Here is a 70,886-nt window from a genome sequence, read left to right as displayed (position 1 = left end):
CATATTCCTCAAATATAAGTATGCATTAAGAAAACAAAATAAAAATCATATTCTTCATCATGAGACTAAGCTCTCTGTTGTTATTGAATTATAAACTCTATCAGTAGCCTTCTTTGCCTAAATAAGAAAAAATAAAATCATGTAAGAACCCAATGATGCGTCACATAACTTAATTAAAGAAAGAAAACAAGAAGAAAAACGAAGAATTTCACCTCTTTATCCCAATCAGTGCGAATTGTAACGATTGTTAGACAAAAAACTTGAACAACGAGTGCACATATGATCCCCAACCACAGCCCCTACATTAAGTATATATGTATTAGCATATTGAACCAAATCATATGATCGCGATTTTCGCAAAAGAATGGACCATTTTTAAATTACCTTCCCACCAATATGCACTACAAACGCTAATACAACGCCCGATGGAATCCCGACTATATAGTATGATCCCAGATTGATATACGCGCCGATTTTTTGCCAACCAACTCCTCTAGCAGTGCCTGAATCATAGTGAAGAAATATATCATCTGTATCGTTAGAACAGAAACCCGATTTAAAAGTAAAAGATACGAAAATAATGCAAACAGAGAACAAATTAACAATGAAAACTGACTGCAGTGCGGTTGCAATAACTTTCCATTGTTCACGTTTATAGTCTAATTCACGTTATCCCTCGATCGCACCTTTCTATTAATCAAGCTTAAGACTATTTTTTGCTCGAGCGACTTACTCGCTTATCAGAAATTATGAGCTATACCCAACATGTTCTTGCAAAATTATTCTTTTATCTTGTTTTGACCGTATTTTTTTAATAATATATAAATGTAAATATTAGCATATAAGGTCTTGTTTGATTTGTTTCGATGAGTATTTTCAAAATATCAAGTTTTTACTATTTGTACTAATCGACAATTAAAGATATATTAGTATCACGATTGTGCATTGGCGTACGTACAGTGGTCAACTCAGTCATTTATTTTGGGATAGATGGAGTACTTCAAATTATTTGCTCACTAATTACTTAACTTTTTTTTAAAATCAAACTAACGACTTAACTTTTAGAATCCAAAACTAGCATAATCTTTTGTATGATATGTCTCTATCAGTGTTTTTGACTCAACCATTACAAAGAAAATAAATAAAAAGTTATTGGGAATAGGAGAAACCTGAAAGAACACATTGCATTCCATCCAGCAAGTTGGATACTGCAAGAATTGGCAACATAGTTGCTACATATTTTACAACTTCTTCTTCATTGCTATAAGCATAGCCGCATATATTTCGAAGTAGTATCATCGCCGCTCCAACTAAGATGCTCTCAATAAGGGCAATCACTACAACGACGTAAACTGCCAAACGTGCAGCCCGTGGATGACCAGCCCCGAGTTCATTCGAAACACGAATGCTGCAAGAATCACTCAATCATTGATGAAACTATACACACAAACTAACAACAGAATTTTTTTAATCTCCTGACATGAACGAGAACAAAGCTTTCGAGAGATTCTGCTTAAGCAAAATCATACGGCTAACCTTATAGCTCCACTAAGTCCAAAGGGGATCATCCAAACAGTTCCTGCTGTAGTCAAACTGACAAAACCAAGTCACCAACAAAAAGTTAATAAAAATCATAATCATTGTAATGTAAATAGATAATATCGAAGAGGATCTCGAATATGAAACTAACTAACCATATAGAAAGCACCGACGTTTCCAACTTTGGATTTGGAAGAAGACCGGAAAGGAGAACCATTAACTCAAACGACCACATTTCCAAGCTGCTCGATAACAAAACAAAAATGGAAACAACATTAGAATCTCTAAAAATAAATGAAAATGTAAAAATGCTGAGAACCATTAAATAAAAGTTCTATTATAATATGTTGTACATGTTATGTAGTATATTACAATTATTTCCAAGTTTAGGGCTATTTTAGAAAATTGTAGAATCACACACGCATGCAATCACGCGCATACATATACATACACATACTAATGGTGCTCCCGAAAAATTGACCTTGTGTGGGTGCCTCCTACACACCCTCAGGGCCACCGGTACCACGGTGTATAATTCTACATAGATAATTATTTTAAGAACCTTCGCGATAGGTTTTCTAGGAAGGAAGCAAATGTGGTTGTCGCTAACAGGCTAGGCTAGCCACATATATATAACGCTCAGTTCTATCATTATATTCCTACATGTATTGAACATTGTATTATCGATGAAATGAAGCAAGTATCGAAGGTGATTACCAAACCATTACAGCTGAAGGAATGGCAAGCTTCAGGAAAATTGGTATGTTGTTCGGTGCAAGTGCTTCGTCGGAAAAGCCATTCCATGTTTTTTTACATGAAGGAGAAAACATGACATAGAGTGATAATATGGTAACATTGACCCAATAGGATATAGAATTTGCTATGGCAGCTCCTCTGCTCTCTAATCCAGACTTGTATACCATAATCCAACATAAAGGAAGATGAAGTAAAGTTGTAACCGCGGAGCTAAACATCATTGGAAATACAATATTTTGAGTTTGTAAGAATCTATTTAGGCATTGCAGAAGACCATAAGCGAAAAGGGACGGAACCATTAACGTAGCATAGTTCCCTGCCTCTGTAGAAATTTCAGGATCTTGGCCAAGGAAAATGAGAATTGATCTTGTGTTCGCCCAAATAATAGCGAGGGGGATCGCGACGATCATGAGAATGAACATGGCTCTTTGCATGTGAATGCCCAACATGCGGTACTGCTTTGCGCCGTACGATTGTCCACATAATGTGTCGAGGGCACTCGCCATTCCTCCCTATTAAACAAAAAACAAATCAATTTTTTTTAACAAAGTGACTAACGGCTCAATCTCAATGGTGGCCTTAAGGGTGTGTAGGAGGCACCCACACAAGGTCAATTTTTCGGGAGCACCAAAATTTTGGATCAGGATTACCTACAGTAAAGATTTAACGCAGTTACAGCAGAAAATCCTATTCGCAAAATTTTAACTTTAGTATGTTTATCTATGCGCACGTGATTGCGTGCGTGATTCTACAATTTTCTAGAATAATCCTAAACTTGGAAAAGAGTATAATACTACATAACATGTCCTACAACATATTATAATAGAACTTTATTTAATGTGTGGGTGCCTCCTACATGATAGCAAGATCTGCTACTTACAATACTCTATAGAGTATTAAACTTGAGTATCCTATTTATTTATTATCTTACGGCGGATGTTCTATGGATACAAATTTTTTAATACACCAAACTCTTATTTTTTTGATTCCGGGTCACTTGAGTAAAAATAAATTAAATTACATACAAAACCTGTTCATAAATTGAAGCTTGAATAATGATGTCTCAATTATGAACAAGTTTAGTCTTAACGGTAATGGGAAAAGGGAGCAAATAAAATTTTTATAGCTTGAGACAAAGTGAATATTTGAAGATTTCATTGTAGTTTAAAACCATGGCGGAAAGTTTTGTCCATCAAACTCAATTATTTCCTTGAAACAATTTATATAATCATCATCAATCACTCTCAAACACCTCTTTCTATTGAGTATTCGAACAATGATTCATCGCAAATAAGTTCTTCTCGATCTCTTACGCTAGACTCAAACCAACCTTTAACCGTACTCCACATAAAAAAAAAAAATTATTTATCATACGTGGCTATTACCATTATCGATCACTCATACACTGTTCGTGGACACCTCTTTCTACCAGATAATCAAAGGACGATTGATCACAAAAAATACATTTCGGTCTAGACTCAACATCTCACTGACATCACACAGACTCACAATAATATTAGTTATACTAATATTACAAGAAATTTGACTTATAGTTACGACAAAAAATTTCACTAAATCACTGACGTGTACCGACGGCCAATGTGGCCGTGCATTATTCTGGCCGACTCCCAAAGCAAAAAATTAATAAGTTATACTGTCAAAAAATTTATTTATCATAAGTGCTATTACCACTCTCTCAAACACTATTCGAGGACACCTCTTTCTACCCGATATTCAAAAAATGATTTGTCACAAATAAATACATTTCAGTCCATAGATGTCAAAATCGCGTTTTAACTCAAAATCATCCAATTTTATGTTCCTAGGTATGAAAAATGTATTAAATCGGATGTAAACTCTTTTTATGCTAAACTCGAAAGAGAAAAAAAAAACAATTTTACACCGAGTTAACCTGGTCAAACTTAATAACCAATTAACAATAATGATCAACAGAACAAGTTTAAGAAAAACTAACCAATAAATTGAAACCAGTAACCGAAGCAAAAGAAGTAGCCATGGAAGCACCAGAGAGAGGCAACTCACCAAGATGACCAACAAACATAACTGAAATAAGATTAATACCAAAATTTAAAAGAGTAACTGAAATTAATGGACCTGATAACCATAACTGTTTCTTAACTTCTTCAACTAATTTTCTTCTTTCTTCTTCTTTGTTGTTCTGTTTTGTTTCTTCAATAATCAATGGAGAATTAAGAGACATGTTTTGATATTGATTTTTTTTTTTTTTTTGGTTCTTTCTCTCCTATATTAGTTTCATAGAGAGGAGGGAGAATGTGAATCGTGTGTTGCTATCAAAACAAATGAAATCTTACACTTTTGTTTGGTTTTAAATAAAAAATGATGGAAGAATAAAACATATAAGAGAGAAAAATCAAATGCATCATTTTTTTTTTTTGTATCAACGCTCTGGTTCAATGTGGATAATCTAAAATTCGACCACAAAGTAAGTAAAATCTGGTCAAGAATTATTCTCATTAAGAACTGAATTTGAATTTTCTCGAACAATTCGTCCTAGGGAGAACTCGTTAACCACTTACTAAATTTTTTTAAACAACCATTTACCAAATGAATGCACCGTGTTTTTTGTGATAGATTATGAAATAACCATTATTAGTTATGATTTCCAATTGATTGTATATTATTGTGTTATTAATGATTATTATTTTGTATTGACGGTATATCCTAAATAGGCACCTTACGTAGAGTTGGTAACAGCTATAAACTTTGTATGTATGGGTTCATCATGTAATATTCCATAATCTATCAGTTTGTTTGTTTGTATGGTTTATTTAGAATTAAAAAGTGGGTTTGTATAAAAAATTGAAAATGGAATAGTGGGAAGACTGAAGAGGTATCGCGGTGGCCAAGAGGTATAATATACCAGAACTTTCGACCTGTGCATGCGGGTCTATTAAAGGTAATATGTAACAATAGAAAATATGGTAGAAAAATTTTAATATTAAAAGATATATGAAAAATTGGAGTAACAATGCACCGGATACGGGTGGCAAAAAAAAAAAAAAGTGACAAAAAATATGGTGTATTTGTCTTGACCAATTATGAAATTTAGACTTAATGGTCCTATTATAGCATGAAGAAAACAATTACTAAATGAAGTGAATAAGTAAAAAATATAAGAAACAAAGGATGACAACAATGCACCTCTCAAACAATGAATATCAAGATTTGTTTCGATTAAATTGTGAGACATGATCAAAATTTGCATGAAAAATAAATTGTATGACTGGATATAGTTGAACTTGAGATGATTACGATGAATAAAATGAATGGAATACATTAATATATATAACTCAAATGCAAATCTATAATGCATCTTATTTAAATTAATTGTATTTAATGTTGGTGCATTTTCATTCTTATTGATTTATAAGTTTGACATTTCTTGATGCATTTTATCAAGTATTCTTGGCTTACAGTGACATTACTAACTAAGCAGGTTGGAATGAAGTTATCATTGCACGAAGACAACATGTATGCTCTGTTCTCTGATCAATTGAAACACTAACTCGTGAGATAGAAAGGGATCCTGAGGTATGGTTTGAGAAATGTGAAATTTGCTTCTGGAAGTCTAAGGATGTTCTAAATTTTGGTCTTATTATCTTTAGGTATATTTTTGGGTCTATATATATAACTTATTAGGATTTTTGTTTCTCTATTTTATAGATGTCTCATAAAGAAAAGATTTGGACCAAAATGCCTCAAATGAGATGGCTGCACAAATGGCATCAACTCAGGGCTAACATACATGAAGAATTATATGCATGCTTATTTTGAGACTTGTAGTGTCACTTTGCATTTTTTTTTTCTATGAATATTGATCTTTTGTATTTATGAATTATTATTTTAATTGATAAACTTTATATATGTTTTTTGCTTTTTGTTTAAAGTTGTTGAGGGTTTTTTTTTGTGGTACTAGTGGCCATTGGAAAATAGTAAATTTTTATTTAATTTTTTTTTTTATAAAATTGACTTAATCCAGGGTAATGTCGTGGGTAACGTAATACTCGTAGCTTTTCCGTGGATAATTACCCACTGCGAACTCCTCAATAATACTGTGGGATAGGCCGTGGGTAACGTTACCCACGGTATTTTCTCCGGTAACGAGTTACCAACGAGGCTTTATCCCACGGCCTCGTGCCGTGAGTAATCCGTGGGTAAAGTGCAGTTACCTGTGGTGAAGCCGTGGGTAATAGCAAAAATGGCCGTGGGTAGAGCTTGATTTTCTTGTAGTAATTATAATCATTATATATAAGAAGGATCTTTTATTATTAGAAGTAATCTTTTATTATTGCTGAGTTGTTATATTTTTAGAAGGATCTTTTATTATTAGAAGGATCTTTTATTTTTAAATGCCAACTCAGTAATTATCAATCCATAGTATTCAATATCCATAGTATTCAACTAACCAAGAAAAGTGATTACTTGTCAATATCAATATACATAGTATTCAATATTCATGCCTCAAACATTATACATATTTTTAAGGTGTATCACATGGAGTACTGCATCCATTGTTTGACATAACACATGCTTAGCCAACCCAACAAATTTTTCCATTCCAATTGAAAATGCATTAGCAATTAAACCTTATTCTTTAATCCAACTTAGCCTTGTTCCTTGGACTCTAATACTATATCTTAATACAATACAAGAAATTGGTTATCTTACACATGAGATGTTGCTAAGTAGATATTCTGGTATTTGAATTGTTTGCAGTAGCAATCTCACACATTAACGCAGTCAGAACATAGTTGTTTGATCTAGATCAGACGGTTTAGATTTCAATTTAAATTTTCATTTTAATCTAAAATAACGAGCTTGAAATTTGGACCATCTGACCTCGACACATCGATGTACTGGTTGTGTGAATGCGTAGAACTGTTGACTGAATTCAATCCAAATCCGATATTTTGTCTCTTACACCGTCTCTTACAACAAGTAGACATGTTAAGGTATGTCTTTTGAAGCTGCATCAGTAATTTTTTTCTCTTCGTTTGAATCAAGCAACGGCTTTGTTAACGATGTCTCATTCGCCTTTTTTTCGTTGGTCTTACCCCATAGAACCAAGTATAGACCAAGCACAATGAGAATTGCACCAATAATCCTATAACAAAATTGAATCAATTAGTTTGAAAATTTCTATACTTTTAATTCTATGATATAAAGTTGAAAGATCAAATATTCCATTAATGTTTATATAATTTTGTGCATACCCTCCTAAGTATAATTGATCTCCAAGAATAAGTGCAGCCATGAGAGCAACTAGAAAAGTTTGTATTGGTTGGAAGACAGCAACAAAGACAGGACCACCCTTTTGAATACACCATGTTTGGAGAGATATGACAATGCCTGATGCTACAATTCCCTGAAATAATCACATAAATGAATTCAATTCACTTTATAATCATCAGCAATTTTTAGTACTAAATGTATCTTATGGTCCGTTTGGATTAGCTAATTTGAACTTATCTACAAGCATAAGCACTTGTCAGACTGTTTTGGAGAATTTATGGAAACAACTTATAATATGACATGTCCATAAGTTATTTTAAGGTTATTTTCAAAATATCCATGATAGTTTATGAAAAGTGATTAACTTTATTTTATCTTTGGGTAAATAGTGTTATACCCCCTGCAAAATAGGTGATTTTTGCGTTACCCCCTGCAATGTCAAGATTCCTTGCGTTACCCCCCTGGCTCAACAAGTGGACATATGACATGGACGAATCTTGACGTGGCATGACATGTGGAAATTAATTTATTTTTTATTTATTTTTAATTGTCAACTCAGTAATTATTTATTTTTTAATTAAAAAAAATGAAAAAAAACTTTTTTTTTAAAGAAACTTTTTTTTTTACGAACCTAGGTAAAAGAAAGTTGTAATAAAAAATTGCTAACTCAGTTTTGTTCTTTTTCGTCTTCACAGTTTCGTTCTTCTTCTTCGTCGTTTCTTTCTTCGAGTTCGCCGTTTCCTTCTTCTTGGTGTTCGTCGGTTTCATCTTCGTTTTCGATCCGTTCATATTCAGCGATTGTTGTTCGTTTTCAATTTCAATTTGGGGGTTAGGGCAAATCTATTTTCATCGTGAATGAAACCCAACTTTCTATCTTCTTTCTTTCTATTTTCCGTACAAAAAAAAGTTGTTTCTTTCTATTATTATTAGTTATTATTATTATTATTATTATTATTATTATTGTATTTGCTATTATATATATATATATATATATATATATATATATATATATATATATATATATATATATATATATATATATAATGTATTATATTTTTTATATATATAATAACAACTTTTAGTAAAAAAAAAAAAAAATTAACAAAACTTTCTTTTAAGTAAGTTCGTAAAAATATAACAACTTTTAAGTTTTTTTTTTCATTTTTTTAATTAAAAAAATAAATAATTACTGAGTTGCCATTTAAAAATAAATAAAAAATATTAATTAATTTCCACGTGTGCTGCCACGTCAAGATTCGTCCATGTCATATGTCCACTTGTTGAGTCAGGGGGGTAACGCAAAGAATCTTGACATTGCAGGGGGGTAATCTAAAAAAAAAAATTTGCAGGGGGTAACGCAAAACTCACCTATTTTGCAGGGGGGTATATCACTATTTACCCTAAATCTTTTGTTATAGAAATAGCTTATACATAAGTACTTATGCCTTAATTGCTTAATTAAATTGTTTATTCAAACATGGCCTAAATCATCAGCACTTCTTGTACTAAATGTATCTTAGAAGGGCCTGTTTGGATTGGTTTATTTGAGCTTATCCATAAGTATAAGCCCCCGGGAGAGCTTATGGAAATTATATGTCCATAAGTTGTTTTTAGCTTATTTTCATAAGCTCTCTAGGATAGCTTATGGAAAAAATAATAGTATATATGATAACAACTTAACTTTATATTATCTTTTGTTATAGAAATAACTTATACATAACTGCATATGCCTTAAGCAATTATATAATTAAGTTGTTTATTGTAAATGAAATATTTGAATACGGGAGTGAGGAGTATTACAGCATATAGGATGGTAAAAAGCTCCTCTGATGATTGTATTTTCCACTTTTCAAAATCATTTTCTGTGAAGGCTGCTATGATCAAGAATTGGATCAATCCAAAGAAACATGTAAATGAAGTCAGTGTGAGTTTAGCTGGATACTTCTTCACCACAGGAGCCTGCACAAAAAAATTAGGTATGAATAAGTTTTTTTCAAAACTATGAAACAACATGTAAGAGCATTCAAAAGCACTTAATGCTAAAGAGTATTGGAAGATATAGTTTTAATTAAATATAGTAAAGTTAATTATAAGTTATGTATAAATTGGACAAAAATTATGGATATTTTTTACTATAATCAAGATCGAAGTGACTAATGACCTATGTATAGTACCGACACTTCAGATTGAATGTTTGTCTGATATCAGCCGACATATGTAGTTACATTCAATTATTCTATTTTTTAAATTATTATCTATGTCAATATGTCAGTGTTGTGTTCGGTATCCGTGTTAGTGAAAATACCTGAAAAACTATCCAGCCAGCCCAAGATAAACAATGTCCAAGTAAGTATATGCAACCCCAAGTCCAATTTTGCATGTTTGTTGAAGATTCATCTACTTGTAAGGTATTGTGTCCTTGTATTTGATCCATTTGAAGATGAAGAAGAGGAGGACCTTTGTAAAGGGTAATTATAGTGGCACCTCCTACACTTGCAATGGTTCCTACAACTTTTGCTAATCCATCTCTTCTTGCAATGTTGGTTTCCTCAAGTCTAGTAGAGAAACAAATGAAACTTATCAAAGTTATAATGTGATTACAAAAGAAAATGATAAAGAATGTTACTACTTGATTGGATAAGCATGCATATTAATTAAGAGTTTATATCATAATCAATTATCATATAAGTGCTTAGCTATAAACTAATTTTATAACCCAAAAAAACACACGGGTTAATTGTTTATTTTAAGTTGTTTTCATAAGCTATTTTAGAGAGCTTATGAAAATAAGGTCAAAATGACTTATGGACATGTCAGAAGTTGTTTCTATAAGCTCTTCCAAACCATTTCATAAGTGCTAGTGCAAGTGGATAAGTTCAAATAAGTTAATTCAATCAGTTGCTACCTGTTTGGATAAAAAAGCTTAATTAAGCGCTCATAACGTAAGAACTTATCATATAAGTGCTTATATATAAGTTTTGTTATAAAAAAATTGGAGACGGGAAAATTTTATTAATCAAAGTGGCACTGATATGGCCATTTTACATCTGCCCCCGAGGGAATTTGAACTTGGCACCTTGAGATCACGAGGCTAAGCTCTTACCACAGAGCTAGCACCTCGAGTATAAGTGCTTATATATAAGTTATTTCTATAACAAAAGAGAAAATAAAGTCAATGTTTTTATATAAGCTACAAGTTTTTTTTTACAAGATATCATGGAGTGCTTAACAAAGTAAGCTGAAAAAGCTTATGGACATGTTATAAGTTGTTTTCGTAAGTTCTTCCAAACAGTTTCACAAGTGCTAATGCCGATAGATTAATTCAAATAAGACAACCAAACACATGATTGATGAGTACCTTAAAGCTGAGGCCAAGATGAAAGTGATGGCAGGAACTGAGTTTTGCATTGCAGAAGCAAAAGTAGGAGAAGCATAATATAAACCTAACAAGTAAAATCCTTGGTTTGCAGTGATCCTAAATTGCCAATAAAAAGGAAAGAAGAAAATATTAGAACTAATTAATAGTGTGTGTGTTTGATTCTACAGTGACCGAAATTAATTTTGATTCAATTGATATATATTAGTTAAAAGTAAATTTAAAGTAAGATTATTTATATTTAGATACATTTACGTGAAAGTGAGTTGAATAATAAATTTGAACTTGTAAAAATTATATTTTGAGGCAAAAGTTACAAATTTTAACTTCAAGTTAGCATTGATCAATTCTAATTGAGAACCTCCAAACTTATCAAAATTAATTTTAAAGTCTTCAGAATCACTTTTCAGATTATATACTTTCTTACCCCAACAATGCCAATAGAAAGAATTGAACCAACAAAGATAGAGTAAGGGGTGGTCTTTGATCCCTGTTGACAATAATATTGACATTGTTTCATGTTAAAATGTATATTATTACACTAAGAAAAATTAATTCAAATGAAATGACAAAAAGAAAAATGGCATAAAAAAAGTGTAAAAAAATAAAAATTTGTTGGAGAAATTTACTCACTTTTCTAAAAAGTAAGCAAGTGGACTCAACAAAAGCAATGCAATTAAATTTCTATAAATAGGATAAACAACTTTGCTAACACCAATGTTTAGTGCAAGTCTAGAGACAATGTGAAATCCTGCAAAACAGAATTGTAGAGCAAGTAATGCCACAAGAAGCTTCACTTTTTCAGTCATAATAGTTCCCATTTTTTGTATTACTTCGATTGAATTGTTTATGAGAGACAATAACTATGAAATCTGCTTATATAGAAAAGAGAGAATAATCTTGGAAGAATATTTTAAATTATTAGGCATTTGTTAATGTTTATATATGTAGGTAGTTGTATTATTTGGTTCCTTGGAATAGAAGTTACAAATGATATTTGTATATGTAGGACGTAGTTGTATTATTTGCAGTATCCTTCCCCGTTCACATGAAGTATCATCTTTGAACGTACGGTTTACTTTTCAAGTGAACAGGGGACGGGTACCAAAAAAATGTTAGCACTTCAACGCTCAAGTCAGTATTTGCTCAAGGTGAGAGAGTGTAAATTGGATAAAATTGTGTGTAACCTGAAGATGGATGCATGTGTGCACATATAGGAGAATATGTGCATAACTGATGTGTGGGTCCCTCCAAGTGAGTGGAATGAGTCACATATATCTTGTGAGGGGTCATTTATGAGCTATTCTTGGTACATTGTAAGAGTGCAAAGGACCTGCAAATGGGTCATTTATACGCTATCTGTGAAGCACTATTTACGACGATGCACCTTAGTAACTTGTTGAAGAGTTAATGAATTTAAGGTCTTCTTGGGTCTTTGAATAATTTGGTCTTTGAGAATCGCACGATGTTGAGCTCCTGTCCTGAGTCGGTGAAGGCGCCCCAGGTGGCAAGCCATTTAATCTCCGATATTGTATGCATACCAGCACCATGGAGATTTTAATAAATCTATTGAGTAAGGGGGCTGAAATGAAGTGCGACCAAATCTCTAGCCTAACAGACCAAACAAATCTTGATCTTCCCCCCAACCAAAAGGGATATAGAGGGGTAAGGGTCCTTTCTTTTGTTGTTGCACTGAACCAAGTAAGTGTCCTCTTCTCAGAGAGGAGGAGTTGCCTAAACCTAAAGGATTAGTTCCTCGAGTCTAGTTAACTCGACAACTTAACTTAACAGGAATAACGCGCGAGCGTCCGGAACAAAAAGGAATCATTACTCATTAGTATACCGTCTTCAATAGAGTCACCATATATATGACCAACTATCTAAGTGTATGTTTAAATTGACGGAGTTGATGGAATCTAGATGAATCACTGTGATTTTAGTAAAAATACACTTTGAAGCTTCAACAAAATCACAATGAGAGAAATTCATTGACGATTTAAACATAGATCAAGTTATTCGTAGACTACAAAATCTTTGACATAATTTCAATTTTTTATGTTTGTTGACTTTTAATTAAATAATTTATGAAGAAAAAATCAAGTTGAATCATGTTAGCCAGGTAGTTAGAGAGCAAGCAACCTTCATCATTTTGTGATCTTATCATGTTCCCACCATCCCTTATCTAACTATGTCTATTGAGACTCTTGTCCCAATTATCTAGCTATGTACAGATTAATGATTGAATTTATTTTTTGGCTTAACTACACATTTGGTCCCTTACGTTTATTTTAGGTTTCAATTTGGTCCCTTACGTTTAAAAAGTATCAATTTGGTCCCTTACGTTTATTTTATGTTTCAAGTTAGTCCTTTCCGTTAGTTTTGTCACTAACACCGTTTGAACAGTACACGTGTCAGCGTGTCCAAGTGCCACGTGTCAGTCCACATATGCAAATTGACTGCCACATGTGACAAAATTGACGGAAATGACTAACTTGAAACCTAAAATAAACGTAAGGGACCAAATTGATACTTTTTAAACGTAAGGGACCAAATTGAAACCTAAAATAAACGTAAGGGACCAAATGTATAGTTAAGCCTTATTTTTTTTAGCCATAAATATAATCTATCAAGGAGTTGATTATTTATTGACACAATTTTAAAGTCACATATTAATGATTAATAACAATGATGATTGGCTGCTTAAGACTCAAGTGATTCTTTTGAATGTATTTTGTTGGAGGGAAGAACAAGAATATGAATCAAATATGCATGTGCTACTGTTTATAATTCATGCATATTTTATGCTTCATAGAGATAAAGGATACTCTAGAAGAAGTACCAAAGCACATGTTGCAAGTAGTGTTAAACTATATAAATGCTCTAAGAATTGCTAAATTTAAAATAAGTTTAATCGAATTAGGAAGCAAGAATAGTTGAAATGTTATAGAAATGCAAAAACGTTAAAACTCTTTTTACATAAATTTTCAATTTATGTGGTCTTAGATAACTCGAATGATTATTTTTTTAAATTATGCGTAAAATATAGTTCGTCTATACTAAAAATAGTCATGTAAAATCTTAAAAATCATACAACTGGCCTTCATATTATTCAGCAAATTCCATGAATCCACCACTTTGATAGGGAAAAGTTTGATCCTAGAGCACATGTGCTTCTTTTATTTAAAAAAGAAATTATCCTAGATAATTAATTAGAGAAAAAAATTAAAACAAAACAATTATTTTGAAAAAATATTAATAAATATAAAAAAAATTAATTAATGTCAGAAAAAAAAATTAATTTAGTATCCAATCATAAGAGAGCACTAAATATTTGTTTCTTTCAAGAGAAAGATGGTCATAGATATTTGTCTCTTTTCAATAGTCCCTATAATGCCGATTTGCAAGTTCTTATTAGACAAGAAAATAAATATAAAATATTTTGTTCCAATTGAAAACTTGTTGCAATTGTATCATTTTTTGGGCTCTTAACAAAATGAATTGTACAATGTTACAATCTTTAAGAGTTTTTGTAAAATCTGCGTCAAAAGAGTTTTTCTAAAAATAAAAAATAAGTTCCCATAGACTATCTAAGTAAGTGCAATTAAGGATGACAAGAAAACTCAAACCCGATAGACCCACCCGAACTCAAACTCAAGTCAACAGGCGAAGCCCGAGTTGACTGGGTTTGGGTGGCACCCGAATATATGGGTGTGGGTTTGGGTAGTATCAAACTCACACCCGAAACTCATTCATCCACCCGTTTATATATTAAATAACCTATTTACCCCTATCTATTTTGCTTTATTTTAAGTTTTTGAATATTGTACTGGTGCATGTTGTAGTGATGATAACATTTGATGAATTGTTTAGTAAAAAAACAACTATTTTGAAATTTACAAACTATATTACCAAATTATGCTACATTTTGCATTTTATCAAATATAATTCGGGTTGGGTTTGAGCAGATAATCAATTATGCATGTTCTTGTTACGGGTTTCGGGTTTGTGTGAAAAAACCTGAACCCAACGGGTGCAGGTTTCACTTTCCCACCCGAATAACATTTGGGTTTGGGTGGCACCCGAATATATGGTTGTGAGTTTGGGTAGTATCAAACCCGAAACCCGCACCCAATGGGCACCCATTGCCAACCCTAAGTGGGATATATAAAATAATCTTCTATGTTTAAGAATTTTTTATGACTTCAGCATGTCAGTAGCCTTTCCTATAGACATGGGGTACTAACCTGTCATTTTTCACATGTTAAAAGAAATCTTGAAGATGAAAAAATTTCTAAGTGGTTGATAAATAACTGTTATTTTGGAATTACATTTTAAGTTGCAAAAAACTTGCTGAAAAACTAAAATGTCTTAGAAAGTGTTAAAATCTGCTTTTGAAGTTCAAAAACCAAGATGCCTTGTATAGCAATTGACAACTGCTGCATCTCATCATTGGATTTCCTTTCATTAAAGTGATCATAACCGTTAGGATTGATATTGCAGCATATACTGATATACATGCATATCATATCATGGATCATAATAATCCTATTGTTTGGTTTGTCATATATCACAATAATCTACTACTGTTTCAACATCAGCATGTACTGCAATTACAACAATCATTCAAGCACCAGTACCATAACCAAATAATTTTGCCATGCTTTCGGTGGCATCAGTTGTTTGCAATGATAGGAAATACGAAATTTGTGCATTGTTTACAGAAGCAGCATCCGAAAACATTTCATTTCAATTAGTACCCCAGCTAGTATAACACATGAAAGATGGTTTAATTACGCTTGAATGCAATGATAATTGCAGTGCAATTATCTTTGCAGCGACGTTCACGAACAGCTTCCCTTACAAGACGGCGGCTCACAGTTGTTACAGGCAGTCCCTCCTACAAATGTTTGATTCAAGCTTTAGTCATGAAAGTAAAGCAACATCATCATGAAAAATGAATTCAACAAGTATACATTGAACCTGTATATCAGTTTTACATGCGTCTAATCATATTTTACTATTTAGTCATCTTATAATATTATTTCTTAAAGTTTGTGAAAATGTGCTTTTTAGGGAAGTGACAATGTTAAAATATGAATTTATGTCTAGGTAAAACATATCTACACAATCAGTGTATAATTTCTAAACTCAAATGGCATTCCAGAAAACAAAGAACTTGCGAGCCTAGTTTTGTTTGTTAGATACAAATGCAAATTCACCAAGATGCTATGCACTCCCTTAGTAGCATCCTTCACTGAATACAAAATAATAGCCACCCTATGCATTAAATTTGAGTCTCATTCTTGAAGCTCGTGAAACCATCTCATACTCTCATTTTATTTCCCTCATGAAAACACATGCCATCTTCATATTATGACATATCTAGAGTTTATATATTAAATCAATTCATTTAACTTTCTTTCAGTATATGTCTCTATGAAAATGCAATACCAAAATCCCTCCCACCCCTTTCAGGTTTAGTAGGAGGTTGTAAATAGTAAAGCCAAAACACAACTGTAGGAAGAACAAAGCAATGATTTAAATGAAAAATGCACTGGAATAATTATTCAAAAGAGGTTAAAAATGTACAGTTCTCGGTTCAAGTTGCAAGAACAAAAAAGACAGAAACAAGCTCTTACATTCAATAACTTCTGAACAAAATCAACAGCATCACTGGGTCCGAACACCTGACACAAACCCAAAATGTCATGTTCATCCTTAAACAGTACATTCAAACAATTAAATAAGCTATGGTCCAATCTATGAATATGAAAAGAACATACCCCCCACAATCCATCACAACCAAGAATGATGAAATGATCTCTATCAGTAAGGTCAAAAGAATGGATATCTGGAGTTGCAACAAGACCCACCTGCATAACGTATTATTCCTCAGGAATCAGGATTACAAAAAACTTATAGATCTGCGCAAATGTAAATGCTCTTTTTAGGCCTAGTCAGTGTTGTCAACTGCAGATCCCAAAAAGTAGGGTTTGTTCATGTTCCGTTACGCAGTAGTGCTGTTGTATCGTTATAACCGCTACTTGACAGAAATTTGTACTAAATAACTCTACACAGAATAATAGCGTTTTGTTCAAATTTCGCTATACTAGTCTATAGCCTATGTTGTCAAATAGAGGCTATGGTATAGCTGATTTTGATGAATCTGCTACAAAACTGCGACTCTATTCTAGTTTTCCTATTAGGGCAATAGCAGACGCTATTCCAGTTTCCTGCATGCGAGCCAAACATGGCCTATTTATAAAATAGAAAACTGAAGAGTGAAATGAGTATTATCTTATCTTATAGTCATTGTGATGATGATACATAAGCCTTTCAATATGTAAGCTATGCTCTGCTTCCATTCCCTTTTTTATTTATATGCAGTATGCCTTTTTTTATATAATTGACTTAGACCTTAAGCGGCTTCCGCTATTTGCCCACAACTCTATCTGCCATTTGACATAGCATATTTTTGGCATTCCTCCATTTTCCGCAATCCGATATTGATAACATTGACTATAGCGCCACTATAACCACTATTTAACAACAATGGGCCTAGTGATACTTGTGCCTTGTAGAGATTTTCTTTTTCTAACTGAAAAATGAACATTGAATGTTTCCATGAGTTGAGAGGCAAACCTTTTTGAACTGGCGATCTCCGAAAGCCCTAGATACTTCTAGACGCCCTTGTAATCGTCCATTTGAGCTCACAACACCACCAGCCTATAATATGTCAGGCTAGAGAACTAATTGAGGTGACAACTCCAACAGCACATATATACATATATCTAGATAGTAATAATTTTTCACTCTAAAGTCACCAATTCTAAAATGAAATGCATCACCAGTATATGGGTATTACTTAACTCAAATTGTTTCAATTTGCTCAGTAATGAGTTGAAACCAAGTTACTAAATCTCAAACTTTAAAATGATTAAAAAAAATGGCAACTTTAATAGATAGCAGGGAGTCACGGTCTTATTTGTTAAATACTTAAATGCATGCAAAGAATATCAAGTAACAGGTATTGGTATATAATTTTGGCGATATAATCAAACCATCATTGTGCATTTTTAAACCTTCTGAATGCGTGCTCGCTCCTGCGGGAATATAGGTTTGTGTTCTCTAGTCAAAACAATGGCTTTGAGAGCAGGTACTCCATCTGAGTTATCTTGGGATCCATCAGATAAAGTTGCCCGAGCTAAAACTGCTTTGGCATCTCCTACATTTGCGACAAAAACCTAACAAAAATGTCGGCAAACAGAAAGAATCAAAATGTTATCACTTCTAACTGACTTGAGATAACACCGAAACCAAGAGCAAAGAAAAAATCATCAAGAAAGTGAACAGCACATATTCTAGTCCAATTATTGCAGGATTTATCAACAAAAATATCCAATACTAAATTAGTATATAGCCTAACTACGAAGTTATTCCGAAAGCATCTGAAGCGTGCAAACTTACTTTTTGTCCCAATACCCAGACACATACAGCTGTAGCACCGTCCTGCCACCCCCCTGGAAAAAGTACTTAGACTTGAGCAAGAAATAAATAGCATCCAAAATCATCTCATAAAAATATAAGCCATCAACTTGAATTCAATCTGAATACTAAATCAGTATGAAGAGATGTGAAAATTCCTTGAACAGGTATTCTACATTGGTACCAAAGCAGGGGAAAAAAGAAAGAAACCAGAGAGCAACAAATTTGAACACGGTTTAGCCATGTGTTGAACAGAAGATCAACAAATTTTCAAAGCATTCAAATTGTACCTTCAGCACTTTCTCGAAGAAGAGACTCATCAGTTTTTCGAAAACCTAAATCAGAATAAAAACATGAAATGAAAATTCTATATAGATAAAATATATATAGAAGTGCTACACACAAGATTCCATTTGGCAGCTAACAAAAATCGGGAGTCAATAAAAAAATGGTACACAGAATGCTTACCATCAAGTATAGATCTTTTAGCAGTCTTTACATCCAACTGAAACACAAAACAGACAAGACAAAAGATGAGAAGGAAAATATAAGAAATAGAGTGAAAGAGACAGGTGAGATAAATAAAATAAGTTCGCAAAAAATCTCCAGAGAAGGCCGTAAAAATTCATTTCAAACATTCCAATTTCCATATGATAGGCCATCATCTGTTTTTTATCTAATAAAACAGGATTTTGGATTTGCTTTACAAAACAGACAACATTTAGAACAGTGTTGCCTATCGTGGATTGCAGAAAATAGTGGTTTGTTCATATTATGCTACAGTACTATAGCGCCACTAAAGCCACTATTTAACAACACTTTGTATTAAATAGAGTATCGCAAAAGAACAACAATTTATTCAAATTCTGGTATGCCATAACGCCGCTATTTGACAACACTGATTTAGATATCCTACCCAATCATTTTTTGTGAAGAAAAAAAAATTGTTATAGTCCATCATGGTGTTCATGCACAGGCTCTAATATTCAATAGCTCATGTTAACAAAACCTGGCAGCGTTATAACAGTACCACTCATATATAATATATACACATACTGATTACAATTAGTGACTCACTCAATTGGGTATGTCTTATTTCATGATGCCTTAGCCAGTTAAAAAGATAAATAAGTCTATGTTCCCATAAATAAGCATATTACTCTCTTAAGAATGGTTGCACATATTTTCAAAAACTGGTTTTAAAAAAGGACCTAACAAGTAAATTGATAACAGCCCAACATAATAACAAAATATGAAAGCACGAGACTTTTCAGTATGTCAAAGACTTAAGAGTTTTACTGACAAAAATTAAAATATGCGTGTAATTAGACCAAGCAAACACACCAACTCACGTGGTAATCCTGCTGCGAGAACATTTCCATGCAAATGTTTTTGAGCATACTCTGCAGCTAACCGGCCCCCGTGTCCATCATAAATTGCAAAGTGAGCACATCTGAAAACCAAGAACCAGGTATTACCAATCAATGCACTCGAAAATAACTACAGAAACATGCACTGCTATTAAACAAATGTTACATATTCTTTCACTATAATCAATTTCCTAAATTCCTACATAAGAGAAATTTATAAAACAATGAGGTAAAAATGAGAATTAAAACTCTCTAAAGCAAAAAAAAATGCACAGATATAATCAAATAATGAGATTATGATAAGATATACATATGTATGATAATCTGTAGAGTTGTTAGGGATTGTCTAGATAAACAGCTTAATATGTGTTTATTCAATAAACCTGTATCATACAAAAGCTTATGTTATTACTTACAAGTGCTTGAAAGAGAGGACAGAACGCATGTAACCCTCAATATAGATAGTTTTCATCAGCTAACTTGGAGAGGCTATTAAAATTAGCAGAAAACAGCTCATGTGCATGTCATAAGGTATTTTTACAGGTTCTTCAAAACACTTACGGTGCGTTTGATCTGCTAAAAAATAGGGGACTGGACTGGACAATTTTTGTTGTACCCTGTTTGATTTGAAACTAGTTATGGGACTGGACAAATTGGTAGCAAGGGACGGGACAAAAACAAGAATTTTTGTCCCTCACTGAACCACGGTACAACTTTTTGTTCACAGTACAACTATAAAAAATATGAAAATACTCATTTTATTTTCGAATATAAAAATATTATCGTCCTACATCTCTCCGGTACAGTTTTGTCCTGTCATGTAATATCTTGTTCTGTCCTGTCCAGTCCTTGTTGTTTTGCGAATCAAAAGCACCATTAAAGTGAGTGCTTAAGTCAACGAAATCTACATAAACTCCTAATATGAGTGAAGCTATGAAGCACTGACACCGTGTCGGTGCTTATCTGCTATGCCCTGTCTATAAGTATTCAATAACTACTTATAGACGAAGCTTAGTTCGCATAACAGTGACAATGCTATTACTATATTTCTGCTTGAACTCCTCATATTACAAAAGTCCTCCACCCACCTTGTCCTACATCTCCCAATATTTTGAAGAAGCTTTCCTGGTTTCCAAGGACCCCCTTCCTTTTCTACTAGAAACCGAGTTCATCGAAGTAAGTAAAAATGAAACACGTATACTTTCTTGAGTACTAAGTTACTATCAACTACATGAGATTCATATGTGAGGTGAAGATGAATATAGGACCCTAGGGCGGAGAAAAATTGGTTGCATTTATCTTGTAATTGTTACATAAATATAAATGGGATAGCGATTGGCAAGATAAAAGTTGTTGGAAAATTTGAGTTTGAGATTGACTACTAGTCTATTAAACAAGTAAATTAGAGGATTGGCCATTTGAAAAAATTGGTAAATTTCTACAATTATAATTGAGTGGATCGATTTACCAACAAGTCACAAGATAAATAATTTGGATATTGTCAAATTTGATACTTGGTGGTGTTGATGTTAATGTGAATTGTTAAATTCAATAGTTAACAGTTACTACAGATTGATTCCTTGTTTACTCTCAATTGCATAAATTCAATTGGACGTTCAAAAATGAACAAAATGTAACAATCAACTAAACAATATTGGAAGAGGGTTTACTCACTTTACTGTTAACATCTATAATAACTTGAGAAAGTCGAAGTGATTGTACATAAACACTAAACATGTGCCATTGTCATGTTGTATCGGTGCTAGTGTTATGTCGGTCTTGGCACCAACATGTGCCGACACAATCTAAAATGTCGATGCTACAATGTAAGCTAAGTTCTTCAAACACCCAGATAACATTTACTAAATTGTAACCCCCAGGGGTTGGCCCGGTGGTCAAGGCTTGGGACCTTGAAGTGTGCACCTCTTGAGTAAAGCTCCGACTTCAATTGGGACCCCCACCATTGGACGGTAGGATTGAGTCCCCTGATTGGTCGGTCCTTAAGCCGGATATGAGTTTTCAGAATAAAAAAAATCATTTACTAAATACATTGCATTCTATCAATAAAAATAAAACTATATAACAATATAACATGGAAAAATAACATTGCAAATTAAATAATAATGGCAGCATAATAGTTTTGGGAACAAATTATCAAAAATTGATTATAAATTATTAAAAACCTCAAATTTCCAGGGAAATCTCGAGCTGCATCAAGAAGAACAACCCATTCATCTTCCATGGAATGTCTCAACCCTTTATCTTCAGCAGCATCCGCTTCAATGAGGAAAGATAGTTCCTTTGAAGCATTTTCTTCCGAAGATTCAACCCTTAACTTCTTCGATGCAGCAATTTCCTCCTTGTTTTCTGAATCAGCATCGCGTTTGTGAGTCTCTGCAAATTCGTTCATTTTCTTCTCTGATTTTTTCAATGAGAGGATTGGAGAAACGATTGAAAACCCTATAAATCAAGCACTCTCTTTATTTTATTTTTTGGTGACTAAGCACTCTCTTTATTTAATACAGTTTTTTTTTTATAAGTACTTAATAAATTATTAATAATCGGAAAGTGTTAAATAGTGCTCTCGGACCTAGTGTAGTTAAGGAAGCAGAAATAATAATTTTGTATGGGAACTTGTGTAGTCAACTTCTTAAAAATTTTAAAAATGTTATTTTGTATTCAAAACTTTCTTTTTTTTTCCTTTCCGGAAGCACCGGTTAGCATGACTCTTAGGGCCCGTTTGGTGCACAAGATAAGAGACAAGATAAGATAATTGTATCATATCATGTTTCAGTCCAGTGTTTGGTGACACAGCAGGATATGATAAGTTAATCATGTAGCTTATCCTATCTTGTCTCTCTAGTTAAAATTTTTATCATGAATTTGAGCTGGGTTACCAGCAGGATAGGATAAAATATTTTTTTTTACTGATTTATTCTATAAAATATATTTTAAAATAAAAAAATGAAAATTAATAAAATATAAATAATAAAATAATTTGATAGTAAATTAATAATAAAATAATTAATTTTTAAATATACATGTGATTTTCTCACAAGGGTAATTTTGTAATTTACATAATCTAAAAAAATCAAAATTATACTAAAATTACAATATTTTAAAGTAAACTAATTATTAAAAAATCGTAAAATATGGATATTAATTTAAATTTTATAAGAAATTAAATATCATTATTTTGCAATGGTATTTTATTATTTACATGTGAGATATATCATATATTTATTTAGCTTATCTAACATGTATATATCATTGGGTTATTTATTTGATCATGATTCATATAAAAAATTAAACTTTATTATTTTCTCATGTTTTTTATTTAAAACTATATAAATTTATTTGATTACTTATTTATATTTTTTATTTAAAAAATTCAAAGTTACAAAATAATTTTTAAAAAATAACAATTGATTTACAAGGGTAATTTTGTCATTTAAATATTTTATATATCTTATCATATTATTATGAGCAAGTATGTATTAAAAACATGATATAATAGTTATCATGTTTGTTATCTTGTGTGCATCAAACACAAGATATGATAACTGAGGATAACTGTTATCCTGTTGATATTCTATCATATCCTTATCCTGTTTTATATCCTATCATATCACTATCTTATCCTGCGCACCAAACGGACCCTTAATAATTAATAATAATTAAAGAAAATGAGAATGGATCCTCTCCGTCTCCGGTGAAAAAACACTATAGAAAATAATATGGTATCTAGATCACTAAGTTATAAATATAAAATAATGTTTAATTTTACAAAACATGGAGAAAAGTTACTTGATTATTGAGATGGGAAAATTGAAGAAAATTAAAGAAAAAGCTTAAATACATTTTTGGTCCCCCTATTTTTATATTTTTGAAATTTTGGTCCTCTATTTTTAAAATCAACTTTTTGGTCCCCTATTTACAAAACCAACATATTTTTTTAGTCCCTCATCTATATTGATGATGTGGTGTTTTCACTTATGACATGGCACATAGGTGGCAAAAGTGAATTGAAAAATTAATTTTCCATGTCGGGTCCAGTTAAGGTGCATAAGCCCAAACTTATGCACCATGCATAATTGCTATGTGCGCCCCCCATATTGCTACGCGCGCCCCCCAACTGCTACGCGCCCCCCCCCATTTTCTAGCCCCCAATTTCTAGCGCGCCCCCCATATTGCTACGCGCGCCCCCCAATTGCTACGCGCCCCCCCCCCCATTTTCTAGCCCCCCAATTTCTAGCGCATCCCCCCAGGTTTTTTTTTTTTTTTAGATTTCTAGCGCAACCCTCAGATTTTTTTTATCACGCTTTTAATTTTGATTGATTGAATTTTATTTTATTTTATTGATTAGGGATAAATTTCAGAGTATTATGTATGGTTAATTATTTTAGTAGTTAGTTTTAAACTAAAATCATGTCAAACCATCATCGCTGTAACCGCTGCAAGCTCTTCAATCTTCTTCGCTCTCGCTATCTTCGTTTTCCAATCGGAATCTTACAAATCGATTCTCTTGAATCGAACGAAAACGAGAACGAATTGCAATTTCTGAGATGAATCGGAATCGGAGTTTTGCAATTTCTAAGATGAATTGGAATCGGAGTTCGTGAGAGAAGGTGTGAGTTCGTGAGAGAAGGTGAATAAGATGAACAGTGATCGCGGATGAACAGTGATCACGTTTTCACTGTTTCGCGTAAGAGAAGATGAACAGTGAATTTTCGTTACAATTATTCTGGAAACCATTGTGCTGGTTAAATGGTTTCAGAGAGTTAAAAAGTGAAACCATTTGTATTATAAAATGGTTTTATGTGTTTATTGAAATCAATCTTGTGTTTTTATGGTTTTAAAAATCCTGGAAACCATTATGCTGATTAAATGGTTTCAGAGAGTTAAAAAGTGAAACCATTTGTATTATAAAATGGTTTTATGTGTTTATTGAAATCAATATTGTGTTTTTATGGTTTTAAAAATCCTGGAAACCATTATGCTGGTTAAATGGTTTCAGAGAGTTAAAAAGTGAAACCATTTGTATTATAAAATGGTTTTATGTGTTTATTGAAATCAATATTGTGTTTTTAATATTGAATTTATTGTATTATTGAAATAATATTCCTTCATTATTATTACTATTACTGAACCAAATTAACATCTCAAGATTCTCTAACCAATAATCACTCAACAATTATAAAAAAAAATAAAAAATTAATCACTCTACTTTGTCTCCATTCAGCAAAAACACAAATATTTTATCACTAAAAAAAACCTCATCACAAAAAGAAAAACCAAGCTACCCAATTCGAGTCTAATTCATACGTTCTTCATTACCGTTCAAATTCGATTCTGAGACAAAAAAAAAGCCTAGAAATCTAAAAAAAAAAAAAACCTGGGGGGGTGCGCTAGAAATTGGGGGGCTAGAAAACGGGGGGGGCGCGTAGCAATTGGGGGGCGCGCGTAGCAATTGGGCTTTCAGGCCTAGTAGGCTAAAAATAAAAACAAAACGTGTGCATCAGCAGAAAGGGGGTGGGGATAGTGAGCCTTTGGGGGGGCTGGGGGGCGCGCGCGAGAAATTTCTGGGGGGCGCGCGAGTAATTCTGGGCTTATGCACCATGCATAAACATCCCCTTATGCATATTAACTTTTGTCTTCCATGTCATTATTGATTAAAATGTAGTATATATTAAAATATTAAAAAAATTAATTAAATAAAAAAATTCTTTTATCTTCATTATCAACACCACCAAATTCATGACTTATCATCATCGACTCTAAAAACATGTTCCCAAATCTAAAAACACAAACCCTAAATCCTGATTATTTGAATCACTTTCCACATGCAATAGTTTTCTTCTTTCTTTCTGTTGGGTTTTGAATGTTTGCTACAATTTTGCAAAAACAATAATAGCCAACTGCTAGACCAAAGATGTTGTAGCATGTCCGTACAACATGTGTCTCCTGAAGCTTAAGCGTGTTATACTCTGTTTTGAATCTTTGGAAGATTTGATTTACAAATAAAGCTTGTGATCATCCAGCTAGCAAAAACGCGTCTTCCACTGCAAGTAAATTAAAAGGCGGTTTATTTTATTTGTTACAAAAATATGTTTCAATATTTTTGCATCAAATCTTTTAATTGAAGAAAGATTTTTTTGGAGTAAATCTTTTCTCAAAGAAAGATTTTTGGGACTGAGAGTTTGTTGAAGATTTATTTTTCCAGCAAATTGCGAGCTGTCATTGAAGATTTAATCAAGATATTCTGAAGATCTAACTTGAAGACCAAGATTATTCAAGACTATAAATACATAGGCCTAAACGTTGTTTTACTCATGTAATCTAAACCGAGTCTACAAAGCGTGAGTTTTAGGGTTTAGAGTGTTTTAATTGTGAGCCTTTCTTGTATCACGTTGATGCAAGCTTAGGACTAAGGTTTGTGTTGTAAGTTGTGTACTAACTCTGAAGCTTTTAAGCAAGGAGGTTAGGTAGTTTTGTAATCGATACCTTAAGCTTTTAAGCACGGGTATAGTTCGATTGTTTCTTGAAGGGTGACTTCGCCATCATTATTGTTTGTATACTATCACAGGTTGTGTGGTAGTGAAAGGGAGTGAGACGGGGTCTCATATCTAGGAGTTCCTAGGTAGAGTATAGCACGGGTAGTCGCTAGGTGATAAGTCGTAAACGGGTCGTTTGCTAAGGGCTTAGAACTAGGGCTATTATAGTGGATTCCTCCTGGATTGGTATCCCCCATAGTAGGTGTGTTTACACTGAACTGGGTTAACAAACCTACTGTGTTCTTTATCATTCTGCACTTTATTATTTTGTTAATCTGCGGTGTTATATACTTAAGACAACTACTGTAGCTTCTGTCACAGCACTTCAAATCTTTCAATATCATCTCCAAACTCAAAGCTTTCATCTTTGCTTTCAAATCTTGTCATTTAAGCAAATAATGGAATTTCTTCAATTGGTTGATTATTATCACCATCTGCTTCGTTGTTGGAAGAAGTCACGGGTTGTCTTTGCGGTGATAAAGAAACGACTCTGAATTGGTTCCTAGCGGTTCGAGATCCGAGTCGGTGAGGACGACAGTCAGGTTTGGAATCAAGCTCGAAAGCGTGATTGGGAGGAGGACGGGAACGTTGTTGGTTACTAGTGTTGGTGTGATTCTTTCTGGTGCCGCCCCAATCCCCATTTCAAGAAGAGGAGAAAGAAATTATGAAGAGGTTGAGACTTGACTGGTGCAAGAGCGGTTGTTAAGATGTCCCACATCAGTTGCGAGATGGCCTGAATAAGTGTTTATATACTAGAGGCAATCCTCACCTTACAAACCGGTTTTGTAAGGATTAGTTAGGCCAAAAACTCAATTCTAAGATGGTATCAGAGCCTCTCTACGATTCGTTGGGCCACCTGTTATCAAGTTTCCGCTATCGGGCCACCCACCGTTTATATCCACGCATCAAGCCCAGTAGTGTTGGGCGTGAGGGGGGGTGTTAAGATGTCCCACATCGGTTGTGCGATGGCCTGAATAAATGTTTATATACTAGAGGCAATCCTCACCTTACAAGCTAGCTTTTGTGGTTGAGTATAGGCCTTCCAAATTCTAATATGGTACCAGAGTCTATCCTAGATCCATTTGTTGTTTGTTGTGGAGACCTCCCATATTTGGGGCACCTTGTTGATTCCACGTTCCAGCTTGTTCAGTCCTAGATGTAAGGGGGTGTGTTAGAAGTCCCACATTGGCTAGAGATGTGACAAAGATAGCCTCTAGTATATAAACATTTATTCAGGACATCTCGCAACTGATGTGGGACATCTTAACACACCCCCTCACGCCCAGAACTATTGGGTTTGGTGTGTGGATATAAACGGTGGGTGGCCCGATAGCGGAAACCTGATAACAGGTGGCCTAACGAATCGTTGAAATGCTCTGATACCATCTTAGAATTGAGTTTTTGGCCTAACTCATCCTTACAAAACCGGCTTGTAAGGTGAGGATTGCCTCTAGTATATAAACACTTATTCAGGTCATCTCGCAACTGGTATGGGACATCTTAACAGCGGTAGCCATTGATAAACAAAGAAAGAAATAGCGTCGAAAAGTGAACGGTGAAGGTGAAAAGACACCATAATCATGAATTGATTCGGTGGTTTCAGCTTCTATCGAAACTGTTCCTTTACGTTGAGTTCAATTCTAATCAACCTCCTTCTTTGTAACAATAAGGAAGAGTGTTTTGATTTTGAATTCTCTGGTTTTCTCAAATAAAAAATTCCAGATTTGATTTTAAGTTCTCTAGTTTTCTTGGGATTTAGTTTTGAAGGGTGTTATTAGATTGTTGATTTTGTTTTTAGATTTGACGATGATAAGTGATGAATTTGGTGTTGTTGATGATGAAGTAGAATTAATCTTATTTATTTAATTGATTTTTATATTTTAATTTATAAATAAAATAAATAATAAAAGTAATTAATAATGACATGGAAAATAAATTTCCAATTCACTATTGCCACCTATGTGCCATGTCATAAGTGAGGATGCCACATCATCAAAATAGAAGGGGACTAAAAAAATATGTTGACTTTGTTAATAGGGGGACAAAAAGTTGGCCCTACAATTTTTTTAATATATTTTTACAAGTTAGTTTAGGATAAAATTGAGAATTTTTGTTAGAATATATTTAGATATTATGTCATATGTAAAATTTTGTACAAACTCTATAATTTTTCTGCCTTCGCCACTGCCAATTGTCTTTATTGTTTATCAGTATTTCTTTCCTAGAAGAAGAGGAAGGTGTAAGAATAATTGATGACAGTCAATTATATGATGTTTTAAGTAGTAATTTAGGGTAGTTCTAATAGCAATTGAAGCCCAAAAGCAAGAAAATACCTGGAAAAGTGAAGTTACTTGGCCCAGAAGCAAGAAAAGTGGAAAAAGCAACAAAAAATGGCAAAAACGTAAGAAACAGTGCAATCCATCGTACCTACGATGAGATCCAGCGTGGCGCGATGAGAAGGCGGTTTAAATAGAAGAAAATCGGCAACAAATCTTTACCATCGTACCACGATGAAAGGCGATTGAAGAAAACAGAAAATCTGGAGAAGATCTTCCATCGTACAACGATATGATCCATCATGGCCACGATGAGGTGAAATTACACGCCATCGTGGCTACGATGGGTGCGATGGACGCGCAGAAAAAGCCCAAACCCAGCTGAAAAACTATAAATAAAGTCTTCCTCCTTCACTTTATTCATTCAGAAATCACTCAACAATAGTGATACTAAAAGAGAGTTAGGAGAACTCTAAGGAGGAGGCCAAAGAACTCCAAGGCCAATAAGGTTCTTTTGTGTTCTTGCTTTGTAATTTATTTTTCTAGGTTAGGTGGAGTCGATGAACTCCTTTACGAATGCTTGGTTTTGTATAATTTGGGTATAAATTCAATTGTTCCTATCGAAACTCTTTTATTGTCTGGTTTTTATATATATTTTAATACTGATCACATTAAAATAAAATCCAAGGAAATTAGTGGATATCGGATAGGACGACAAAACTAGTCGTGCAAATCCAACGACATACGTGGCTACACCTTATTAAATTACTGTTCTCTCTCTTCGCCTTCTCTCTCCTCACGTTCTCTCTTCAATCTTATCTCTTCTCAAACTTCAGCTTTCTCTTGCACACCACCACCATACTCCCTTGCCTTGCCTGCAACTCCATCGATGGAGGTTCCGTCACAACGTCACAGAATATATTGTCGTCGTGCCTGAGGCGACACCACTGCAACACCAGGATCCCACAACAAAGCTGCAACCATAAGTTTCAATTTAGATTCACTTATGGTGGATAGTGTATCTATAGAAGAGAGATAGTGGTGGTGTATCTATACAATAAACAGTTTGCTTCATTAACCTATAATTTCATATTACAGGCATTTGGTAACACAACTTAGAAACATAATTTTCCTGCACTACAAGGAGAACACAAGTCGCCATTTGTCATAGAGGTTGCTTATTTTATTCGATTGGATGCCAAAGAGATAGTGAAGAGAGAAATAGTAAAGAGAGAAATAAGAGAGAAGAGAAATAGAAGAGAGATAGAAGAGAAATTGGATAGAAATTTTATATGGTTTGGATGAATAGAAAAGTGAGAAGAGAGAAATTAATAAAAATGGAAAATAACAAATTTATCCTTTTTTACAATAAAATAAACTAGTTGAATGAGGGTATTGTTGTAAAATGGTTTATTTCACTCCTTTCCACACAAATCTCTCATAATATGAAGAGATTTGTTTTTGACAGTTACAATTCATTATATTTCTCTCTTTCCTTATTTCTCTTCTCATCCAAACTATAGAAATAATCTATTTCTTTGCTATCTCTCTCTTTTTTATTTATCTCTTTTGTAAATCTACGTAAACAAACACAGTGTTAGAGACTAGAGGCATGGAATAGTTAGTTGTTGCTTGACATTTAATTGTATGTAGTTGTATTTGTGCGACGATAACTTTGGCGGTGGATACATTATACATAAATGGCAATGGTAAAGACGACACGGCGAGAAAACAACAGTGATGAAGGTTACAATGGAAACGGCAACCACGACAATAGGATAATTTGTTTAGATGAGTTATGGAAACAACAATTGTTGCGGCTTATAGAAGTTGCTGGTGAGATCAACCAAAATTTGTTGTGGTTACGGTGATCTTGGCGCAGTAAAATAAGAGGCAAGTTTCTAGTTTGCCGAAAAATAAGAAGCATATACATCAGTGTGTGAGTGATTTTCTGTGTTGCAATTAATTGTTAAAAATAAAAATCATAAAAGGAAATTCGGTGGGGCGTATATCACGTGGTCGTGCATTCGTCGTCTGGAACATGTCGTTCCATATAGCATCTCTGTTAATCAAATGCAACCTTCATTTGTATAAGTCTTGATGCATATATTTTATTAACGTATTAAGGAAGATTATGTATTTAAGTGCCTGAGAGATATTGTGCTTAGCACCTTTTCTAGTTTTGTCGGTGATACTTCATATTTGAAGTGCTAGTTCAATGGTATTCCCACACTTAATTGCAAAGAGATTCATTTAAGGGGTGGATTTATCCCAACAATATATAATTTAAATTTGATCGGAGACAATTGTAAAATGATTAATTAGTATCAGTTTAATTAATAAAACGTTTTTATTCGCCAGGTTATTTATTTTTGCTAATGCTTTTTTTTTGTTGCCTAATTTGTTTGTTGAAGGAGGAGTCTCTTGGATGGTTTGATGATTTTTTGACTATGATGGTCATAGTTGGAATGACTATGAAGTGTGTTGGAACAAACTAGTCCCACACCCGTGCGATGCACGGGTGTTATGCGGTATTTTATATTATAATGTTGAAAAATCATTCGTATAAATTGAAACAATAAGTATTATGAAAATTATAATAATAACATCAATAAAAACAAAATAATAATAATAATAATAATAATAATAATAATAATAATAATAAAGTGATGTTCCTTAAAAAAGTGATGTAAATATAAGATAGATATTAAAGATGTGTTTATACATTTCGAAAAGATTACAATGGATCCTATTGCATCTACCAAAATAAGTTGGTAATCCATAAATTGTCATGTCACTATGAAAACGGTTTATGGTCATACTCATACACTGTGGTTAGATTAGTGGTTGCACAACTATCTAGGAATTATATATATATCGATGCTTATACATTTAAAAAACTTATTTATACATCAGATTTGAAGTTACTTTGGTATCTTCTTCATTAACATTGATTAGCAATATCTTTAACTCATTCTTCAAAATAACTATGGAAATGACAACATATAATTGACCATGGAAAACAATCGATGTTGAAACATAAGTTTTTATTTATATTATAAATCTCATTGGAGGATTCTGAGTTGGATAAACTACTTTATTATCTCTTACAAAAAAACTACTGTATTATCGAATTTGACATTTATATTAATTTGAAACTTATTGGAGCAAAAATAAACTAACTTAACTCATACTCAAATATCGAATATGATAAAAATCATACAGGACATAACAACCATTAGTAAACTTTATTTTATCTATTTTTTTTACTAACATTAGAAAGTAGTCCTGACAATTGACCAACTCCTTATATTTACAAAGATTGGACAAAAGATTATTAGCAAAAACATTAACCTTTTTGAAAAAAAAACAATAAAATACAAAAAATAATAAAATGAACAAACAAATGTAAATGAATAATAACCCAAAATAATAATAATAATAATAATAATAATAATAATAATTATAATTAGTACCCCACATTAAATGAATGTAAGTGGATGATATGGCTAAATGAAAAGTTTTCATTGGTTTGTGGATTAGGGTTTAGATAGACAATTCCACAACTATCTAGGATTTGACATTTATATTAATTTGAAACTTATTGGAGCAAAAATAAACCAACTTAACTCATACTCAAATATCGAATATGATAAAAATCATACAGGACATAACAACCATTAGTAAACTTTATTTTATCTATTTTTTTTACTAACATTAGAAAGTAGTCCTGACAATTGACCAACTCCTTATATTTACAAAGATTGGACAAAAGATTATTAGCAAAAACATTAACCTTTTTGAAAAAAAAAACAATAAAATACAAAAAATAATAAAATGAACAAACAAATGTAAATGAATAATAACCCAAAATAATAATAATAATAATAATAATAATAATAATAATTATAATTAGTACCCCACATTAAATGAATGTAAGTGGATGATATGGCTAAATGAAAAGTTTTCATTGGTTTGTGGATTAGGGTTTAGATAGACAATTCCACAACTATCTAGGATTTATATATATAGATATGTGAAAAGTCTCCTTCTTAATTGAGAGAACTTCAATAAACAAATTCAAATAAAAAATACATTTGAATTTTGAACAATATGAGTTTTAATTTATCATATTTAATTTTTAGATGCTTGCAATATGAGAAGGAAGAAAAAAATGCATAAATTTTTTTATTAAACTTTTTTTCAAATTAATTAAGCCAACAATTATATCATTTGTGCTCTTCAATTAATGTTTTACTGATTTTAGCGACGCAACTTATTATCCATTTATTTTTCACTATAATTATCAAAGAAAAATAATTGAAGATTTATACTCAAACATTGGTGGGTTAAGGTTTATGTGGAAGTCGGAAGATACCAAAAAATGCAACTTATTATTAGTATAATAATCAACTATTTTTATTTGAAATGTTTGCAGGACCTTAAGTTGATTATTATACAAATAATTAATTTGATAATAAACTTTTTTTTATTAAAACATAATTATAATTAAGCCAACAATTACATCATTTGTGCTCTTCAATTAATGTTTTTCTGATTTTAGCAACTGACGGTGGTTCTGCAAGTGCACAGAATCGCTACCAAGTAATAAAGTGATAAGTATATCGTTCTCCACATGGATTGTGCCAAGGTTACTAGTTTCGCTTAACAATAAAGCCTACTACTCCATAGTAGTTCATCGGGCAAATTCAATGAAATTTAAAGTAACAAAAAGAAAAAAAACAATAAAGCCTACCTCTTCTTATCAACAACACAACAATAGAGCCCCAAACTTAGATATGCGGAGACAATGATCATGATATTTCATACCAGATTTAGTGTCAATCACCACTAAATTAATTAAATTTTAAAATGAACATATATTTAACAAACTCCCTTAAAACATCTCATTAACATTTTTCCTTTTAATATAAACCGTTTCCATGTACCAAAAAAAAAAAAAATAATATAAACCGTTTCCAAACATGGAATTTCTGTTTTTGTTTTCTTCTCACAAGAAATATGGAATTGCTTTCTTTAAAAACATTACTCGCAAGAAAATATATATATATATATATATATATATATATTTTATAAGCAAATTATATTATAAGGGAGTACAAGAGGTACCCAATTCCTTACAACAAAAGATTAGGTACTTTGAATACATGACATTGGATCCAAACACCAACTAGAAAAAGGACAACAAACATTACGACCATATCAACCATTAAACCACATCCACGAAGAAAGCTTAATAGAATCCAGTAGCGCCGAAGTTTCTGGAATGTCACCCTTAAAAATTACCTTATTACGCGACTTCCATAAATTCCACGTAGTTGCCAACCATACCAAGTGACGAACACGTCCTTTGTCTTTCACTTTAAACAAATCGCCAAACAACATAAAGTGATCAATACCTTCAACATCCATCGGTATCGATAATCCTAACCATTTAAGCACATTGCGCCACACCACTTTGCTAAAATAACAGAAAAAGAAAAGATGTGCACCATCCTCCCTATGCCGGAAACAAAAGACACAGGATAACTCAAACGGATTAGACAAAATACCTCGACGGTGTAAAGCCATTCTTGTAGGCAGTCTATTGAGCAAAAGCCTCCGGCCAAACACATTGATTTTAGAAGGCACATCAGATTTCCAAAGCCTAGAAAGCGCTTCAGCCTCGGTGGTTTCCAAAATCGTAACCTGTCTTGATGATAATAAAAAAGAATAGCAAGATTTAACAGAAAACATGTCATTAACATCAGGTAACCACCACCATCGATCTAGATAAGAATCAGAACATATAAAACCAGCAAGTAATCCTTGCAACTCAAGAACCTGCTGCTGCTCAATATCATCCAAAGGGCCATTCAACCTCCATCTACAAACTGATGATGCACTCTCCCTTCCCATTCGCTCGCTAACCATAGCAAATTTATTGAACTCCTTAGCATACAGATCAGGAAACAAAGAACTAAAAGATTGTGAGCCAAACCATTTAAAAATCTAGAACTCGCAAGAAAATATAAAATACCAACAACGTAATTTTGAATTGTTTTTCCACTTTTTATCATTTTTATTATCTTATTTATTTACTTGTATTGTCATTATAAAAAATAAATAAATAAATCCACATCCACATGTTATAAAAATATCTTAATACTATACATTTGAGGCTTATTTTCTAAGCTCTCATTTATTGTTCATTTTCAAATGCTTTGCTCACATTCATCCTCACACAACCATATTAAAAGCATACTTTAAAAAGGAAATATTTCAAATTCAAATAATAAAATTCCAAACATACAATTATAATTATAATTAGTATAATATAAATGAAATATAATAAATAAATCACAAATATATAACACATAAATAAATAAATTATATTATAAAATATTATATATTAAATTTCGTGAATAATCGATATTCAAAGTCAATTTATTTTTTTAATAAATTTAAGTAATAATTAACCAAATTTGTTTAAATATTATAAAAATATAACCAAGTTTAAATTAATAATATATATTTATATTTCAAATAAAGTACATATTTATGAAAGATTATGGAAGAAAAAAATTTATTCACAAATTTTTTTTTCATGATTTTTTTTTCTAATAAAAAACGAATTTAAATACTAATTTTCATATTTAAATTATTATTTTATTATTATTTCAAAAGAAAATAATTTTTAAATCGAAATTATTATTTGAAAATAATTTGTACATTAATAGCATTAAATTGACTTCAATATTTCGAGATTTTTGGCTTTTTTTGGCTTGCTTAGAAAGTTGTTATAATTTTACTACCTAAATTAAAATTTTCATTGTTGTCAAATTTTGCTTATAATAAAGTCATTGTTTGTGTCTTGATTCAAATTCAAATTTCGTATCACAGATTTATTCAATATATAAAAGGTAGTATAAATCATGTGCATAGAACATTCCTAAAATATAATATTATATGTTGATTTATTTTTATTAGGGTAATTTAAAAGGAAACATTTAATTTCAAGTGATTGATATTGAAAAAATAAAGAAAAAAATTAAAAACATATTCTAAAAATTGTAGTCGGTTTATATATTTTATATAAATAAATTATTTGTTAAATTATTTTTATAATTAAAAGTAATAATCACGAAATTATTTAAAAATTATAATAATTTTTTCAAAGTTAATTTTAGTATTGCATTATAAGCATTTAATTTTCATGAGATTTTTTGCTTCTTTCTAATGTTTGTGTGTTAAATATTAAATTTTCTACAAAAAATCATAAGATGACATTCACCAAAAAAGGAATCAATATATTTGTTATTAATCGGTTTAATTACATATTATGGATAAAGTTACTTATATACCCATGTTTTTCCCTATATAAATGGTCTTTGGTTGAACATTCAAATCACACATTTTCCATCTCTTTTCTCTTTAGCTATTTTCTTTGTATTATTTTCAATTTTTCTATTTTCAATTTTTCTATTATCGATATTCTTCTTAATCTATATATTCATCATTCTTTTCACTTTTTGCAGATGTGGAACCCAAAAGAAGAATATAAGTGATATGTGAACTAGGGTTAAGTGATTGTTAATCATAATATATGAGTTTTAAGTGATTGTTAATCTTTCTCACAAGTATGAATGTAAATTAATTTTAAAGGTGTATTGTGTATTTTTTTTATATATAGAAAAGATGTAATATTTCTACCGTAAATATTATTTTACAGCTTAAGCAATGTGTTGCTTTGGTTTGAAAGATTATGTTATTGCTTTAGTATAATTAACTTTCATCTTTTTATTTATTATGATTTTTCTTTAAGAGTCTCATACATATATATCATAAGAAAAATTATAAAACGATGTTGTCATGAAAATGTGTTGTGTATATATAATAAACTATAAAATATTTTATATGAATTTTCATGTTATAAAATGAATTTGTTTTTTTTTTTAATGAATTGAAATAAATAAGCGAAATAAAATTTAAAATATTTTATAGGAATTCTCATACAGGATGTAACAAAGTAAAAAAAATATATTGAATTGAAACAAATTATATTTTATATGAATTCAAACTAATTTATAAAAATAAATAAATTTTAAATATTTTATATGAATTTTCGTGCAATATATGTAACAAAGTAATGTTAAATAAAATTAAATAAATAAACGAATTTAATTATAAAAATATATAATATTAAATGTTTTCTTTGTTAATTTTTTTATAATTGAATGAATTTTTATTTTTCTCATACATAAATAACATTAAATTGATTCCATGAAATTATTGAATTCCATTTTTTGATCCGAAATTATTGGCTTCCTTTAATAGATTGAATATTGAATTTAATGAATAGATCCATCCCGCAGCAAAATATAACACAGAGGAAAGGCAGTAGAAGACAACAATGTTCACAACACGTTAAAAACAAAATATTTTCTGTCAACCTGTGCAATCGGTTACCCGGTAAAGAAAGAAAAGAATTTTAAGTTTCAATGCTCCATACGTATGACTTTCACTAAAAAAAGTCAAACATAACATTGCGTTTAATTTGCATACTTAAAAAAGAAATAATTCAAATTGTTATTATCACAAATTTGTTTTCCAATAATTTGAAAACTTGAATAAATTAATTATTTTTGGTTGCAGGAATTTTTTTAACAAAATACAAGTTTAATTTTTTGTGCTTTTTTTTAAAATATGTTTTTATTTTAAACAAAAATTATTATAGTAAGGAAATAAAATGAATGAATTTATTTGTTGTTGTTGTATATATATATATATACATATATATAATCCTTTATGGTAAAATAAAATATGATTGTACCATATTAATTTTTTTTCCTATTTTGAAAATGTAGTATCCCGTCCAATGATCGACTATTTAAGGGGATCAATTCTACCGTTCACTTGTGGGGGTCAATTTAAAATTAGAGTTTTTTTTTTTTCTCCGAGAGGAATCAAACCTGAGCCCTTTGAGATGGGCACACTTCAAAGTCTCTAGCCAACATCATTATGTGAGTTTGTACTATATTAATTAATATTACTAAAGAAATACCGGAAACATTTATAATTTATGTGCAATTTTTTTATAATTTAGATATGATTTATATTTACTACCGGAAACCATCAACTACACACGCTTAAGATACCGTGCAAAGTTATTTTCTTAAATAAATTATTTTTTTTGTATAAAAGAAATTTCATTAATACCGGTAAAAAAATCTTTTATATAGAAAATAGAAATTTTAACATCATCACAAACTAAATGCATACTCACCATCATCTCTTTTGATATTTACTAGACCAATAAGAAAAAAATTCTAAATAAAAAATCAACAATGAATTAGTAGCAATCATTTGTGTATAATTTAATTTTTACAACGTCTATAATCAACAATGAATTATCTGTACTTTTCGTTTAAAACTTGAGGTTGACACAAAATCATTTGTTGGAGTTTTGAATTAGCACAAAAGAATAGTATGATATATGTCTATATACAACTATACTACCAAAAATTATACAACCACACTTTTTAGTACAATATACAAACTCGAAATAATTCATTCATGTTACTAACTCGACTCATCTTAAATTTTGAATTATTATAATCTTAATCTTAATCTTAATACTATACATTTGAGGCTTATTTTCTAAGCATCTGTATTATGACCGAGATTTGTCACTAATTGTAGGATATACTATAAAACAGGAATATATGAGATTGCTCACTAATAATATGTAGTTTTTTTTTTTCCGGAAATTGTTATTAATTATTTATATAATTTTTTTTTACACAAAAAATTCAAATAATCAAATATATAATAATATAATAATATATAAAAAGGAATTGATTATTTACATTCAATACAAATTGATATTGATAGGCATAATTTTTTTTTTCGGCAATTGATTATTCTATATATTGACATTCATATATTTGTCCATTTAATTTAATTTAATTTTTTTTTTCCGGAAATTTGTCACAACATCTGTATTATATTGATAGACATAATATATAGTTTTTTTTTCGGAAATTGTTATTAATTATTTATATAATTTTTTTTTACACAAAAAATTCAAATAATCAAATATATAATAATAATAATATATAAAAAGGGAATTGATTATTTACATTCAATACAAATTGATATTGATCGGCAAATATGTAATTATGTTTATAAAAGGTAATATTAATGTGGTGATCCTATTTCATAGCAATCAAAGCTGTCAAATTGTGGCACAATAGTATTAAAAAGGAAATATGTGGGGAAGATTGTTGCTTATAGTTTTTATGCTTTTTTTTTTTGGATCGCAAATATGTGGGGATGGTATGGATAAAGTCATTGTTTGTGTCTTGATTCAAATCATGTGCATAAAACATTCCTAAATTTTTATTAGGGTAATTTAAAAGGAAACATTTAATTTGACCAAATTACTCATATGTCCTTTTTTCACTATATATAGGACCTTAATCTCAACCCTAAAACTCATCATTTCTCAATTCTCTTCTCTTTAGTTATAGTTATATCTCTTTGTTTATTTTCATTGTTTTTTATTTACTTGAATTTTTAAGAAAATGCCTCCAAAATATAATTATATTTCTGAAATTTCTCCATCCAAAGAAACATGGAATGTATTGGTTAGAATTGTTCGCATGTGGTTTGTTAAAGATATGAATAGAGATGTGCTGCCATATTCTTTAGAAATGGTTTTGATGGATAAGAAGGTTTATTCACATCTTGATTTTCAATTTATTTTTTAAATTTTTTAAGCAATCATATCTAATTTTTTTTTTTTTGTGTGTATTCTAGGGTGAAAAGATCCATGCAACAGTTCGAAGAACATTAATTTACAAATATGAAAAGGAACTCACTGAGGGCCATGTGTATTCCATAAGCAACTTTAGTGTTGCCACTAATGTGGGATCATATAGAACCACCAATCATGCCTATAAAATTAATTTTCAATTTGGAACTAAAATCAAAAAATTTGATGACAAGTTGATACCTGCTAATATATACATGATCAGTGAACCTCATAAGATTTTTAATGATAACTATGATACCGATTATTTGATAGGTTTGTCTATAATATATACTTAGCATAAAATTAAATAAACTTTCGTTTGTCTATAAAACTAAGACTTTCGTTTGTCAATTATTTATTTATTTTTTTAATAAATAAATAATGTAAAGTATTCCAAATTTTTAACCCAATACATCAAGTTTTTTTCTTTTATTTTTATTTATATTTTGGGATGGAGAGAGTAACTTATTAATCTTTATGTTTTGTTTAGTTATCGATTTAAGTGTATTCTACGTGGCCATTATGTGGACAAGCTGATTAATTTTTTAAAGTCTGATGCATCCGACAGTACATGTGTTGTATTGCTTTTTGGAAGGATGAATTTTTGGAAAGGTATCACATAACCCTCACCGTGTAATTTTAATAAGGCTTCGATGCTTAAACAAAATTCAACATAACTAAATTATAATTCAGGTATACCTACTGTTCAGAATTTCGGACAATATACAAGGGTGTTATTCAATCCAAATATTGATGCCGCTGCAGAATTGAAGCAAAGGTTTATAGTTTTCTCCTATTTACAGTATATACACGGAGTAGTTTGGAATGCATTTTATGTTCACTTAATAAAATATGTCTTTTATATCTATAGAATGCTGGACAGAACAATTTCTAAGCCTCATTCGATATATGCAATAAATGAAACTACAAAAGCACATGTATTGGATCAGTGGGTGTACAAAACAATTAGACATACTCTATCAACCCTTGGTTTATGTGCAATGGTAACCATTACTGATATTGATTTGTTTGTCTATTTTCATTTTAGATTTATGAAGTTGTACCTAAGTTGTCACAATTAAATATTGCAGGGGTCGGTGTACGCTATATTGGGCAAAGTAGAACATTTGGAACCTAACTGCGATTGGTGGTATTTATCCTGTGTATGCAATACCAAAGTGATTCCTTATGATAATATGTATTATTGGAGAACATGCAGTAGACGTGTTTTAATTGTTAGTCAAGGGTAAACATTTATTTTTTAAAATTTATATCAAAAGAAAATGTGTTTATTTATGGGTCATTCTAATATATCTAATGAAAGCATATATTAAGTTTAATTTAATAGTACTTTATGCTCATAAAATACAAAAATTTTAATATGAGATGTGTGAGCTCATGTAGCACAAATCCGTTATTACTTTAAATGAGATTCACCGTTTGATGATATATTTTTGTTAATGGTGTCAATAAATCGTAAGTTTGATTTCCTAAAATTTGACCATTAGTTTAGATATCACGAAAAGAAATTATATGAGTTATTTGATTTTCTAAAAATCGACCATTATTTTTTATCATGCGTTTTTTGTTACTCTTTCACTTCACTCTTAACTTGTCCAATTGAAAAAACAAAACCCTAACAAAATTCAACTCTTCATCTCCATTTTCATTTTCACCTAAAAAAAAACCCTAATTTCCCCAATTTCATCCCCAATTCTCATGAAATCCTCTTAATTCACTGCTCCCAATCCATGGATCCCGAAATGTCGCACCAAGATGGCAACTACAACGAGTCGCCGGCGAAGAGTGAGGTAATCGGAAACGGAACAGTTACCACTATGGCGAATTCGAGGTTGAAGCTGAGGGTGCACCCTAACAAGGATCACAAACCAGAAGGTTACGATGATCTTGATTTGGATTTCAATCCTTCCATTTTCAGCTCGTTGGAAAGATATCTTCCTTCGAATATGCTTGGTATTCCTCGTGATGATAAAGCTAAGTTCATGCGTGAGATTTTGCTTAAGTATCTTCCAAGTGGAGAACGTCACAGAGTATGGTTTCAATTTTCAATCTCATTATTTGCTAAGTTTTAATTAATTTTTAAGTGTTTATGTTTTCAACTTTCAATTTCATTATTTTTTGCTTAATTATGGGAAAAAAAATATTAAATTAAACTAGGTGAAACTGAAAGATATTAATTATAGAAAAAGAAGATGAAAGTTTTGTTTTTTAATTTCTGGGATGAATTCAGTAACTTGTGGGGGTATTCATTTTATAAGGTTGAAGATTGTTGTTAAGTTGTTTGGTTGTTGAGCTAGTGATTGAATTTTTTACTTAAAAATCCAATAGTTACAACAATTTCAAGATTGTTTTGTCGTGACGTGGAGGAGTATTCATGGAACTGACTTAATGAACTCAATAATCCAGATCAATAAAGCACATGTTTTGATTTTCCGGTGTTGACATGCGTTATGTTTAACACTCTCATTTGTTGTTTCACAAAGTTATGGTCAAAATGTAATTGGGTGTTGACGAGGGTTTTGTTCCATACTTCCATTTGTTGCTTCACAAAGTTGAGGCGTAGATGTTATTGGGTGTTGAGCTAGTGATTGAATTTTTTCCTTTAAAATGCAATAATTACCCCAATTTCAAGATTGCTTTGTCGTGTTGTGGAGCGGTTATCATGGAACTGACTTAATGATCTTGATATTACATCTCAATTAAGCACGTTTTGATTTTTAGTAAATTACGGTGTTGACACGTGCGTTTCGTTCAACATTCCCATTTGTTGTTTCACAAAGTTATGGTCAAAATGTAATTGCATGTTTACAAGAGTTTTGTTCCACACTCCCATTTGTTTCTTCACAAAGTTGAGGCGAAAATGTTATTGGGTGTTGAGCTAGTGCTTGAATTTTTAACTTTAAAATGCAATAATTACCCCAGTTTCAAGATTGCTTTGTCGTGTTGTGGAGCGGTATTAATGGAACTGACTTAATGATCTTGATAATACAACGTGTTTCAATTTTTAGCAAACTACGGTGTTGACACGGGCGTTTCGTTCAACATTCCCATTTGTTGTTTCATAAAGTTACGGTCAAAATGTAATTGGGTGTTGACGTGGATATCGCTCGACACTCCCATTTGTTCCCTCAAAAAGCTAAGGCAAAAATGTTATTGGGCATTGGCGTGCGTTTCGTTCAACGCTCTCATTTGTTGTTTCACAAAGTTACGGAGAAAATGTTATTGGGTGTTGATGTGCATTTCATTCAACACTCCTATTTGTTGATTCACAAATTTAAGACAAAAATGTTATTGGGAGTTGATGTGCATTACGTTCTACTCTCTCATTTGTTGCTTCACAAAGTTATGGTTAAAATGTTATTGGTACACGAGAATAACAAAAGTAAGATGCTGCCAAACTCCATATTGAGAATGTCGGCTAGAGTTGTTCACTGAATTGGGGTAGTTAAACAAAGTAAGAGTTTAGGGTGATGGGGAGGAAGAGCAGTCCATAACTCCATATTGAGAATGGAAAGTTTTAATTACATTTTTATGTTATATTGGTGTAGTAACTTTCCTTTTCTTTTTTAATAGGGAGTGGGAAGGGGTTGAAGTGCCTTTGAAAGTCTTCCATTTATGCTTGAAAGTTATAATATAATAAATAATTAAAATATCATTACCATAATCATTATCAATGATAGTATTACCTCACTTTTTTGGTTTTCAATGTTTCACAACATAATTTTATGATGTTTCCAATGCTATTTGGCAGACACAGAAGCATCAGGAATACAGAGAGAAGATAAAATCAAATTATCAGGTATGTAGTAATTTAATCGTATCATTTTGTTTACCATTCTTTCTGGCTTCTTTTGTTTGCCTGTATTATAACTCTAGGTTGGAGAGATGTTGAGAGAAAACATAAAGTGCTGTAAGAAAATATGGATCTGAAAAGAGAAAGTGATATTAACGTGTGAGAAAGTGCTTAGTACTTGTATATATAGATGAATAGGTCATAGCAAGGAGGCATTTACAGATCTGGTGATACTTTTACCTGTTCAAACAGAAAGCTGACTGAATGTTGTATGCTGACTGTACAGAGGGCTAAAGCTAATTCAGTAGTTTAAATTAGTGTTTTAAAAACTGGTCTGGTCCAGCCGGGAACTGGTGGCGTAAGCAGTTCGTTTCAAATATTAGACCTGCCATACAACCTGTGAACTGGTCAAAACTGGCGACTCGGCAGTTTTCCAAAACCGGCAGGGTCAACATATTTTACTCTTTTCAGAACAAGGACAACGATTTTATTTACTTAATAAAAAACTCTAATGTATTAATTCGGTGGATCGGACAGGGGGAACAAAATGGCATTTGGGCGTTGAACATTACATCCACACTGCCTACTGGTTTGTGTTGGTGCATATTCATTATATTTTAAACAAATTAAATGCAACAATAGGTCACTTTAATTCTCATTTTTATTTTAAACAAATTAAATGCAACAATAGGTCACTTTAATTCTCATTTTAATTCTCATTTTTACTTGTATTGATGACCAAGTCCGGTTTTTAAAACATTTGTTTAAAGCTTAAGAGAGAGTAAAGTCTGCGAGTTGGAGTACTCTATTAACCTGACATTAATGTCAAACCTGATAGAAAATGTTTGCAAGACAGCGAGGGAGAAATTAATTTATTTTTTTTTACGGAGAAATTTTTTATTATTATTATTATTATTATTATTATTAATTTATTATTATTAATTATTAATATTATTATTATGGGTCAAGATCAAATGACACCAACTAGTTTGACACCAAATGTTACACCTCTCAATAACGTTTTAATTATTATTATTACTCTAGGTTGGAGAGATGTTGAGAGAAAACATAAAGTGCTGTAAGAAAATATGGATCTGAAAAGAGAAAGTGATATTAACGTGTGAGAAAGTGCTTAGTACTTGTATATATAGATGAATAGGTCATAGCAAGGAGGCATTTACAGATCTGGTGATACTTTTACCTGTTCAAACAGAAAGCTGACTGAATGTTGTATGCTGACTGTACAGAGGGCTAAAGCTAATTCAGTAGTTTAAATTAGTGTTTTAAAAACTGGTCTGGTCCAGCCGGGAACTGGTGGCGTAAGCAGTTCGTTTCAAATATTAGACCTGCCATACAACCTGTGAACTGGTCAAAACTGGCGACTCGGCAGTTTTCCAAAACCGGCAGGGTCAACATATTTTACTCTTTTCAGAACAAGGACAACGATTTTATTTACTTAATAAAAAACTCTAATGTATTAATTCGGTGGATCGGACAGGGGGAACAAAATGGCATTTGGGCGTTGAACATTACATCCACACTGCCTACTGGTTTGTGTTGGTGCATATTCATTATATTTTAAACAAATTAAATGCAACAATAGGTCACTTTAATTCTCATTTTTATTTTAAACAAATTAAATGCAACAATAGGTCACTTTAATTCTCATTTTAATTCTCATTTTTACTTGTATTGATGATCAAGTCCGGTTTTTAAAACATTTGTTTAAAGCTTAAGAGAGAGTAAAGTCTGCGAGTTGGAGTACTCTATTAACCTGACATTAATGTCAAACCTGATAGAAAATGTTTGCAAGACAGCGAGGGAGAAATTAATTTATTTTTTTTGACGGAGAAATTTTTTATTATTATTATTATTATTATTATTATTAATTTATTATTATTAATTATTAATATTATTATTATGGGTCAAGATCAAATGACACCAACTAGTTTGACACCAAATGTTACACCTCTCAATAACGTTTTAATTATTATTATTATTATTATTATTATTATTATTATTATTATCATTATTAAATTATTAAATAAGAAAGGTATAAAAACCTAATAATGAATCCTACTTCCTGATTTTGGTATTTAATACAGCCAAATCTTGAATGCGCGGAATGGGTAAACATGAAACCAAACTATAAACCTTCATCTGCTATTATATTTCTAACCACAATATGCGGTTTTTTTTTTTAAACAACCACAATATGAGGTTAACAGTTCTTTTTCACTGTATATCTTACCACTGGTATAATATGCATTCTCTTCAAAGGTGAGGATTTATATCCATAAGAAAACAAAATATCTGCAAAAAAACAATCTAATAGTCTTGTCAAAGTTACATGGATCAGCCCCCCTTCTTCAAAGTCCTTGTGTACACACCATTCCTTTATTGAGACAAAGTTGGAGCCTGCAGTTTGAAGAATTCTAGATATATGTTGATTGTTACTTTTGGAGTAGTTGAATTTGTGCCAAAATAATTCTTTCTTCGTTTGTGAAGCCGCTGTCCTTTCTGGTGGTCTTCTAATCTTCTTACCGACACTTACAAGTTTTCTTACAAGTTTTGCAGCCTTTACATCGCGAGTTGTATGCTCTGAATCCTACTACATTCTTTTTGCCGACATTTCTGAAAGCAATCAGTGATAACACAGAGCAAAGCTTTAGAAGCATAATATCTGAGCCCTCTCCAGGCATTTATGTATTTCCAATGCTTCAACCAGACTTTTGTGAGCTGTTGCTATCTGAGGTACTTTATCATTTTAACTATCACCGTCCATAGTATAAGTTGTAACTCATTTTCGGAATCCAAAGTTGCAAGTGTTTGCTTGTAAATATACTAATGTTTTTTATGATAAAATTACTTTTGGTCTTTGTAGATTGAAAACTTTGAGAAATGGGTGGCTGAAGCAAAATTTCGGATCATGCGTCCCAATAGAATGAATAGATATGGTGCTGTACTTGATGACTTTGGCCTTGAACCGATGCTTGACAGGCTTATGGATGATTTTGTTCGTCCTTTATCTAGAGGTGAATGAAGACGCCATGGTTAAAATTATCTCATGGGGATCTGATCAAACATATTTATTCTATCAAAATGATTTTAGGCGGCTTTTTTCAGTATAAAAAATTCTGAATACTAGTTCTGTTGATTAATTATTGTTTGTTATTCAGTGTTCTTTCCAGAAGTTGGTGGATCATCCCTGGATTCGCATCATGGATTTGTTGTTGAATATGGTGAAGATAAAGATCTTGACTTGGGTAAGATTTCTGCTTGATTAGCTTTCCTAATAATTCCCATACGTGATCTATACAACATTGCACTGTTATTTCTATGAAGCTTTTTGGTCAATAGGAAATTTTGCCAACTTAAATACTTCTTTTGAAGTTTTAAAAATTCATACTAAACTTGGATTGAGGCTATGGATGTTTTATTAACGGTGACCAATATTTTGATGATGTTGGATTCATATACTGGCTGACATACACTTGCATTCCTGATGTTATTGTGTCTGATGTCTTACAATTTAGAGTATTGCATCTGTAGGTTTCCATGTGGATGACTCGGAAGTAACCTTGAATGTTTGCTTGGGCAAGGAATTTTCCGGGGGGGAGTTGTTTTTTCGTGGCTCAAGATGCGAGAGACATGTAAATACAGGAACTCAATCAGAGGTAAGTCATGGAGATGGGATAACATAGAACAATTTGGCACCATTAACTACCGTGACTTACCATAAAAAAGAAAACCCTACCGTGGCTATATATTGATTGGCCTAGAAAAAAGTAATATATGCATAGAAAAAGGTAATGTACTTCTAAAATTTTGGAACTGTATTTGAGCTCAATGAAACACGGGCATGGTTTGATTAACAACCTGGGTTCTTATAACATCTTGCAAAGATAAAATAATGTTCCTCAGGTGTATTTTACACTTTGGACCGAGTTTGTGTATCTGTTTTTCTGTTTATCGTTGTACCTACCTTGTATATATGTTAGTTTTGATGATTGTGAAAACACAATCACATGATGCAATTATTCATTCAGGGATCATGTTGCCTTCCGGTGGAGTTATATAGTGTTGTCTATTTACTATTGTAAGAAGATTTATGGACCATTGCTTGTTGCTATTTCTCATAGGTGGTTGTACACTTTTTTTATGGAGTCCATTATTTGAAAGCAGGAAGCCTTTGATTATTCTCATGTCCCTGGACGGGCTGTGCTTCATCGTGGTCGACATCGTCATGGTGCTAGAGCTACAACATCTGGCCATCGAATCAACCTCCTTATGTGGTGCAGAAGGTGATTTCATCTCTTGGTTGCTTACTTTCATTGCTACCTTAGTTTGTTTAATGTTTTTATATCCTTCCTTAATTAAAGATTAAATTTGCATTATTTCATTGTAGTTCTGTCTTTAGAGAGATGAAACTGTACCAAAAAGATTTCTCCGACTGGTGTGGTGAATGCAATCGTATGAAAAAGGAAAGACAGCGGTCCACATGTGCTGCTACTAGATTGGTAAGTCTTTATCTAATCTGAATTCCTCATCCATGTAAATTTTCACTGTATTCTATGAAAGGATGTTATAAGTTTTATTTACCTTGTGATTAGTATAAGGTGTTTCCTCCTACCAAGTAATATTATTTTTTACATTACTTGAAGAATTCATACGCATAAATTGAGTTTTGTATTGAGTTTTGTCAATTGTGGCGCTATAGTGCGCGATTGTGGACTCGCGGAGCGGTGGTGGGTCCCCTGTGACCCGTTCGGGTTCGGCTGGCGAGCCATGTTCAACAAGTGTAGTGGTTGTGGTCGCAAATTGCGGCCAAATGGCATCTAAAATTGTATCTTCGCTTCCACATTTAAGCCTAAGGGTTCACAAGGGGAATCCCTCAAATACCCATCATTTTATACTGTTATGTTAATTTTTTAAGGGTATGATGGTGTCTTTTTTATATTTTAAGTGACTATTTATTTTGTTAAAAAAAAGTGACTATTGTCTATTTTATTCTTATTTTCTATTCATTTAGGGAATATTCATCCTTCTTCATGAGTGAATTGTTCTCATTCTATCCTGCTTTGTTCGTCTGTTCATTGAAGCTCTGTTCTCGTTTTTCTGGTTTCCATTCCGCCGTTCATTGTGTTTTCTGTTCTTTAATTAGTAGCTATGGTGTTTCTAGTTCTCTCTGAAGCCCTCAGTTTCTCATTCGTTTACTGTATGTTTTTTCTTATTAACCATATGATTCTATGATATTACAGGAATTGATCGCAAGAGAAGGTGAATCGACAGCATAGTGTGTTTTGCTCAGTGGATTGGTTGTAAAATTGTAATGGTTTCTAGGTAAAAAGGACTAATTTAAAAATGACATTGTCATTTTGATATTTATATCCTATAAAATTGTAATGGTTTCTATGAAGCCTATTTAATGTCTTTCTGGGGTGTATGTAAGCTAGTTTAATGCTCATTGACATTGTCATTTTGTGATGCATAAAACCGCAATAACATGACTAGTGATATAGCTTTAGGCTGTAATTAACTTTTACTTAAGTTTCTATGGTTCATTGCCTATTGCATCATCTAGTTTTTTATTTTAAAACTATTTTTTTTTTGTCACAGCCCCATGGCTAGAAATTTCACCCTTAGTGAATAAATGGGGTGTTCGGGGTTTGAACCCTGATCCTTACATATATAATGTAATACATAATGCAATGTCCCTTTAAAATGCAACTATTGATCATTTTAATGGAAAAATCTATGGGTGAAAGTTGCATGTACTTTCATTGCTGTTAATAGGGTCGATCCTGAAATTTTTTAGTATTCTTTTCAAAGTGTAAACTAAGGCATTAATCAATTGAATATTTATTCTTTCGTTTTTTTTGTAATAAAATAATAACTAATTTGTTCAGAACCAAGATTTGTTAAAAATGTTTTAGCAATTTCAATTTAAAACTTCTCTCGATAGATATATAAAGTAACACATTATTACGATGCATTAGGAACATTCAATAACACAACAACCAAACAATGACATTCAGGATTGGGGAGAACTTAGAAATAATAATTTTACACCCTTACATGAGAATAGAAAGACTTGACAGCAAAGAACCATCTTGAAAAATAATAGCTACTAATTATTTTTGTACTTCAAAAACTTGTGAATTGCCGAATTTAAGAGAGACCGAGGATTGGGTTTATGAGGGGTTGAAGATGGCTCGAGTGAGAGGCTATAATCAAGTAGAGCTGAACGTTGATTCTGTTCAAATCTTACTGTCATGAGAGGAGGAGGAGGAGGAGGAGCAGCTGGTTGGAGTCTTGTGCAGAACATTCTTGATCTTTTGAGACAAAATTGGCTAGTTAAAATTAGCTATAGGTATCGTGAAACAAACTGTTGTGCTTATGCGTTAGCGAACTTGGTGTGCGAAGGTGGTTTCAAATTGATTATTGATTTTATATGAGCATTGTTCCGTTTAAATTAGTCCTTTTTACCTAGATAGTCTTGTTGGTATTTCAACATCGCATATTGTAAGGCGGTAGTCTCTTCTTTTTCTGGACTTCAACCCTTTTGATTTAGGACGATTGATTTGTTTTTTTTTATAAATAGGATGATTGAGATTTATGAGTAGATTATAATGTATTGTATATTAGTTGTAGAATAAAAATGGTAAGAAAAAAAAAATCTAAAATCTTACCATTGTTTTCATAATACTATTTTTTGTTCAAGATTAAAGAGTAAAATAATTATGAATTTATAATTTAGGGGAAAAAATTGAACCTCTTAAACTTTGAGAAATAATTTTTTAGTTTTCTTTTTATTTTTATAACCAATAGATAATAATAGCATTAGTAACAACAATGAATTGTCTAAGTGCGTTTTTTTAGCCACTTGGCTATCCGATAAAAAAATAAAATAATAATGAATTGATTCAAGTGGTAAGGGTCTTTGTCCCTTTAAGCATGTGGTCAGAGGTTCGTTTTTTGGTTCATTCGTATGGAGAAAATTCGGTTGAGATGAGAGAACCTACCTTAGTCATCGCTAATGGAGTGGAAACTTCGTATTAGTTTTCATTTTTGGGTCAAGTATTCTAGTGACCGAAAATCCCACTCTTAAAGTAGATAAGTGAATTATGCGGAGTCGAACTCGACCTCTAAATATAAAATGCAAATTTTTTACAATGTAAAATACATTAGTTATTCCATTATGCTCCCTCCGTCCCACAATGAGTGACCCATTTTGTAAATGTACACTATTCATATACATTGGTTTGACCATATTTTTTACTAATAAATAAAAATAAATATTAGTATATAAGATGTTGGATTCGTCTCGATGAGTATTTTTAAAATATCAAATTTTTATAATTTTTACTATTATACAATTAAAAATATTAATAATTAAAGTTATACATCGACATACGTGAAGTAGTTAACCGAGTCACTCTTTTTGCGACGGAGAGAGTATTTAGAGAAATACATTTAGCAGTATAATTCAGAAAATTAAATAGTTTTATTTCTCCACAAATTCCCATAAAAGTCACAAAATATTTGTCATTGCCTATTTAACTTCAGCTGTCATTCACACAAAAAGGTCACAATCATCCGCAAATCTCCAGTTGTACAGATTCTTCCACTGTCCAAATCATCAACAAAACCAAACATAAAACTCAAAACAAAACACATTCCTTAAACTTTCTCATAGGTAACACTTTCACACAACCTTAATTCATCAAACAAAGAGAAGAAGGAAAAAAAAAATGCATACAAAGACAGATTCAGAGGTTACAAGTGTAGCAACATCATCACCAACAAGATCTCCACCTCGTAGACCAATCTACTATGTTCAAAGTCCATCAAGAGATTCTCACGACGGTGAAAAAACCGTCACTACTTCATTTCATTCCTCACCTGTTCTTAGTCCTGTTGCTTCACCTCATCACTCTTCTTCCACTGGTTTCTCTGCTCCACAACGTAAGAAGGAACATCAACATCAACACCAACATAGTCTTAAGACATGGAAGCAGATTGATGTTATTGAGGAAGAGGGATTTCTTCATGGAGAAGATCGGAATAGTGGATTTTCTCGTCGGTGTTACTTTCTTGCTTTTGTTGTTGGGTTCTTTGTTTTGTTTTCTTTGTTCTCTCTTATTCTTTTGGGTGCTAGTAAACACATGAAGCCAAAGATTGTTATCAAGGTTTGCATTTTCATTATTGGTTTTTTGAGATTTTTAGGATGAAATTGGAAATGGCTTTTGTTTGATTTTTCAGTTTTTGGATGTGATTTGAATTGGGGGTTAATTGTTTTTTGTGATTTTAGGATGTAATTTGAACTGAGTTCTGATCAAATTAGGTTTTTTCGGATGAAATTTGAATTGGGGTTTCATCAATTTTGCATTTCTAGAATGAAATTTGAACTTAGTCATGATCATTTTTTTCATTTTAAGGTTGAAATTTGAACTGGGTTAAGATCAATTCTGCATTTTAAAGATGACATATGAACTGGGTTAAGATTAATTTGGCATTTTTAAGATGAAGTCTTAAACTTTTATTTTTACTCGAGATGAAATCTTAACTGGGTTAAGATCAATTCTGCATTTTTCGGATGAAATCTTAACCGGGTCATGATCAAATTTGCATTTTTGGAGTTGAAAATTTGAAATCTGAATGGGTTTGTGCTCCAATTTTTATTTTTTAGGTAGAAATCTGAACTGGGTTTTGATCGATTTTGCATTTTTTAAGGATGGAATCTTAACTGGAACATGTTCAATTTTTGCTTTTGAATGATGAAATCTAAACTATGTCTTGAATCTTGATCAAATTTGTATTTTGCAGAGCATAAAGTTTGATCATGTTACAGTCCAAGCTGGTTCGGATTCGACTGGGGTGGCCACTGATATGATCAGCATGAACTCTACTTTGAAATTCACATACCGCAATACGGGCACTTTCTTTGGAGTTCATGTTTCAGCTACACCCTTGGAACTGTCTTATTCAGATATAGTGATTGCTTCAGGAAATGTAAGATTCACTGACTTGTTTGTTTTGTACTTAGAAAATTGATTTTGATTAAAAGTGAGCTGAATACAAAGTCATTTGTATTTGTATACATTTACGTAAAAGTGAGTTAAACAAGAAACTTGAGGTTAAAAATCACATTGATAATAAAAACTACAAATCTCAACTTCAACTTAGAATTCATTGTAGAAGGAAAATCAATTTTACTTTAGAGATGACTTAAACATGTCAAAATGAATTTTTTGTACTTGAAATTACTTTTACCTCTCACAGAAGTGAATCCAAACATGCATAATGCATTATAGTTGGTTGGTTGATCAAGGCTTTATTTTAATGAACAACTTAATTAAGTGCTTATAGCATAAATAATTAACATATAAGCCATTTCTATAATAAAAGATTAAATAAAGTCAAACTGTTTTATTATAAGCTATAAGTTGTTTTAATTTATGAAACACGGGCACTCCTCGGATTAGGTGTGTCCCGGTGTCAGACACTGACACTTATAATTGCATTGAATTGTGTTTGTGTCGTGTCCGGTGTCTGTGTCCGTGCTTCATAGGTTTTCATAAACTTTGTTGGAGAATTTATGGAAATATAAGAGCTTATGCAAGTTGAAAACAACTTATGCATAAACTCTCCCAAATTGTCTCCCAAAAGCTTACGTAAGTAGGTAAGCTCAAATAAATCAATCCAAACAGACCCTAACTACTTAACTTCATTGTACAAGAATGTTTTTCCTCCTTCTAACACATTGAATATTGCAGATGAAGGAGTTTCATCAATCTAGGAAGAGTCATAGATTGGTTAGTGTGGCAATAATGGGTAGCAAGGTACCTTTGTATGGAAGTGGTGCTAGCCTTAGCAGCACAACGGGTATGCCTACATTGCCAGTGCCATTGAACCTTAACTTTGTGATGAGATCAAGAGCTAATGTACTTGGGAAATTGGTGAAACCCAAATACTACAAGAGGATTCACTGTTCCATCACTTTGGATCCTAAGAAACTTGGTGCTCAAGTTCCCCTCAAGAATTCTTGCACATATGATTGAATATTGATGATACATCATACATGTGAAAAGCACATGGTTATTTTTTTGATTAATGGATTCTTGAATAGGTTTTGAATTATGCAAAGATGACAAAGATCATGTGGTGCTAAGAAATGTGAGTTGTGATGTTAGTGATCATTACACGAAGATGATTTTTATTGTATTTTTGTTTTGTAACCATATCGCCGATAACTTTATCGGCGAACCTGAACGCTCACATTTAGTATCTTGTATTAATTATTTTGTCCCATTTTGATTAAATTAATTAATTTAAAAGTGATAAGTAATTATCTGAATTTATTTTGATGATAATTGTTATTATTTTTTTCCCTTTATATAATTAAACATAGTGTATGTAATTATAGTAAAATAATTTACTCCTTTTTCCTTCTTTCAATAGATTAGTTTTCACCTCGTAATAAACTCCATGGTGGAGTCATGAATGAGTGCAAGTGTTAGATATGAGTGACTTTCTTCATTTGAATGTTTTGATTCAAATAACATATAGAAGTTCATTTCAGATTGCATTAGCATTAGCATTAGCAAATACCTGGAAAAGTAAAGTTATAAGGCTCAGAAGCAAGAAAAGTGGAAAAAGCAGCAAAAAAAGGCAAAAATGTAATAAGACAACGCAACCATTGTACCCACGATAAGTCTCAACGTGGCGCGATGAGAAGGCGGTTAAATTGAAGAAAATCTGCAAAAAATCTTTTCCATCGTGGCACGATGATGACTTGAAAAATACGCAGAAAATCATGAGAAAATCTTCCATCGCACCAAGATGGTGCGATGGATGCGTAGAAAAAGCCTAAACTCAGCTGAAAAATATAAATAGAGTCTCCTTCCTCCACTATTATTAATTCACAAACATTCCAAAATATTCAATACTTTGAATATTCACTCTAGAGTAGGAGAACTCTAAGGAGGAGGCAAGGAGACCCAAGAACTCCAAAGCCGGCCAAGTTATTTTCTTTCTATCTTTGTAATTTATTTTCCCTAGGTTAGGTGGAGTCGAGGAACTCCCTTACAAATCCTTGGTTTTGTATTATATATAATTTGGGTATAAATTCAATTGCTTTCTTATCGCAAACTCTTTTATCGTCTGGTTTTATATTTATTTTAATACTGATCACATTTGAATAAAATCTAAGGACCTAGTGGATATCACATAGGAAACGAAGCTAGTAATCCCGAAAGAAAGACGGTATGCTAGGGCCAAACACGAGACCATTAAATTCAGTATCTGAGTCCGTAGTGTAGGATTAGAACGCACGATAATTTCTACCTTACAGTGTTGTTTCTGGGTAAGTATATAACTAGTTAGAGACACACGTGACGACTTAAATAAAGTAAGGGTAACCTTTAACTAGACTCTGTACAGTTTGTCATAGAAATAGGTAATGATATTGCTTCTAAACTATTTTCAACAGTCTAATTCCGGGAAAAAACTGAATATCCACATTCAACAGTCTAATTCCTGATAGAGGGAAAGAATTGAATAACCACCAAACAGGAGTAAGGGAGGGATCCGACCACACTTAATTATCCCGTGTGGTCACACACACACCATTAATTTTTCTGTCATTTAAATTCAGTATTTTATTTCCTGTCATTTACTATTACCCGCAAAGATACATTTTCAAACAAACAAAGCGAAGACAATTATCCTTATCCTTAAGCGAAACTAGTAACCTTGACACAGTCACTATGGAGAACGATAAACTTACTACTTTATTACTTGGTAGTGATTCTGTGCACTTGCAGAACCACCGTCAAGTTTTTCGCGCCGTTTCCGGGGATTGTGTTTACAAAGTAACTAGCGTAGTTTAGGAATTGTAAATATTTCGAAGAAAAAAAAATCGAAAAAAAAATTAAAAATCCCAAAAATATGTCTTGTATATATTATTTATAAATTTAGTTTTATTTTATTGTGACCTATTTAGATTTTGTATCTATATTAGTATATATATAAAAATATATTTATATCGAAAAAAAATTAAAAATTTATAAAAATCTGTTATGGCAAATTTTGATCTATTGAGATTCTGGTTAGGCAAGGTTTGTAGAGCTGTCAAAACGGGCAGCCCGGCCAAATTCGGGCCGGCCCGGTCGGGCTTCGGGCTTCATCGGATCGGGCTAAAAAGTCCGGATAAAAAATGGGCTACCAAAATTAGTGCCCGAGCCCGGTCCGGTACGGGCTGTCAGCTTTCGGGCCGCCCGGTTTATTTTTTTATTTTACATTTGGTGCTCAAACTCAACATTATAAATATGATCAATAATTTTCGCGCGTCCTATTTTTACTCATCCGATACTTATATATATATATATATATATATATATATATATATATATATATTCTCGCGCGCCGTATTTTTTCTCAACCGCCACGTACGAGTTTCTCGCGCGCCCTATTTTAACTTATCCGCTACCTACGAGTTTCTCTGGTGCCTTATGTTTACTCATCTGCTACTTAAGTAGAGAAGGTGTTTTATAATTTATATTACGAACTAAGTTCAAATCATCCAAAACAAATTATTTATCTTTATTTTTAATTTTAATTTTTTTATTTTAATTTTTTCTGGCTTGCGGGTCACCCTGGCCCATTCGGGTTAGCCCATATTTTAGTCGGGCTAAAAAGCCCGGAAATAATTCGGGCTAGGATTTTCAAGGCTCGAGCCCGGGAAAAAATCGGGTTTGGCGGGCCGGCCCATTCGGGCTAGCCCATTTTGACTTGTGACCTATTTAGATTTTGTATCTATATTAGTATTTATATATAAAAAAATATTTATATCGAAAACAAAATTAAAAATTTATAAAAATCTATTATTGCAAATTTTGATCTATTGAGATTCTGGCTAGGCAAGGTTTGGTACTTAAGCGATCCTAGTGATCCACCTCCCTTACCTTGGAATCCCTATAGTGAGATACTTGCAAAAACAACAAAGAAATTAAAAAACTAAAAAATCTAAAAATATTTTATTTTCATATATTACAAAAAATAAAAAATTAAAAAAAAAACGTGTACAAACCAATGTTTTAAGAACCGGACCGGACCGGCCGGTTCGACCGGTTCGACCATGAACCGGGCATGGTACCGGTCCGGATGAAAGTCCAGAACCGCTAGTCCTCTAAACCGGAGAAAAACCGCTTTGAACCGCTTTAAACCGGTATGAACCGGGTAAACCGGAGAACCGGAAAACCGGCCGGTTCTCTCTTAGTTAAAAAAAATAAACGAAATTTCAAAAAAAAATTCCATTTTCACAGCAAAAATGCGCGATAACTGAAAACATAAGAGTGGAGGAATATTGGATCTGACATTGTATAGATGGAAAAAGAAGGAATATAGGATTTGTGAGATAAAAGAAGAGAATTTAGAGTGGAGAGATCATCTTGAATGAATAGATTATCTGCTATTTCATTCTCTGTTGAGAAGTTACTGTTGTTGTAAAACAGTGTGACGGCTAAAGAAAGATCAAGTGAATAAGAATTAGGGTTATGTGCATTTAAATAAACCTATTGGGCCTAATCTCTTTCATGTGAATCATAAGCCCAATCACTTTTTTTTTTTAACTACTCTCTACCATACTCATCAAATAAGTTTATTATGTTTTTTTTAACTTATTTTTTCTTATATGAATTTTTTTTTTTTGTTGTCAAGTTGGTTATGAATATTTTTTATAATAATTTTATTATGAATTTTTTATTTGCTTCTAAGTTTTATTTATGAATTTTACTTTATAGATTATGATTAATACTATATTCATATATTCAAACATTTTTTAATATATTTATTAATTATCCGGTTCAATAACGGTTTAATAACGGTTGAACTGATTGAACCGGTTGAACCATGAACCAGAGGTCTTATCGGTTTGATCTCCGGTCCGGTTCTTAAAACATTGGTACAAACACTTTGTTTTATTTTATTCAAATGTTTGTTACTAAAAACAAAAATATATTTTACAAAAAGAATTAGTAAGATTTAGTTTAGGAATATTAGTTAGATCTTGTTATATTTTATTTAACAATCTTGTTGTATTTTATTATTAGTAGTTACTATACAAAAAAAATATATATATTTATATTTGTATAATAAATATGTACTCAGATTTCGTTTTATTTGTGAGTATTATTAGTAGTAGTAATAAATAAAAAATAAAAATAAATAAAAAATAAAAAAGTTCTTTTTATCTTTTCCTTTGTCATTTACTACTAATTTGTTTCTTTGAGTTCAATAAGTCATGACAATAAGGTGTAAACTCTGAAGCTGATAAAGTAGTAGAAACTTCGAAAGGTGAGGAAGATATATGTGTTGGAGTAAACCCTAGAAGATATATGTGTTGGAGTAAACCCTAAAAGTCAATCTATTTTGATAGAATCGTCTTTTGTATGATGACTTTGATTTATATATTTAATATATATAATAAGGCATTTCTTTATTATGTTTATTTGAAACTAATAAAGTCCCTAGAATAGCTAGTCTAATTAATGGAACATTAAGTGTGACTTAATAGTGAGACTCCATTAAACATAAGGACACTATTCTTAAAGTATCCATAGTCAAGTTTTACTGTGATGTGGGATAACGATAAAACATAGAGACTATTATGTGAGTAGACTGATGACCTCATCTCACGAGTCATGGATATGAGATATCAAGTCTTCACATAGATATAAATGTTAGGAGTAATATTTATATTGGATTGACCCGCCATGAGAATACTACATAGTATGTTATGAAAAGTGTCATAAGTTATTCTCATAGTGATAATGGTGTATTCCACCCTTCGACCTGAAATCACTATGTACCCTAGATGTAGGAGTGTATTACCTTGTTGCCATTCAAACGTTATCCGTAACAGGATGACTATAAAGTTGGTTGATGGGTATTCCACGAATCATGCTGAGGGACATGAGTGACCTAGATGGAATTTGCCCCTCCTACATAACAGGAGATATGTCTATGGGCCCAATATTGAACTTAGCAAGGGAGACATACTATGCCTTGTGTTCAATATAGACATAAGGGCAAAGGGGTAATTATACACACGATCGTTATCACAGAAAGGTTTCGTCAGATCACATGACATTCTCGTCACTTGGGTAGCAGTGATGTGTTGCTAGATACCGCTCACTGTTTATAATATTAAATATGTGATTTAATATTATTGCCAACGTTACGAGAACCTATAGGGTCACATGAAGGTGTGAAAACACAAGAAGGGGGGGGTTGAATTGTGTTTTAGCAAAGTTAAAACTTTTCCCAAGTTCTTAACTTAACTAAATTAGCAGCGGATAAGTAACACAAATAATAACGAGATAAGAGAGAGAGAAAGCACACAAGCAATTTATACTGGTTCCTCTCACAAAACGAGAGTAGTCCAGTCCCCTTGCACTTCCAAGGGATTTCACTATAATCACACAAGATTACAAATGCTCAAGCACACAAGCAAGAGACTTCACAACAATGCTCAAGCACACAAGCTTAAGGCTTCTCACTTAAGCACACAAGCTTAAGTTTTCTCAAGTACCAGAGATAATAAAGTAGTTGAAAGTATACAACTGCTCTTAGGAGAACATAAAAGAGCAAATACAATGAATACAAAGTATTTGAACTACAAGTGCAAAAACACTAGTTCAGAGGTTCAGAGCTTGTATACAGAATTCAGAGTTTGTTCAAGCGCGTGTTAAATCCTTGATAAAATCTTGTTTGTACAACTGATCCTTCTAGTATATATATAACCAGAAAAAGAGTCGTTGCATAAAGATGACCGTTGAAGTAGATAACCTTTTGTCTTCAAGCAGCTTGTCTTGATGCAGTTGGTTGTTTCTAAAACTGAGTAAGAGTTTCAGACACTTTGACCATGTGCAGAGAAGACTTTCCTTATTCAGCTAACAAGTCTGATGTCCCACGTTCTCAAGAGTGGACAGACAAAATGAGAGTAGCTGTTCTGATCAAGCTTGAAAGGTCCTTTTCTTCATTGGTAGAAGAGTTGACTTGCAAGAGAGAATCTTCACAGACTTCAAGAAGATCTTCAGAGTTTGATGAAGCTTAGACCTTAAGAAGTTCTGACGACTTCATCATCTGAAGGTTGTAACTTCTGAAGTTCAACATCTTCTGAGCGCTTATGAACTTCTGAATATATATCTTCTGAGCTTCATTCAGAGCTTATCTTAAGCTAATATCTGCACACTTAAATTAAATTTTTAGTCCTTCCAATTGTTTATTAATACTTTGTTATCATCAAAACCTTAATAGTTTTAGGGGCAAATATTTTTAAATCAATTTTGTTCCAACAATCTCCCCCTTTTTGATGATGACAAACATAAGTATTAATTGACAATTGTTATTAAATTAACTTATCATGTTTCTCTTAGGTTTATGAGGTTTGCAAGCTCCCCCTAAGATTGATACTCCATAAAGCCTAAACTTTAAGTTTTATCCATGATATTTTAATTTAGTATAAGATTTAAGTAGTTTAGAGTAAACAAATTTCATATCTTTCTTCAGAGTGAGAGGTTTGCAAGCTCTCCCCCTGAGTCTCATAAGGCTAAGTTAAAATTGCACTTTTAACTTATCCTTACTTATGAATTTTGTTTTCAGTTTTAAAATACTTAATCTCCGCCTTGAAATACGTAAAACAACTAAAAATGGTTTCAGCTTTTAATAACTTAACAAACAAAAGTGGTTTCAGCTTTTTGAAACATATCAACTTATCAATTAATGCGTAACTACTCCCCCTTTTGTCATTATCAAAAAGTAAAAAAATTTAGATAACCAAGACAGTCAAAGAAGGAAATTGGTTGTTACAAAGGTGAATTTATTTCAAAAACGAAAACCAACGCGCCAAAAAGTCTATAAAAGGTGAACTTTGTTAACAAACAGTCTTCATATAAAAAGAAGTATATCACGAAGAATTAAGAAGAATGAAAAGATTTAGTGCTCGTATTGCTGAGATTCACAAAAGAAAGGAGGAAGAACGAGAAGAAGAAGAAAAAAAATAAAGAAGACAATAAGAAGCCACAAGATGCTGAAATTATAATCATCTCATCAGACTCTGAAGCTGAGGAAGATGAAGTTGACGCTGACTATGCTGAATTCTTGGCTGGCTATGTTCCAGAAGAAGAACAAGACGAAGAAGAAGAAGAGCAGAACCCAGATCCTATAGAAATTTCATCAGATGATGCTGAGGAGAAATCTGAGATTTCTTCTGAGTATTATCCATCTGACTAGGATTAGGTCGTCCTTTTCTTTTTGCCAATGTACTCAGCATTTTCAGAGCATCAATAAAAAAATTTTCTTTTAAATTCTGCTTGTGTTCTTATTTTCTTGTTTATCTTAAAAATATAAAGTTAAACGATACACGCACAAAAAAAAATAACAAACCAAATAACTAAGTTAAAATCCAAAGAAAATTGTTCAGAAGATACCAAAGATAAATAAAACATTAATAACATAAAGGTGCATAGAATCCTAGGGTTTTTGAAGAAAAGCTAAGAGGATGTCAAATTTGTCGTTCAAGGAGTCCACTTTGGAGTCGAGCTTATCCACCTTGGACTCTAGATTCTGATGATTTGATCGGTGCCTCTCAAGAGCTTCTTGTTGTTGCCTCAATGCATCCTGAAGAACCCTTAGCTGATCTGAATCCATAGGAGCTTTTCCTGTATCAGAGGAGGGTTCACCATCCTCTTGATAATCAATCATAAGAACATCAGCATCCGGAGCATCCTCTTGGTTCAGCTCATCAGCTTGTTGGGCAATCCTTGCAGCAGCTTCAGCCAATCGTTCATTTTCAATCCTCTGATCTTCAAGACTCTTGAAAAGTTTGGAATCAACCCAGCAATCCTTAAAAGCAGTCAGACGCATCACAGCAGCAGACACAGCAGCAAACTTAGCACGCTCATTCTCTTCATGACTGTACATAGTTAACCTTTTCAAACCAGCCCGTGCTAAACCTTCCTTCATCAGATGAACTACTTCCATATCCCTTTTACCAATAACAGACTTTATCTCCTCACCAACTGCATCCATAGCATTGCAGATTTTGGCCTTGAGAAGTGATACCTCCATATCCACATCAGAGGGACAAACCAAGAACCTGTCCTTAATATGTGACAACCTAAGTAGATCATCATAAAGCTGATTGGAGAAATTACCAAATAGGTCAGAGGGTGAGGGTGAGATATTGGGAATGGGAGAGTGTTTTGGTGATTCATTAGCAGGATTGTCACTGATAACAACATCTGCTTCTGAAGGTTTAGGAGCACAAGTGTGAATACGTTCAGGAGAAACATGTTCAACACTTGGGTTAGGATTGGGTTCAGAAGTTGATTCAGGAGATTTGTGTTCAGAGGTTGGTTCAGGAGATTTGTGTTTAGAGGTTGGTTCAGGAGATTTGTGTTCAGAGGTTGGTTCAGAAGATTTGCTAGGAGAGGGTTGTTTGGTGGGAGAGTTTTGTTCAGTAGTAGGAATATCTGGTTGGGGTTCAGATGATGGAATGTCAGGTGATTCTTTTTGTGGTTGGGGTTGAGGTGATTTTGATTTAGGTGATGAAGATTTGTTGGTTTCATGAGTAAAAGGTTGATTATTTAGAGGGTCTGGGCTAAGATGTTTTTCAAGTTCAGATAGGGGGTTATCAGAAGGTGAAATATTGATGGGTTTTGGATGGATAGTTCTAAGAGGTTTGGTAAAACCTATTCCAATTTCAGCTTCATTAAAGATGTACTTAGGATTCTTACCTTTGGGATCAGGAACTGATTTCTTTTGCAGCTTGGCACTCAGAGTTTCTTCATCAGACTCAGTTTCATCATCAGATTGAGTCTCATCTGATGAGCTATCCTCCTCAATAATAATTGGCTTTTTAGATGATGCTTCAGCAGCCTTGTTAGCAACATCCTCATGTTTCTTCTTGGTTCTTTGCTCATCAAGAGTTTTCTCCACCTTAACTTTCTTCTGAGCAAGAAGATCTGGTTTGATTTGTTCATCCTGAGTGTCAGCTTTTCTTTTGAGTTTCCTCTTAGGTTTATACATGTTTACTGGAGCCTTTGGAACCATACTCCTATCAACAGTATAACCTTCACCTTGAAGAACCTTCAGATAATCTTGAATAACTTCTTCAGCATCTAGTTCAGAAATAATGGGATAACCATTCACATACAGACGATCTTCAAGACTTACTTTAAACTCTTGTTTGGGTTGAACCAGCTTGGTGTTTATGAGATGCATCTTTGTCAGAAAGCTTGCATTCAGAACTTCTGGAGAGAATTTCTGAGTCACAAGTTCTGGATAGAACTTCTTCAGATTCTGAATGATGTGACCTTGGAAGAGAAGATCTGAAAGCAGTCTAGGATAAACAATTGTTGTTTTCCTCTGAGACTTGCTTAAGAAGATGGCTTCACAGATCCTCTCAAAGAAGTATTTACCCAAATTGACTTTCCTTTCAGTCAGAAGGAAGTATATCAGATGACGATGAGGCCATGAGATAGTATCAGTACCACCAACTCTTGGACTGATAGTTGATAAAATAATCTTGAAAAGAACCCTACATTCTTCTGTCAGACCTTTAACCTTTCCCTTCATCTTCATATCAATGCACATCCTGTGCAGAAGTTCTTCTCTGAATCTTGTATCCTTCTCAAAATCATCCAGCACTAACCTAGAGTTATTCAAACCCAGCAAGGCATTAAAGTGAATTGGAGAGAAAGTGAGATTGATACCACAGATGTTAGACCTAATCTGTGTACCGGTGAACTCCAATAAACCCATCTCCTTCCTAGTTTTTCCCTTCATACTAGGATCTCTTTCAATAGCTGCAAGTTCTTCTTGCTTAGCTTCATACTTAGAGAAGACTCTTGCTTTCATCCAGAATTTCTTCAAAAGATCTGGGTAGATAGGACCATTCAACATGTCGAAGTACTTATCCCAACCCTGAGCAGAGAAATACAGCTTCACATCAAACCCATTTTCCTTCAGACTATCAAAGTCGACCATCTTCTCAGGAAGTAACGTTAGTTGAGATTCTGGGAATTCCATCTCGTTCCCAACAATCTGAAGATGTTTGAACATGAACGGAGGGATCTTTGTTGAAGAAGAAGAAGAACCAGCCATGATGGAGTTTAGGTAAGGGTAGGAACTAATGAGAGAGAAAGAAGATTTTTGTTGGAGGTTTAGAGAGAAAGAAAAGTGTAGGTTGTGAAAGTGAAAAGTGTGCAAGTGTATTGTGTAAGTTTATTTAAATGCGTACAGTTAACACAAAAATGGCAAATTTGGGAAGTTACGCTTATTGACAAAAATTTGAATACTAAAAGTCATCATTAACCACCCACTACCTGACACACGTAGACCATGTGCAGAAGTTTACTTGGTAACTGCTATTTTAATGGACAACTGTTCAGCAGCGAATACTAAACGTTTTCCACTTAAATAGTTCAGAGCCTCTGAGTTTTAAAATAATCTATCAGAGTTAAGTATTTCAGAGCTTGTGTTTCAGATGTTCTGAATCATAAGTTCTGACATACATAACCTCTTACACTTTAATTGCCAAAAAAAATTTTCATTCAGAGATTGAAAACATGTTCAGATGTTTCTTTATAAAATCAAATCTTTCAATAGGTAAGGCTTTAGTAAATATGTCAGCCCATTGATTTTCAGTATCAACAAACTTAATATCTATAATGCCTCTCTGAACATAATCTCTGATAAAATGGTGTTTAATTTCAATATGTTTGGCTCCAGAGTGTAGGATAGGATTTTTAGATAAATGAATGGCTGCAGTGTTATCACAATATAAAGGAATATTGTGACTGCTTACCTGATAATCTTCTAGCTGATATTTTAACCAGAGTAGTTGTGTGCAACACTTAGCTGCTGAAATGTATTCTGCTTCTGCTGTAGACAAAGCTATAGTAGTTTGTCTTTTACTAGCCCAGGAGATAAGGTTTTCACCAACAAATTGACAATTGCCACTTGTGGATTTTCTTTCAATTTTATCTCCGGCATAGTCAGCATCAGAGAATCCATTTAGCACATAATCATTGGATTTCTTATAGAGAAGTCCAAGATTAGTTGTTCCTTTCAGATACCTAAAGATTCTCTTTACAGCAGTAAGATGAGATTCTCTAGGATCTGACTGGAATCTTGCACATAAGCAAACACTGAATAAAATATCTGGCCTAGAGGCTGTCAAATAGAGTAAGGAACCAATCATACCTCTGTAGACCTTTTGGTCTACTTTTCCTTCATCTTCTGTCTTGCTCATGTTGGTAGTTGAATGCATAGGAGTGTTCATTATCTTGCAATCATCTAGGTTGAACTTCTTCAGAAGTTCTTTGGTATATTTTGATTGATGAACATACGTTCCTTCCTTCTTCTGATTGATTTGTATTCCAAGAAAGAACTTCAATTCTCCCATCATGCTCATTTCAAATTCATCCTGCATTATCTTAGAGAAATTCTTGCACAAGGAAGCATTAGTTGAACCAAAAATAATATCATCAACATAAATTTGAATGATCAAAATATCTTCTTTGGTTGTTTTTCTAAAGAGTGTGCAGTCAACCTTCCCTTTCTCAAAACCCTTTTCAAGAAGGTAATTACTGAGTCTATCATACCAAGCTCTTGGAGCTTGTTTCAGACCATACAGTGATTTCTTCAATCTGAAAACATGTTCTAGGTTTGAGACATCTTCAAAACCAGGAGGTTGCTTAACATACACTTCTTCAGAAATAAAACCATTTAAGAAGGCACTTTTAACATCCATCTGATACAAAGTTATTCCATGATTAACAGCATAAGATAGAAGTAACCTGATAGCCTCAAGTCTAGCAACTGGTGCAAAGGTTTCAGTATAGTCAATCCCCTCTTGCTGACTATAGCCTTGTGCAACCAATCTAGCCTTGTTTCTTACCACTTCACCATGTTCATTCAGCTTGTTTCTGAATACCCATTTTGTTCCAATAGTGTTCTTGTGTGAAGGTTTAGGCACTAGAGTCCATACATCATTCCTTTGAAATTGATTCAGCTCTTCTTGCATTGCTACTATCCAAGCATCATCTTTCAGAGCTTCATCAACCTTTGAAGGTTCCATCATAGAAATAAGACCAACTAAAGATTCTTCATTTCTCAGTTGAGATCTTGTTTTCCTTGGACTATCCTTATTGCCTAAGATCAGTTCCTCTGGATGTGATGATTTGTATTTGAAAGTGTTTCTAGGGGGTTCATCATCTTCAGACTCATCAACAGCAGGTTCAGCAGCTGCTTCATTTCTTTGATGTTCAGAGTCTGTAGGAACTGTCATGTTCAGAGGTTCTTCAAAGAATGGATGTTCTGAGTAGTTTGGAATATCTGAATACTGATCCTCTGATACCTGAAATCTAGACAAACCTTCCACAAGCTCTGACACTTGGTCAGGCTCTTTGTCATCAAACTTGACATGCATAGTTTCTTCCACAGTGTGTGTTTCAGAAATATACAGTCTGTATGCTTTTGAGCGTTCAGAGTATCTTATAAAGATACCCTTATAACCTCTAGCATCAAATTTCTTTAGATGGACTTTGTTGTTTAAAATGTAACAAGTACATCCAAACTGATGAAAATAAGAAATGTCAGGTTTTCTTCCTTTGAACAATTCATAAGCAGTTTTGTTCAACTTAGATCTGATATAGATTCTATTTTGAACATAACATGCTGTGTTTACAGCTTCTGCCCATAAAAACTTTGCTACATTAGTTTCATGCATCATGGTTCTGGCCATTTCTTTGCAGAGTTCTATTCTTCCTTTCTACAACCCCATTTTGTTGAGGAGTTCTAGGAGAAGAGAATTCATGCAGAATGCCATATTTTTCACAAAATTTTCAAAAGGTTCATTTTCAAATTCTCCACCATGATCACTTCTAACTTTTAAAATAGTGTAGCCTTTTTCATTTTGAATTTGTTTGCAGAAGATGCTAAACTCATCATAAGCTTCATCTTTTGTTCTTAGGAATTTTACCCAAGTCCATCTACTGTAATCATCAACAATTACTAATCCATACTTCTTTCCATTGATAGAGGCAGTGTTAACTGGCCCAAACAGATCAATGTGAAGAAGTTCCAATGGTCTTGAGGTAGAAACAATGTTTTTAGGTTTAAAAGATGATTTTGTAATCTTTCCTTTTTGACAAGAACCACAAAGTGTGTTTGAGTGATATTTAATTTTTGGTAAACCTCTGACAAGGTCAAGCTTGCTAAGCTTAGAGATTAACCTCCAGTTAGCATGGCCTAACCTCTTATGCCAGATCCATTTTTCTTCACTCAAGGTCAGAAGACACACAACTTTTTGTTCATTCAAATCAGACAGATTTATTTTATAAACATTGTTCTTTCTCAGACCTTTGATTCCTTATTAAAGACAACTACATAACCATTGTCGCAAAATTGACTTATGCTCAATAGGTTATGTTTGAGTCCATCAACTAACCAAACATCATTAATAGAAAGGAAAGAATTACCTACTGTACCTGTACCTATTATCTTTCCTTTTTGATTGCCTCCAAAGCCAACAGAGCCTCCCTCTTTCAGAGTCAACTTAGAAAATAGTTGTTTGTCACCAGTCATATGCCTTGAACATCCACTATCCAGGTACCATGAATGATTCATGATACTTCCTTGAGTGGTAGGCTGTATGAGAAACAACTTTAATCATTGCGGTAGAATTCTTCATCACAGTTAATGATAAAGTCATCCCAGTATTCTTCCTCTTCATTTCTCAAGTTCTGATTGGTAACTTGAGAACTTGTCAGCCATTTGTCTAGGACATAAGCCCTTCTTCCTTTGCATAGGACTTGTTTCCATGCTCTAGGTAAGACATATCATTTCCTAGTTGGTAAATCTGAATGGTACATTATTTCAGCTTTTGGTACCCATCTTCTGGGTCCACGCTTGTTAGTCCACAAATGCTTACTATGTTGTTGAGTGTTAGAGAAAGATCTTGGTTTGGAATAATAACCTTTTTGAAACTTTTTCTTTGTTTGAGATCTGTTATTATTCCAGGATTTGGATTGTTTATGATTCCAGGGTTTGTATTTATCATCAATCCTTTGTTCTGATTGGTTATATCTACTGACTCTAGAATCATAAATAATCTGAGTCCTATATTGCATCTGAGGTTTGGAGTTTGAATTTTTTCTTTTAAAAACTTCTGAGTCTTTAGATTGACTTGCCTCAGGTACTGAAGTTTCTTTGGTTCCAGAATTTGAAGTCTCAGATTTTGAAGTTTTCAAAACATCTGAACTAATATTCTCAGGTTTTGAATAACTTCTATCTTCTGAACTTTTCTTTCCAGATCCTGAAGAACTTGGTTCCTCTGAGCTGTCAGCTTCTAATTTTCTCAGATCATCATCCTCATTTTCCAAAGTACCAGGATTCTTTCCCTCTTCACTTGGTGGAACAACATAATAAACCCAAGATTTTCCAACCTTTTTGGCAACGGTCTTCAGCTTTGAATATGTTCTACCATATTCATAGCCAAGTCCTTCTCCTCTATGTCTCAAAACATTATAAATTCTATTTGCAGCTTTGCTCTTCCCAAGGTTGAGATGCACAAACTGTTGAAGAGCTATTTCCTGCTCATCAATAGGTTTGTGACATACAGCACAACCCTTTTCAAAATCATTCACTCTATTCAGAGTTTCTTGATATAGACCTTGAAAATGGTCTGTCTGTTCAGTCAGAGTGTTAAGCTTTTCTTGTAAAACTTTTTGTTTACTTAACACTCTGAGATGTTTCTCAATGACCTTGTTAAGTGCAGTTATAAGTTGAGATTTAGAACAGTTAGAAAATACCTCATCTGTAACTTCTGAATCTGATTCTGATTCATCCTCTGAGTCTGCATCTGAGTCAGTTGAAGCCATTAGAGCTAGATTTGCCTCTTCCTCTTCCTCAACTTCTTCTTCAGATGATAGCTCTTCAAAAGTAGCCATCAGACTCTTTTTCAATTTGCTCTTAAATTGTTGCTTCTTTGAGCTGTATCTTTTGCTTTTGTCTTTGGCAGACATTTCTGGACAGTCAGCAATAAAGTGTCCTGGCTTCTTACAGTTGAAGCAATTCTTCTGATCATCCTTTTTGCTGACAAAGTTTCTGGAGCTGTTTCCTCTGAAGTTTCTTTTGTTAAACCTGTTCCATTGCTGAAACTTGGTAAATAAAGCAAACTCATCTTCACCCATTTCCTCCTCTTGACCATCTGCAGAAGATTCCTCTTCAATGTCAAGAAGCTGAGTCTTAAGAGCTTTAGAAGGAGTCCTAGTTGACTGTAAAGCCACAGACTTGGACTTCTTCTTAGCTTCTGAATCAGCATTCAGAACCATCTCATGGCTTCTGAGATTGCTTATCAGAGCCTCAAGACTCAGAGTCTTGAGATTTTGAGCTTCTTCTATTGCAGTGACCTTAGGTCTCCAAGCAATAGGAAGACTCCTCAGAATCTTCTGAACATGGTCATAGGTGGAATAACTCCTCTTAAGAGCTTTAAGACCAGATACAAGGATTTGAAACCTTGTAAACATAGTCTCAATGCTTTCATCTTGTTGCATAGTGAATAGTTCATATTGCCTTATCAAGAGACTAGCCTTAGCCTCTTGAACCTTTTCATTACCATCATAGGTAGCACATATAGAATCAAAGATAGATTTAGCAGTGGACTTGTTTTCTATTCTGACATAATCTTCATGTCTTATAGCACCAACAACAATGTCCTTTACTCTATGATGCTTAGTGTAGATTTTTAAGTTAGCTGGTGAGAGTAACTTTCTGTGCTCAATGGACAATCTTCCATGTTCATTTAAGTTTTCAAAAGTTACTCCCAGCTCAACCAAATCCCACAACTCATGATCAATAGCAGTAATATTGCTATACAGTCTTTCCTTCCACCACTCAAATAATGATGCATCACCATTGAATATAGGGGCTTTTCTATTGCCACTATGTTCATGTGATTCATTACTCAAGTAGTCAAAACCAAAAGCATTTCTAGGACCACCACCAGCACCACTGGCATCACCGGCTTCACCGGTTGTTCTAGTGCTACTATCGTCTCCTCCAGACATAGTGTTCTCACAAGATCTTTACTGTCTCACTGTTAGGTGAAAGTAACAGACCAGTGCTCTGATACCAATTGAAGGTGTGAAAACACAAGAAGGGGGGGGGGGGGGGGGGGTTGAATTGTGTTTTAGCAAAGTTAAAACTTTTCCCAAGTTCTTAACTTAACTAAATTAGCAGCGGATAAGTAACACAAATAATAACGAGATAAGAGATAGAGAAAGCACACAAGCAATTTATACTGGTTCCTCTCACAAAACGAGAGTAGTCCAGTCCCCTTGCACTTCCAAGGGATTTCACTATAATCACACAAGATTACAAATGCTCAAGCACACAAGCAAGAGACTTCACAACAATGCTCAAGCACATAAGCTTAAGGCTTCTCACTTAAGCACACAAGCTTAAGTTTTCTCAAGTACCAGAGATAATAAAGTAGTTGAAAGTATACAACTGCTCTTAGGAGAACATAAAAGAGCAAATACAATGAATACAAAGTATTTGAACTACAAGTGCAAAAACACTAGTTCAGAGGTTCAGAGCTTGTATACAGAATTCAGAGTTTGTTCAAGCGCGTGTTAAATCCTTGATAAAATCTTGTTTGTACAACTGATCCTTCTAGTATATATATAACCAGAAAAAGAGTCGTTGCATAAAGATGACCGTTGAAGTAGATAACTTTTTGTCTTCAAGCAGCTTGTCTTGATGCAGTTGGTTGTTTCTAAAACTGAGTAAGAGTTTCAGACACTTTGACCATGTGCAGAGAAGACTTTCCTTATTCAGCTAACAAGTCTGATGTTCCACGTTCTCAAGAGTGGACAGACAAAATGAGAGTAGCTGTTCTGATCAAGCTTGAAAGGTCCTTTTCTTCATTGGTAGAAGAGTTGACTTGCAAGAGAGAATCTTCACAGACTTCAAGAAGATCTTCAGAGTTTGATGAAGCTTAGACCTTAAGAAGTTCTGACGACTTCATCATCTGAAGGTTGTAACTTCTGAAGTTCAACATCTTCTGAGCGCTTATGAACTTCTGAATATATATCGTCTGAGCTTCATTCAGAGCTTATCTTAAGCTAATATCTGCACACTTAAATTAAATTTTTAGTCCTTCCAATTGTTTATTAATACTTTGTTATCATCAAAACCTTAATAGTTTTAGGGGCAAATATTTTTAAATCAATTTTGTTCCAACATCACACACAAAGAACAGATAGATGAGAGAAATAAATAGGTAAAACTTATTTATAAAATAATAAGTAGGACTTATTAGTAATTAAATAATTAAGTATGACTTATTATTTAATTTATGAAAATAGAGAAATGCGGTCCACCGTAAGGTACGGTGCAGTGCTTGGTTTGATGACCACACAAGTGGTTCTATAAATAGAACCCTTGTGATGAAGTTTTGTAAGCTTAACCTAATTCACAAAGTGAAACCTAGCCGCCGCTCTCTAAACCCTGTTCTCTCTGAATCTCTGGTGGAATTGGCTAGCACCGGT

At 32.7% G+C, this 70,886-nt stretch overlaps 7 protein-coding genes across 9 annotated transcripts in view; 3 read left to right on the top strand and 4 right to left on the bottom strand.

The window, feature by feature from the left end:
• Nucleotides 1–4,622, bottom strand: part of LOC123887406 (protein DETOXIFICATION 16-like) — a 4,788-nt gene extending 166 nt beyond the window's left edge. The window contains exons 1-8 of the mRNA XM_045936727.1: nt 4,271–4,622; nt 2,257–2,807; nt 1,695–1,781; nt 1,537–1,593; nt 1,170–1,408; nt 385–503; nt 213–299; nt 1–117 (exon numbers count right to left, since the gene is read on the bottom strand). The exon at nt 1–117 is cut by the window's left edge and continues 166 nt beyond it. Of these exons, the coding sequence (XP_045792683.1) occupies nt 58–117; nt 213–299; nt 385–503; nt 1,170–1,408; nt 1,537–1,593; nt 1,695–1,781; nt 2,257–2,807; nt 4,271–4,516 (1,446 nt within the window). The 5' untranslated portion in view covers nt 4,517–4,622 and the 3' untranslated portion in view covers nt 1–57. The remainder of the gene's footprint in view (nt 118–212; nt 300–384; nt 504–1,169; nt 1,409–1,536; nt 1,594–1,694; nt 1,782–2,256; nt 2,808–4,270) is intronic.
• A 2,115-nt stretch (nt 4,623–6,737) lies between these two features.
• Nucleotides 6,738–11,790, bottom strand: LOC123887403 (WAT1-related protein At3g18200). The gene is made up of 7 exons (XM_045936723.1): nt 11,579–11,790; nt 11,373–11,435; nt 10,928–11,044; nt 9,875–10,124; nt 9,370–9,528; nt 7,551–7,702; nt 6,738–7,441 (listed from the first exon to the last, which is right to left on the bottom strand). Exons 1-7 carry the CDS (start codon nt 11,764–11,766, stop codon nt 7,285–7,287), a joined length of 1,086 nt encoding a protein of 361 aa, XP_045792679.1. The 5' UTR covers nt 11,767–11,790; the 3' UTR covers nt 6,738–7,284.
• A 3,765-nt stretch (nt 11,791–15,555) lies between these two features.
• On the bottom strand, nt 15,556–22,293 carry LOC123887404 (probable protein phosphatase 2C 8). 2 transcript variants are annotated; one of them, XM_045936724.1, is made up of 10 exons: nt 21,984–22,293; nt 19,775–19,883; nt 18,899–18,935; nt 18,721–18,765; nt 18,413–18,465; nt 18,028–18,189; nt 17,588–17,671; nt 16,729–16,818; nt 16,585–16,632; nt 15,556–15,842 (listed from the first exon to the last, which is right to left on the bottom strand). In XM_045936724.1, the coding sequence occupies exons 1-10, from the start codon at nt 22,208–22,210 to the stop codon at nt 15,732–15,734; spliced, it is 966 nt and encodes a 321-aa protein (XP_045792680.1). In that variant the 5' UTR covers nt 22,211–22,293; the 3' UTR covers nt 15,556–15,731. The 2 variants fall into 2 exon arrangements, with proteins under 2 accessions (XP_045792680.1, XP_045792681.1); XM_045936725.1 differs by having other exon boundaries at nt 19,783–19,883; nt 21,984–22,122.
• A 17,563-nt stretch (nt 22,294–39,856) lies between these two features.
• On the top strand, nt 39,857–40,696 carry LOC123885892. The gene is made up of 4 exons (XM_045935232.1): nt 39,857–40,058; nt 40,140–40,224; nt 40,318–40,450; nt 40,538–40,696. The coding sequence occupies exons 1-4, from the start codon at nt 40,043–40,045 to the stop codon at nt 40,694–40,696; spliced, it is 393 nt and encodes a 130-aa protein (XP_045791188.1). The 5' UTR covers nt 39,857–40,042.
• Nucleotides 40,697–41,041: 345 nt separating this feature from the next.
• On the top strand, nt 41,042–48,839 carry LOC123887402 (2-oxoglutarate and iron-dependent oxygenase domain-containing protein CP2-like). 2 transcript variants are annotated; one of them, XM_045936722.1, is made up of 9 exons: nt 41,042–41,497; nt 43,219–43,266; nt 45,838–46,014; nt 46,145–46,295; nt 46,440–46,526; nt 46,813–46,937; nt 47,446–47,564; nt 47,669–47,780; nt 48,522–48,839. In XM_045936722.1, exons 1-9 carry the CDS (start codon nt 41,198–41,200, stop codon nt 48,555–48,557), a joined length of 1,155 nt encoding a protein of 384 aa, XP_045792678.1. In that variant the 5' UTR covers nt 41,042–41,197; the 3' UTR covers nt 48,558–48,839. The 2 variants fall into 2 exon arrangements, 1 of the variants encoding a protein (XP_045792678.1); XR_006801473.1 differs by lacking the exon at nt 48,522–48,839 and having other exon boundaries at nt 41,048–41,497; nt 47,403–47,564; nt 47,669–47,686.
• A 1,964-nt stretch (nt 48,840–50,803) lies between these two features.
• Nucleotides 50,804–53,620, top strand: LOC123887401. The gene is made up of 3 exons (XM_045936721.1): nt 50,804–51,452; nt 52,090–52,275; nt 53,040–53,620. The coding sequence occupies exons 1-3, from the start codon at nt 51,015–51,017 to the stop codon at nt 53,322–53,324; spliced, it is 909 nt and encodes a 302-aa protein (XP_045792677.1). The 5' UTR covers nt 50,804–51,014; the 3' UTR covers nt 53,325–53,620.
• Nucleotides 53,621–60,798: 7,178 nt separating this feature from the next.
• Nucleotides 60,799–63,186, bottom strand: LOC123885891. The gene is made up of 3 exons (XM_045935231.1): nt 62,820–63,186; nt 62,064–62,642; nt 60,799–61,574 (listed from the first exon to the last, which is right to left on the bottom strand). Exons 1-3 carry the CDS (start codon nt 63,184–63,186, stop codon nt 60,799–60,801), a joined length of 1,722 nt encoding a protein of 573 aa, XP_045791187.1.
• Between the last annotated feature and the right edge of the window lie 7,700 nt (nt 63,187–70,886).

This window comes from Trifolium pratense, linkage group LG5 (genome assembly GCF_020283565.1).
Source record: "Trifolium pratense cultivar HEN17-A07 linkage group LG5, ARS_RC_1.1, whole genome shotgun sequence".
NCBI classification, from domain to species: Eukaryota; Viridiplantae; Streptophyta; class Magnoliopsida; order Fabales; family Fabaceae; genus Trifolium; species Trifolium pratense.
This window is presented reverse-complemented; position numbering and strand designations above follow the sequence as displayed.

What these genes read in the sequence shown, in the direction of transcription:
- LOC123887403 (XM_045936723.1), bottom strand. Translation starts at nt 11,766, where the DNA reads ATGGGAACTATTATGACTGAAAAAGTGAAGCTTCTTGTGGCATTACTT. An exon ending in TTTCTATTGGCATTGTTGGG is followed by an intron (nt 11,045 to 11,372) that starts GTAAGAAAGTAT and finishes TTGGCAATTTAG; the next exon opens with GATCACTGCAAACCAAGGAT. An exon ending in TTTTTACCATCCTATATGCT is followed by an intron (nt 7,703 to 9,369) that starts GTAATACTCCTC and finishes TGATTATTTCAG; the next exon opens with GGAATTGTAGCATCAGGCAT.
- LOC123887404 (XM_045936724.1), bottom strand. Translation starts at nt 22,210, where the DNA reads ATGAACGAATTTGCAGAGACTCACAAACGCGATGCTGATTCAGAAAAC. An exon ending in TAAAAGATCTATACTTGATG is followed by an intron (nt 18,766 to 18,898) that starts GTAAGCATTCTG and finishes ATTCTGATTTAG; the next exon opens with GTTTTCGAAAAACTGATGAG. An exon ending in GAGATCGCCAGTTCAAAAAG is followed by an intron (nt 16,819 to 17,587) that starts GTTTGCCTCTCA and finishes TACGTTATGCAG; the next exon opens with GTGGGTCTTGTTGCAACTCC.
- LOC123885892 (XM_045935232.1), top strand. An exon ending in GCTGCAGAATTGAAGCAAAG is followed by an intron (nt 40,225 to 40,317) that starts GTTTATAGTTTT and finishes TTATATCTATAG; the next exon opens with AATGCTGGACAGAACAATTT. An exon ending in CCCTTGGTTTATGTGCAATG is followed by an intron (nt 40,451 to 40,537) that starts GTAACCATTACT and finishes TAAATATTGCAG; the next exon opens with GGGTCGGTGTACGCTATATT.
- LOC123887402 (XM_045936722.1), top strand. Translation starts at nt 41,198, where the DNA reads ATGGATCCCGAAATGTCGCACCAAGATGGCAACTACAACGAGTCGCCG. An exon ending in CAAGTGGAGAACGTCACAGA is followed by an intron (nt 41,498 to 43,218) that starts GTATGGTTTCAA and finishes GCTATTTGGCAG; the next exon opens with ACACAGAAGCATCAGGAATA. An exon ending in AGATAAAATCAAATTATCAG is followed by an intron (nt 43,267 to 45,837) that starts GTATGTAGTAAT and finishes CAAGTTTTGCAG; the next exon opens with CCTTTACATCGCGAGTTGTA.
- LOC123887401 (XM_045936721.1), top strand. Translation starts at nt 51,015, where the DNA reads ATGCATACAAAGACAGATTCAGAGGTTACAAGTGTAGCAACATCATCA. An exon ending in AGCCAAAGATTGTTATCAAG is followed by an intron (nt 51,453 to 52,089) that starts GTTTGCATTTTC and finishes TGTATTTTGCAG; the next exon opens with AGCATAAAGTTTGATCATGT. An exon ending in TAGTGATTGCTTCAGGAAAT is followed by an intron (nt 52,276 to 53,039) that starts GTAAGATTCACT and finishes TGAATATTGCAG; the next exon opens with ATGAAGGAGTTTCATCAATC.
- LOC123885891 (XM_045935231.1), bottom strand. Translation starts at nt 63,186, where the DNA reads ATGAAAGCAAGAGTCTTCTCTAAGTATGAAGCTAAGCAAGAAGAACTT. An exon ending in TATCAGTCCAAGAGTTGGTG is followed by an intron (nt 62,643 to 62,819) that starts GTACTGATACTA and finishes TTCTCTTCCAAG; the next exon opens with GTCACATCATTCAGAATCTG. An exon ending in ATCAGTTCCTGATCCCAAAG is followed by an intron (nt 61,575 to 62,063) that starts GTAAGAATCCTA and finishes CTAAACCTTCAG; the next exon opens with AAGCAGATGTTGTTATCAGT.